The following is a 68813-nucleotide window of genomic DNA, read 5'->3' on the forward strand; positions in this document are numbered from 1 at the left end:
AATCAGTAGTATAAAAATAAAATATCGTTAGTAATACAAAATACATAATAATGGTATCAAAATAATCCATACGTCAAAAGTAAAGTAAAGTATGTTATAAAAACATATATTTAACATAGACACATGTCACCCAAAATAAAGGCAGTTTGAAAGATAAAAATATTACAATGAAATACACTACACAGAATGTGTCGATCCTCCAAGTATCAAGTCTGGGGCGCTTGTTAGAAAGTAATTGAAAGGGGAAAGATGGGGGAGTGAGCTAGGGAGCTCATTGTGTTCCAAAAAGTATAGAATGAAACATACGAATAAGTTTACAAGTCGATTCAGTATCATAGTTAGAAAGTGACAGTAAAGTTTTTATTTAAAACATTTAACTACCCTCCAACGTACATTGATATGAGTTCCCCAAAAATGCATCTATAAGGACTTATCCTAGCCCATTGAGCATAAGAGCCAACCTAAGGGAGCACTTTGGTTCTATAAAGACTTACCTTAGCTGAAGCGTAGGAGCCCGCTTAAGGGGTGCCTAAGGCCCATAAGGTCTTACCCCATGCACAAAGCAAATGAGTCATCCTAAAGGAGTTCCTCAGGATCCATAAAGTCTTCCCTTATGGGCCTAAAAATCTACCCAAGAGTCACCTTAAGTCCATAAGAATTTTAACTTTCATGTAAAAATATTGTAACTTTAATATATAAATTAGGAATGATATTTTATTAAAATATATAAATTAGGAATAATAGAAAACTATATTTTCTAAACTTTAATGTAAAAATGTTTTAACTTTAATATTGGGAATTTAACTTATTAAAAAAGAAAATATTACTTTAGTTTTGGCTTAAATGCCAAACAGTCCCTCATAATTGTACCGAAACATAAGGTAAACCTCTAGTTTAAACTTTGAATAACTACTTTTTAATAATAAAAAAATCATCACTTCATCAAATAAACTTTTCAAATTACATTAAATGTTAAACTTTTTTAATAAAAAATAAAATAAACTACTTTTTAATAAATAAATAAAAAATCATCACTCTAACAAATAACAATAAGTGTCCTAAAACCCACATCTCGCTTAAAAAATCATAAGCCTAATTTTATATAATTTATTTATATTTCTTATTTAATATTAATTTTTAATTTTTTTCACTTAGTAGTGTAATTGTTTATATTACTATAATTACCTCACTTTAATTTTTTAATACATATTAAATACCATAAAATACTTTTATATTACATAAAATTAAACGCTTTATATATATCCACACTAAGTAATGAATGTATATAAAAAAATATAATTTTATATTAACATTTTTAAAAACTAAATGGAACGTAAGTAAAACTTCATACATTTAAAATGTTGTTTATTCAATTTATTATACTTTTAAATAATTCACACTCTAAATCATAATTTTCAAAACCTTTTTTTAGAAAGTAGCTAGTTTTATTAAAAATATAAAATATTCAAAATTGCAATGAAGATTTACAAGCAAAACCGTAAACCTAAAATATAATTATGACCTTTTCCTATTACCATTGAGACAAAAACTAATCACTTAGATCACATAAGGACCAAAGATGGAAAATGTTAAAAAACCTAACAAAAAAACTTGAACGAAATAAAGATACGAACAAATCTAACTGCATTGGCAAACAAACCACAAAATGAGATGAATCTACTGAAAGACCATCGATAAATCGCAAATCAGAGTCGAGCAATATGAGAAAACTATCCACGAATGCAAAATGAGTATCCAAATTAATTCGATGGTCCAAAGCAGAGAAGATCAACATGATAACAAGTAAACGTCATCTTGATCAGTCGTGGCAATGTCAAATTTGTAATACCCTAATTTTTTTGGGTTGATCACATTAAATTTATGGTATTCTTTAATCAAATGGAGTTGGGTTTTAGAAAGGGTGGTCCAATTGATTATGGGTTCTCGTGCCTTAAGATTATTTTCAATCGATAGTGATTACATGCTCGTCGTTTGTGTTGGATACAAAAAAAATACATCAATCCCAATAAAGCACAAATTTCCACAAGAGTCCATTGCATAACCCATTATACATACTCAATTGGCCTAGAATGAATCAAACCATTACCCATTTATTAAATTCATTTACACATTCACTGACCCATTAAGCCCATACACTTACAATTACCCAGACCCATTTAATCTAAGCCCACAAAATAGAAACCCTAGCCCTCTCTAAAAGCTCCTTACGCTGCCTATTCCTAACCATTGGATCTGTTAGAGATCCAATGATCCAAAAAAATAAAGAAAATAGGGTTTCCTAAACCCTCTCAACGCCGCCAAGTTTCTTTCGTCAGATCAGAGGTACCCAATGGCACAGATCAACCCTCACCATTTGGCTAGTGTTCGTAATTTTGGGATATCTGTAACATCCTCCATACCGGGTTAGTGATTAAAGTGTAAGATTTTAAAATGTCAGTGATCAAATTAAATTAATCGAAAAGTGAAGGAAGTAATTAAAGATGTTGGGTAGGATGAATTATTAAGTGAATGAGAACTAAAAGGGTAAAAGGGTCATTGAGCAAAGATAATAATTAAATAATAGATATTGGGTATTATAATATCCAAGTGAAAGAAACAAGAGTTTCTAGATAACTCTTGACTCTTCTTTCTTCTTCAACGTGAAGAGCCCAAGCTAAGGTGAGTTTAATTTCTCTTGATTAATCCTTCAAATTCAAGCATGGTTTTAATTATGGAAGCCTTAAGAAAGATTATAGAAGGAAAAAGAGTTGTAGAAACTCAGAGAATTGTAAGTTAAGGGAGATTAAAGGTTAGAAGTCATTGAATGAAATATTGGATTAGAGGTCATAATAAGAATTAGAAGTTGGATTTGACTTGTTATCAAGCTAATTAAGAAGTATAAGGTGATAGAATTAAAGTTAGAACATGTTGGTATTTGAGTATGATTCTTGAATATCATGTAAAAGATAGGATTTTGAGTTTAAGGAAGTGATTATGGAGTAGAAACGAGTTTAATTATGTGGATGAAAGTTAGGAATATTAATGGAAGTGAAGTATGAGGTATGGAGCTGAAATGAAGTGAATTTCGAGCTCAAAAATGTGATTTCTGGGCAAGGGGAATCGGTACCCATTCAAGGGGAACCGATACCCCCTCAAACGAACATAGAATTCCAGAATGCCAGAGGGGAACCGATACCCCCACAGGAGGGAACCGATTCCCCCCTAAAGGAAAATGTTAATATTGGTTTAATAAGTTCGTTTAAGTTGCTAGTATCCAATTAAAAGGTGTAGGTATCTAATAATTGTCTTAAAATGTATAATTATGTAGATTCAGAGCCTAAACGAGTTCCGGAATCATTGACAAGTAAGATCGATAAAAAGGGAAGATAAGAGATTGAAATGGACTAGTGAGGCCAGGTGAGTGCGTACTATTAGAATATACGTATTGTGTATGGAAATTTGACTTGCGACAAGTCTGTTTCCAATATGTTGAATATATGATTGTATGATTATGTTTATATTACATGAATATGTTTAGTTGTATCACATGTTAGGTGGTATGAATTTATATGATATGCGTTATATGGCAATGATTTATGTATTATAGGAATTAGATGAGTTATATGAACCTGAGATATAAATTATAGGAGCATGAATTATGTAAAATAGCAATGATTTATATGATAACAAGAGAAAGGATATAAATTACATGAGTTAGATATATATATATATATATATAGGAATTGTATAACCAACTTATGAGATTAGATGAAAAGTGAGATAAGTTAAATAACATTGATTTATAGGGCAATATAAGAATGATATATAAATGAGAGACATTGACAGAAGTGATTATATGAACATGTAAATAAGTTATATGGAGAGGATATATGAGCGGAAATGAACATATAATACATGAGTCATATGGTAAAGATTTATGAATCTATAGGAAAATGTTATGGGAACTATGTGATGATAAGTTATGAGAAAATATTTATATAGGTAACAAGCTATGTGATATACTTGGTGTATGAGAATCATATGAGAATAAGAAATGACAATGAGTTACATGCCAGATGAACACAAGAGAAGTGTTATAAGCTACGTGACAGATGATTATGAAATCATACGAAAAGTGAAATGTACATGTGAATATGTGAAGTGATATGAATATAATGCCCATGTTATATGATACGAGAGCTATAGGTATAGTTGGCATGCCAAGAGTCGAGGTTTTACCTATGTCTTTCGAGACATATGGACAGTATACCTATGTTCTAAGGAACATATGGACAGTTACCGAGGATCTTTATGACCTCTGGACAATTACCGAGGATCTTTATGACCTCTGGACAGTTACCGAGGATCTTTATGACCTCTAGATAGTTACCGGGGTCTTTGTGACCTCTGGATAGGTCCTTCGGGACATTTATATGAGCTGTGGTGACAGCATAGTGGTGCACAACCTCAATAGACTCACATATCTACAGTTCTCATAGGTGCACATGGGCTAATAAGAGACAACATGGAATGTACTGTATATGATATATGTGTGTTAGTGATTATTGTATATGCTATAAGATATATGATATGAGCTTAATTGATTATATGAACAAGAAAATAGAAATATGAAAGGTGATAATATGATAATGATAGGAAAGAAGATAATTATATATATATATATCTATATGAAAGGTGCATAGTAGGAATCATTACATGTATATGTGGGTATGGTACTTGTATGTGATATGTTAGTAGAAATTGTTCAAGCATGATTACGAGTTAGAGTTTTATTATATGTTTTATGCCTCACTAAGTCAACGACTTAGCGTGTGATTGTTTCACACGTAGGTTACAGAAGTGAGAAGAGTAAAGAGCTAAGAGGAGCAAGACATGTCAGTTCTCCTTACCCAATTGTCAGATCAGAAAATATATGTACTGTATATAGAGTGTAGTTGGCATGTAGTCTAAAGGCAAATTGTATGAACTCTGATATATATTTTGTAAACGTTTTGAATAAGTTAAATGTTATCAAAGTTTTTAAATTACTCACTATTTTATACGAATAAATGTTTGAAAAGTCAATGTGACACTTCGGACTCGTATCCGGATCGGATACGGGTTGGGGGTGTTACAATATCAACATTGCTAACAACTGTGGTCCCTTCTCGAAGCCCCTCATGCACCAATTCGCGTGACCAGTGGTCCTAAGCAACTAACAACGTTGGTCCCCCTCTCTACGGACACTCACACGTCCTCTACAAAACCCGAATAGCAAGCCCTCCTCATGATGGTTTGTTCCCTGAATGCCTTAACAAAATCTAAGTCACATGCACAGACAAAACAAAATGAAGGGTTTAATTTTCTTCAACAGTGGTTCAAGAAGCGTTTGATTGTTGAAAGTGATAGTAAACTAGCAGTGGAATTGGTTAAGAATTTAGATAGATGTCTTTTTGTTTATGTTGATTTACTGAAGGACATTGCTGCTAGGTTAAGTGATATGGAGAGTGTTACTAGATGGGTTGTTAGGACAACTAATATTGAGGTTGATGGTTTAGCTAAGGTTGGTATAAGCTAGTTTCATTATTCTGTTTAAGGTGTTTGTTTAAGTCTTTCGGGGTTGTTCATTGTAAGGGGGTGTTTTGACTGTTTTTTAAACATTATGTATCTTACTGTTATTAATAAATTTTGAGGCACTCTTTTCCTGCTTCCGTTGATTAAGGAGCACCTCTTGGCACTCATTTAATTATGAAGGGTAACAAGGCCTCGTCTTCTTATAAAAAATAAAAAAATGTAAAAAAATGTATTTTCATATTTGTAATACGAGTTCTATAGAAACCCTAGAGAAACACAATGTAATGGATCTCTTTCTCCCCCATTTTTCATGAAGCAGAGAACCAAGCAAGAAATAAACTAACAAACATTTTCCAGAGCAAAAACTTCTCTATTTGAAGGTTTTTTTTCTTTTTTTCTTTTCATCTTTCATTCGAAATTTATCAAACAAGAGGTATTCGAGTCATTTTTACCTTTTTTGCATCTATTCAAAATAAAATAGAGTAAGGAATAAGGGTTTTGAGTTTACCTCAATCGTCAGGGTTTGTTTCCAAGAAAAAAAAGGTTATTTGTCTTGTTTATCAGGTAGCGTGTTGTTTAGGGGTTTAGTTAGGGGTTGAGATTTTGAATTGAGGAAGTTAGGGTCGAGAGAGTGGCATTATTTGGCCATCGAAGAGTCATCTGAGTTCGAAGAATGGAAGGGTTTAGGAGATTTTTGGGGTTGGTTTAGATTTTAGGACTCAGTTTGGGTATGGGTGGTTAGATCATAGTTTTTAGAGTTCTATTCAAGTTTGGTTCGTGACTATCTAGCCACCGTTAGTGGTGGCCAACAGTGAGCTTAGTTAGTTGGAGGTGTAAGTCATGAAGAAAAAGAAGAATAAGAAGAAGAAGAGAGGGAGAGGGAGAGAATGGAGGCGATCGATTTTATCAAATAGGGTTAGGGTTTATCATTTGGTTATAATATAGTATATATAGATAGATTTTAGGATTATTTGCTTTTGTACCCTCAAATGTTTACTGCATATTTATATTTCAGTCACTGATTCTATCCGTTTTTTTAATTTTGTTAAAATTCGAAGTCATGATATTGTTATTCTTCATTTTTTTTCAATTAGTTAATTAGGGGTAATCAAAAAGGTAAATTTAGGTTTTAGTCCCCATATTTTTTCATGTGAAATGACTTCTTAGTCACCCGTAGTGATACTTTAGTTATTAATTCGAATGCCCTGCCTTGATTCAATAATTTTACATTTTTAATTGTTAGTGAATTTTAGGTTTATAAAAGATGAAAAAAATATGACTTGGTCTTCCTAGGTTTAGCATTTTCTTGTGTTCTGGTCACAATGCCATGTTTCGATTTATTTCAATTTGATGCTTTATTTCCATTCATTTTTACTTTGATCACCATTAATGTTTTTTTTAAAATTTATTTTGAATTAATTACTGATGTTTTCTTTTTATTATAATTTAGTCCTAAAATCTTAATTTGTAGATTGCACCTTTAGGTTTAGATTTCTAATAAATTATTCCTTAGATTTTATACTTTAGTCCCCAAACTTAGGTTTCATTAGAACATTTGCACTTTAGTCCATGAGCTTCTTTAATTAGGTATTCTTTTGACATAATTAACTAGGTTATTAATTAGAACTTTCACATTAGTTTAATTTCACTCTAGTATTTTAATTTAGGGAGTAATTTGAGTTGGTCCTCGGTTAAATGGGGACCATCTTGATTATTCGATTCAATAACTGGTTAAAATCAAATAGGGTTAATATTTGAAACTTCGTAAAAAGATTGTGTTTTGTGTGTTTTTACTTAAGTTATTGAGAGTCTAAAAGCCATTGATTTAGCATGTTAACTGCATTTAGGACATATTTGAATGTGTTGGAAAAGTTTTACCAAGGCAAAGTTTATTTGAATAATCTGATGCTGCTGAGGGGAAATGTTGTTTGTCGGTTGTGATGATGCGGGAAATGACTTAGGAATAATTCATTTGCCGAGAAAAATTAATTTACTAGGACCTGTGGAACATAAAAAGACGACGGTGAGGAACAAATTTTCTTGCCAATGAGAGTTTTATCTATAAGTCTGACGCAACACAAGAAGAAAATATTGACGTCACTTGGCAAGCTGTTCAATCTACCTCACGTGTAATCATGCCCTCATCAAGGAATTTGAGACCACTGTTGGCTGTTGTTTTATTCACGCAAAGGTATGAAATCGAGGGTACTTAGGGAATTTTCAAGGGTAGTAAACCCTAGAAACTCCCACTATAAATACCCCATTAAATCTCTTCATAAAAGGGTATTTTTGGAGAGGAGAATATACCTTGAAAAGAAGCTTGGAATAAGCGGCGGCAATTCACTTTTTCTACCGTTCCCACTCAATCGTCCTTGGTGCCCTCCATAGTCGGGCTTGACTGGATCGGTGATCAAGCCCTCGAGAGAGGCTGGTCGCCAGAGCAGTCATGTTGGTGGTCTAAATATCACGGTAGAGCTCTGTTTTAGGAGTTTTTCTTCCTTTGTTCTTCGTTTCCACTTCATTTATGGGTATATATACTCGAAGATTAATTTTTGGGATAATATTTACCACACTATAAATTGTTTTATTTGGTGTTGGATGATGATTGGATGATATTTTATTTTATTGTTGATGAATGATGAAGTTTATTTATGCTAAGTGTTGTTTGTTCATTGTTTTAAACTTTTGCCTTGACACTACAAGAGCTTTTATGTTGCCACGACAAAATATTCCTAGACACTGTAAGAGCTTTTGAGAGATTGACATTTTTCTAGGACTTGATACCTAATATCGTGAGATTTAAGTTTGATCTACGTGAACAATGGAACTAATCCAAGATGGTGAGGTTCTAATCCGTCTTAGAGATAAGGAGAGGGCTTCATTCGACTAAAAAGGGTGAATGCTTGAGTATGATAGGCTAAAAAGTTACAGTTTACGTTGAGGAGTATTGCCACAACAACATTTTGACAAACCAAGGGCTATAGTTCACGCTGAGTAGTATTACCGTAGCAAAAGTTCTAGGAACACTCTAGTACATCCTGTAGGACAGCACATGCATAGCATATTAAATCATCCTAGACATAGAATAATTTCTCGTCATAGCAAAATTCAACCCAAGTACTCCGTCAGAAGTCTAATTGTGTGAGGTTTTTCAGATTATATTAAACTTAACATTTTTATTTGCTTTGAAAATTTCTATTTGCTACCTTTGCATATCTTTATTGCCACGACCAAACTTTTCTGCTCACTTCACTATATAATTTTTTTCGCCTCAATAATAATTTTCCATCTGTTCACATCATTTGTTACTGCTTACTTTTCTTTTTAGACAAGAATTTTAGGACTTATTAGTGACACTTAGCTCTAGTTGTAGCAAACATAAAAAATTCCCACCAATCCCTATGGAGACAATAACTTACTTACTACTCTATTACTTGCATCGATTGTGTATACTTGCACATATTTACGTACCATAACACACACATTTGCACGCTATAAAGTTTTTGACGTAGTTGCTGGGGATTGGTAACTGGAGAAATTTTGATAATTTTTTCCATATCAACTTTTAGTTTCTTGTCATTTTTTATCTAGTTAGTTTTACGTGTTTATCTTTTCTTATTTTCTTTTATAGGGTTGTGTCGTTGCATGACCAGAAGATCTGCTGACGAATCATTAGTACTATTCAAACCTGTGATCGAGCTATTGTTTAGAGAAAGGCAACGTACTCAGCGTGCCAGAGATAATATGAATCGACTACAGTTTCAGGCTGATAAGCCTATGGAAGATCAGACAGATCCCAATGTCGTATCGAATAATATTCCCTAAAATACTGCAAGAGCACGAGCGATACAAGATCACTCAAATCATATTCTAGATGATCTTAACCTTGGAATCGTGGCACCGAAAATACAAGTAGCCCATTTTGAACTCAAACCGGTGATGTTCAACATGCTCAATTCTATTGGTCACTTTGGAGGCTTGCCTAATGAAGAATCTAGACAACATGTACAAGATTTCCTAAAAGTGTATGACTCATTTAGGCAACAAGGAGTGATTGCGGACGTGCTGAAACTAAAATTATTCCCTAATTCTTTGCACGAGCGAGCGAGAGCTTGGCTAAGTGGAGTCCCTTCTAGCTCAATAGAATCTTAGGCCGACTTATGCAAACATTTTCTGCTTCGATATAACCCGCCCAATATGAATACCTAGCTCTGCAATGAAATTGCTAGTTTTCATCAAGGAGATGATGAATCTATGTACGACTGTTGGGACAAATATAAAAGTTTGTTTCACAAGTGTAGTAACCACAGATTCCATAATTGGACTCAAGTCGTTATGTTTTAAAATGGAGTCAATGAACCTACTCGCATGATGTTGGATGCCTCAGCGAATGGCACTTTACTTGATAAATCACCCGAGGAAGCCTTTGATATCCTTGATCGAATAACCAAAATTGACTATCAATTCTCATCTGCAAGGCTTGGAACATGCAGGAAAGTGTCCGGGGCATATGAACTTGATGATAATGATTCAGTTTCTTCCCAACTTTCTGCTATAACAAATATGTTGAAAAGTTTACAACGTTCTAGAGAGGTGAAAGAAGTTAAGGTGTCTATCTCAGCATGTATTCTTTGTCGTGGCAATCATCATAAGAGTGAATACCCAGAAAACCAGGAGTCCATCAATTTTGTTGTCAATTTTAATAGAAACAACAACAACCCGTACTCTAATACATACAATCCTGGATGGCAACAACATCCAAATTTTTCTTGGGGTAATCAAGGGAACAACAACAACCATGCAAGCAATTTTAATAGGTCAAAACAAAACGCCTCTGAACATTCAAGTTTACATCATCAATAGATGCCTTGGTAAAATAATAATAAGGGTCATGTATCTTCCTCAAATTCTAACTCCCTTGAAGCTTCACTGCAAGAATTTATGACATCGATAAAAGATTTCATGGCTTCAACCAAGACTTTGATACATGAACACTCATTGATAATCAAGAATCTAGGTGCTTTGTTACAAAGCCAGGAAGCTATATTACAAAGCCATAGTTCATCATTGAGAGTATTGGAGAACCAAGTTGGCCAAATTGCCACAGTGCACTACATTCTCGCTCGTATGGAAGCCTCCCTAGTGACACTGAGGTCACTAAGCCACATGGATTGGACAGGAGAAATGTAATGTACTTACACTTAGGAGTGGTACCCAAATTAATCTTGATGACAAGTTTGGGGAAAATAAGCAAGAAATTTCTCACCAAGGCATTACACAGGAAGAACCAAAAGCTCAAGCTAAATATGCTGAAAAATAAGATTTTCTTAAGGACAATCCAATGATGGTGGAAAATTTACTGCCAAGGAAAAGGTTTTACCTCTACATGAAACCGATGAAGTTAGACCTCCACCGCCTTTCCCTCATCGATTGAAGAAGCATAACGACGATATCCAGTTCAGAAAGTTTGTTAATGTCCTCGACCAGCTGTATATTAATGTTATACTGCTCGAAGCCATTGATCAGATGCCTTTTTACGCAAAGTTCTTGAATGACATTGTCACGAAAAAAGAGAAAGGTAGAAATAATAGAAAATGTTATCACAACAACATAATATTGTTAATCAATGAGTAAACTTCTATCGAAACAAAAAGATCCTGGAAGCTTTATTATACCATGTTTCATCGGTGATAACTATGTTGGGAGAGCCTTTTGTGACTTGGGGTCAAGCGTAAACCTGATGCCCAAGTCCATATTTTTTAAGCTTGGAATGGGTAAGGCTCAACTAACCATCGTGATTTTACAACTGGCTCACTGATCACATGTTCTTCCCGAGGGCAGAATTGAGGATGTAGTAGTTAAAATGGACAAGTTTGTCTTTCCGGTAGATTTTATCATTCTGGACTGCGAGGCCGATGAAAATGCACCTATTATTCTTGGGAGGCCCTTCTTAGCTACTGGCGCATCCTAATAGACTATGAGAAGGGAGAGTTCACAATGCGAGTGACTGATCAAAGTGTTACTATCAATGTCTTCAGCACTCTTAAATATGTTGATGATTCTGAAGAATGCCATTGCATTGGAGACATGGAGTCAACTGAAGAAGATGAAACATAAAATTTTGGCCACGACAAAGTTTTACACCTAGACGAGTTTGATACTCTGTGCCAAGATAATATTTCTCAGATAGAGGAGTGTAAAACTTTTCATCACAGTGATATTTTACAGTTAGAGGGATACAATAATTTTAGCCCAGACAAATTTTTCTAGGAAGAGGCATACAAAAATATTTGCCTAGGCAACAATTTTTTATTCAGGCAAATGAAAGAATTATTGAAGATAAAACAAATGTGGAGTCTGAGGATTGTTCATTGGAAGAGGAACAATCTAGCTTACTGAAAGTTAGACCAAGTATGAGATTCGAACCCCTTGACTTTAATGAATTTATTCCTCCAAAACCTTAACTACAACATGCACCTACCTTAGAACTTAAACCTCTGCTATCACATTTAAAATATGTTTATCCAGGTAGTGACGATACTTTACCAATTATAATTTCTACTAGTCTAACCCTCGTGCAAGAGGGGTAGTTTGTTGAATGTTTTGTCACAACACAAAAAATCTCCAGGTGGACTATGGCAGACTTAAAGGGATTCAACCCTACAATATGCATGCACAAGATCCAAATAGACGAGTGTCATAGCAATTCTATAATCCAATAATAAAAAAAGTGGCGATAAAGGAAATCATCAAATGGCTCGATGATAGGGTGATCTATCCCATATCCGATAGCTCTTGGGTCAGTCCAGTTCAATGAGTGCCAAAGAAAGGGTGGTGTGACCGTGGTAAAGAACGAGAATGATGAGCTTTTGACTACATAAATTGTCACAGACTGGCGGATTTGTATGGATTATAGAAAGATCAATAAGGCGACAAAGAAAAACCATTTCCCCTTTCTTTCATTAATCAGATGCTTGATCGGTTAGTAGGCAAGGCATTTTACTATTTTCTTGATGGATATTCTGGGTATAATTAGATCGCCATAGCACTTGAAGATCAGGAGAAGAGTACATTCACTTGCCCGTAGGTCACATATGCCTCTCGGATAATGTTGTTTGGACTATGTAATGCCCCGACACCTTTTCAGAGGTACATGGTAGCCATTTTTTTAGACATGGTGGATGATTTATTGGCAATATTTATAGATGCTTTTTTTTGTCTCAGTTGACGACTTTAACCGATGCCTAGGTAATTTATCTAAAGTGTTGAAGCGATGTGATAAGTCCGACCTTATGCTAAATTGGGAGAAATGTCACTTCATGGTGACAAAAGAAATTATGTTGGGACACAAAATTTTTCACCAAGGCATCGAGGTTGATAAAGCAGGCCCATCACTGTGAAGGGCATAAGAAGTTTCCTAGGGCATACAGAATTCTACAGGCATTTCATCAAGGATTTTTCAAAGATTTCAAAGCCTTTATGTCTGTTGCTTTAACAAAATCAATCGTTCGTGTTCAATGAAAACTTCCTCAATGCCATCACTGATCTGAAGAAAAAACTTACCTCGACACTAATTGTTGTTCCACCTAACTAGGACGCTCCGATCGAGTTGATGTGTGATGTAAGTGAATACGTTGTAGGGGCAGTGCTAGGGGAAAAAAAGGTAAAATCTTCCATGTCATCTATTATGCTAGCCGTATCCTTAATGATACACAACTTAATTATACCATCACTAAAAAAGAATTGCTTGTCGTAGTATTCACTTTTGATAAGTTTAGAGCATACCTTATAGGAACTAAGGTTATTGTACATATTGATCACTCTGCCATTAAGTACCTAGTAAATAAAACGGATGCAAAGCCTAGGCTTATTAGATGAATACTATTGCTGCAAGAATTTGATTTAGAGGTGAATGATAGAAAGGGTACTGAAAACCAAGTAGCAGATCACTTGTCTAGGTTATAGAACAAAAATATTTTCCATGACATGAAGGATATTCAGGAGGATTTTCCTGTCAAGAAAATTTTATTTGTCGCGGCAGTATCATGGTACGCTGACATAGTTAACTTTCTTTTTAGTGGTATTATGCCTCCAAATTTATCTAGCCAGGGCCAAAAAAAAGTTCAGAAATGATGTACGCCACTATTTTTGGGATGAACCATTCTTATTCAATCAATGTGGTGATCAAATAATCCAGAGGTGCGTCCCCGAAGAAGAACACAAAGAGATCATTTTTCATTGTCATACATCCCTGTGTAGAGGGAACTTTGGTGGGATGAGGACTACTGTAAAATTCCTCCAATTTGGCTTATACTGGCCCACCTTATTCAAGGATGTGCACAACTTCTACAAGTCATGTGATCATTTCCAACGTATTGGGAATATATCGAAGAGAAATAAGATGCCATGGCAAAATTTTTTGGAGGTTGAACTCTTCGATGTATGAGGAATCAATTTTACGGGACCTTTCTCATCATTATTTGGTGACCTGTACATACTCTTGACTGTTGACTATGTGTCCAAATTGTAATACCCTAAATATAGGGTTAGTGATTAAAATGTAAGAATTTAAAATTTAGTAGTTAAATTTGATAAACTGAAAAGTTTAAGGACTAATTTTGAAAATTTGTGTCTAAGACTTATTAGCAAAGATAGAAGAATGGAAGGACATTATAGTATTTTAGCAGGAAATGGATTTAAAATTTATTTTAAAGGATATTAAAGCATGTGGGGAATAGAGAAGGAAATGAAAAGTATGGAAACTTGGTTTATTTTCTATTCTTCACTTTTTCCACCATAAACCTCCATTGTTAATGTGAGTTATTTTCAAGTTGGTTAATCCTTTCATTTTTAGGTTGGTTTTGAAGCCTTGAGTGATATAGAAGCTTAAGGAAATCCCAAGGATGAATAAAACTAAGAGATTAGTGAATTATTAGTGAATTAGTAAAATGGGTTTTTAAGTGAATGGATGAAATTTGGTTAGTAATCAAATTCTAAAGGTATATTTGACTTGTCAAAGGTCTAATTAAGGCATTTGAAGTCTTAGAAATGATTAAGAACATGTTTTAAGATTTGGTATGATTCTTAGTCTTAAATGTTCCATAGAGAAATTTGGATGTTAAAAGGTAATTAATGGATATAAGTTGGTTGTCATAAATGTTAGTAAGTATAAGGGTGTGATTGAAGCTTAAAGTATGAGATTTAGGTGAATTGTGGGAAAATTTTGAAATGAAATAAGTGAAATCTAGGTAAGGGTATCGGTACTGGAAGAACAATACCGATACTATAAGGTTAAATTGAAAGAAATGGTATGAATCGGATGCACAATATCGATATTGATTGAAGTAGTATCGATACTAATGAGTAGGTATCGATACCAAGAGTAATATATCGATACTGTAATTGAAAATGGAATTCTAGAATGCCAAAATGGTATCGATATTGAAGTGGGTATCGGTACCATAGAAGAGAAGTATTGGTACTCTAGGAGGGGTACTGATAGTATTCAGTATGAAATTTAAAATAGGAGTTTTCGTTTTGTTTATATATGTACTAATTGGTTATCCTTTAATGGAAATTCAAGATTGATCTTGGACATATTGATATGTAGATTTGGATCGTAAACGTACAAAAAATATCGACATAGTACAAGATTGAATGAAAGAAAAATGATTTCATTTAAGACTTATATGAGGCAAATGTGAGTGCAATTTATTGTTTTATATTAGATATGAGGACGACTTGCGATAAGCCAACCTCGAAAGTTTTTTATCAAAAACTATTTTATTTATTTTATTTTATGCAATATTTTTATGATGCTTTATATAAATTGTATTTCCAAAGCATTGTTTGATTTTATTAACATATGAATGTGTTCCATGTGAATGTGCTTTATACGAATGTGTTCTACGTGAAAATGCTATGCGAAATGTTCTATGTGGATAAAAGACATTGGAATTAAGTAATGATAAATTAATTATAAAGCTAAATCCCAAAGTATATGTTTAAGAATTAGAGGTATAGTTGGCATGCCAAGAATCGAGAGTTCTACGCGGTCCTTCGGGACAAATTTCTACGTGGTCCTTCTGGACAAATTCTACTCGGCCATTCGAGATAAATCTATGTGGCACTTCGGTGCATATTCTACGCGGTCCTTGAGTTCTAAGTAATATGTATTGGGCTAATATAACAAAGTGATATAAATTGAATAATGAGTAAAAGTATATGTTATTTTCATGAAATGTATCTTGATTTCAATATGTAATGTTTTATATGGATTGAATAAGCAAGTGTTTTTAAATGTTTTATTATACTCATTATTACCTCACTAAGTCAACGACTTAGCGTGTGATTGTTTCACATGTATATTAAAAAAGATCAGGAGATTAAAGTTAGGAAGACACAACATACGCTTGAAGAAGATCATATTAGAACAAATTGAATCGTAGGTTTATTATTGTTTTGAAATTTTGTTGGCATGTAACATACGATTTTTAAGTTATAATGCTCTGATTAGTTTTGTAAACAGACTATTTTACATTTATATAAATTATCAAGTATTTAGTTTCATTGTGAATTATAAATTTTCAATAGAAACTTTGTTATAAGGGTTTCACCACTAAAATACCATTAAAGGTTTAAATTTTCAATGAGTTTTAAATGAGTCAAAGTTTTGAAAAGTTAATGTGACACCTTGGATTCGTATCCGGATCGGGTATGGGTTGGGGGTATTACACAAATGGGTTGAAGCAGTGGCTACACCACGCAATGATTCCAAGACTGTGTTGAAGTACTTGCACAAAAATATATTCATTCATTTTGTAGCACCACGAGCAATTATCAACAATGAAGGTACTCATTTTGACAATAAATTAATTGCCAAGGTGTTGAAATAATACGAGGTGTGACATAAAATTGCTATGACATACCATCACCAGAAAAATGGTCAGGCTGAGGTTTCCAATCGAGAAATCAAGCATATTCTTAAGAAGGTGGTCAACCTAAAATAGAAAGATTGGCCAAAGCTCGATGAGGCACTGTGGGTGTATCACATGACATTTAAAATGCCACTCAAGATGTCTTCATTCAAGTTAGTCTATGGCAAGGCATGCCACTTGTCCGTGGAACTATAACACAAGGCATTCTGGGCTATCAAACAACTTAATATGGATGCGTAGCTTGCTGGAGAAAGGCGATTACTGGAGCTAAACGAGATGAACGAATTTAGAGATCAGACATATGAGAATGCCCGTCTTTACAAAGAAAACACGAAAAAGTGGCACGAAAGAAAATTTTTGCCTCGACAATTTTTTTTGGGCCAACAAGTACTGCTCTATAATTCAAGGATCAAGTTGTTCCCAGGCAAGCTGAAGTGCAGGTGGTCAGGGCCTTTCATAGTGCATCAAGTGCATAGCCACAACACAAATGAAATCACAAACTTGGATTATGAGACTACTTTTAAGGTGAATGGTTAAAGAGTGAAGGTGTACAATAAAGCAGCAATCCAGCGAGTTAAATCAGCGTTGTGGAGAGTTTGCTCCTCTTCCTTGAACAAATTTTGTTGCATAAGCAACATAATTTGCATTCTATACATAAATAATTTTTATTTATCTTATTATGCATGAGTGTTTTATTTTTATTTTATTTTCTAATATCATCTCTTTTAGTCTTTGTACACGTGGCATCATAGGGGTAAAACTCATTCATGGAGGGATATAAAACCCTAATAAAATATTTGGACGGTATTTTTGTGGGGGAAAAATATTTTCCCTTAATTATTTTATTCCTTTTTATCCCATCACATATATTTTCTTTAATTACCCTATCTTCCTTTTTCACTTTTTACTTATTCACCTATAGAAAATCACCCATTACCCACCCTTTTCTCCAAACCGCCTATTTTACTCTTCTCTTTCACCGTTTCTCTTTCACTCAATTTCTTCTTCATCTTTTCTTTTGACTTTGATTTTTCATCTTTCCCCAAAAATATCATTTGTTGCCGTCCAACATCTTTGTTCTCTCCATTACTCTTGTCATGGCTCGATCCAAGTCAACCTCTGGTGCTTCCACATCGTCCGTCGTTGCAACAAGTTTCCAGCGCTTCCAAAGTACTGAGATCGAGAACAAATTTAAGGCGTTGTAGAAATTCCAAGTCTACCTGGAAAATGGCTTTGTATTTCCTGAGGTCGACGAGGAACCCTTTAGACCGGAGGTGATAGACATCATCTGGAAACATAACTGGGAGAAATTTGCCCGGCACCCGAAGACGGTGGCACCAGCGCTGGTCCGAGAGTTTTATGCGCATCTAGGAAACCTTTCCCAACACTCTATTTATGTCGAGGGAAGTTCATTTGGTTCACTCCCTCCACCATCAACCGTTATTTTAAACTTGGTACAATTGAGAACCAGTAAGAAATTACTTGCTGAAGTAGACTCTGAAACTTATGATGGCATGTTGGAAGAACTATGTTTTGGCTGGGCAAAATTGAAAGGAAACGTCCCCAACCAGAAACGTGTAGATCATTGCGCTCTCAAGCCGGTCACAAAGTTGTGAAACCACTTTTTAAAAGGTAGCTGATGCCCACGCATCATAACACCACCGTGTTGTTATGGTGACTAATGCTACTCCATTCTATCATTTACACATAATTGATTAATATGGGTGAAGTTATATTCGAACATATCCATGAGTGCGCCAAACGGGTTAGAGATAACTTACTTTTTCCTAATATAATTACGGCTATTTGTAGGAAGAAAAAGGTACCAGAGGAGCCCTTGGAAGAGTTCATCAAATCCAAGGAGGGCATTACCAAAAAGAAGGTGTCTAAGCTAATGAGTTTTGACGATAATGCTCGGGTGAAGGATTAGAACGAGGTGCAAAATCTGTAGCCACAACGAGAATAACGGATGTGGTCACTAACACTCGAGAGACAAGAGAGTGACTAGAATGCTTGGAAGGTTAAATGTAAACCTTCTTCAATTATGTCAAGGCCAAAGATGCACAACTGGACGCTTTCATCAAGTAACTGCTACCAGTTACCACTGAAGACCTACCACATTTTCCTGAGGAAATATTGCTCAAATCAGTACCCACAGGCGGCTACACATTTTTTGCCTCGACACCAAATATTCAGCATGATTCCCAATTGATGTCATCCCCTACCACGCATGCCTCTCCAATCCATGAAGAAGGCCAAGGCCAGACGATGAGTATATCAGAGCACACTCAGGAAATTTTCCTAGAATTTTTCAAAGCTGAAGACTTTACCCCGACAACAATTTTTGCTAAACCAGTTGATGAACAGTCGTCCACAGAACAAACCCCAGAATAGCCCCCCGATTTTAACAATGAACCACCAGACATGCTGACCCTTGCACTCTCATGTTGCGACCTCCCCAATTGAAGAGATGCCCCCACCAGATAGTCCTCTCAGTACCTGGCGTCGTCTTAAGTGCTCAACAGGCTGTATTTCTATGCCATCTCCCATCGTTGCATTCAGAAGACATATGATCTACTATCCCTTCTCCTCTCAAAAGACGCCGAACTCGAGCGTCTAGCAGAACTATGCCACCACAGTAAGGTATCGTTTTCATTTGCACTTGCATCACATTTTAGAGTAATTACTTTACCATTTTCCTGCATTGAGGATAATGCATCCCTCAAGTTTGGGGGATGTGTTTTGCTTCACACATAATTACTTGTATTGATAATGATTGGTAGAAATAAATTTTTGTCATAGTGTGAGTAATGTTAGTATAATTGTTTGGGATAAGTTGAGGATGACTGATGATGAAAGTAAATTTTTATTGCCTAGGCCAGAAGTATTTTACATGTCTGTTGAAGGATAAAACTGACCTTAGGCCTTGACTCTTTGTGATCCTGTTAACACGATTGTATGTTTTCTCTGCTTAAGGTACTTAGAAAATTTTTGGGAAAGAACTTTTTGCGTGTCGTTGCATTAAATTATTGAAAAGATTAAGTTGAACTCCTTAGTATGTTGATTTGTGTTGAGTTACAAATAAATGTTTTGGATTAACTATAGAGGGACACTCCTCTGTGCGACGGCATGACCTGGAAACTCCCTTAAATAAATGGTTATCGCGGCACATGAGTGAATGAAAATAGTCATGGGATGACTCTACCTGACTAGCTCGGGGGTGGAAGGTATGCTCCCTTTCACCTAGAGTATGGGACAGTATGTGTGATGAGCTGATTCCCCTCGAAACAGTGAAGAAAAAAAGAGTTAAAGTTGCATGTTGAATAAATAGGAGTTAAACTGTGCTTAATGAATAATTTGATGCCTTGGCAAACTAGAATAACTTAGGAGTTTTTAATTTCGTTAAGCATAGACTAGATACAATCACACACACACTGCGAAAGAGTCCTGACCTAGGGAAGGGTACTTGACTTCTTACTCAGTCTAGCATGTTGAGGCCAAACTTATTGTTGAGGGCTGAAATTATAATCCATATGATTGCCCTAATTTATACTTTGCTGTGACAATTTTTCTACTGATTATTATCCATTGCTTGAGAGCAAGCAATAACTTAAGTTTAGGGGTGTGATAACTCCATAAAAAGACCGTGTTTTGTGTCTTTTTACTTAAGTTATTGAGAGTCTAAAAGTAATTGATTTAGCATGTTAGCTGCATTTAGGACATATTTGCATGTGGTGGAAAAGTTTTGCCAAGGCAAAGTTTATTTGAATAATCTAATGCTGCTGAGGGAAAAAGTTGTTTGTCGGTTGTGATGATGCAGGAAATGACTAAGGAAGAATTCATTTACCGAGACAAATTAATTTGCTAGGGCTTGTAGAACATAAGAAGACTACAGTGAGGAACAAATTTTCTTTCCAAGGTGAGTTTTATCTGCAATTCTGACGCAAGACCAGACAAAACTACTGACGTCACTTGGCCAACTGTTTAATCTACCTCACGTGTAATCATGCCCTCATCAAGGAATTTGATACCACTGTCGGCTTTTGTTTTATTCACGTAAAGAGTATGAAACCGATGGTACCTAGGGAATTTCCAAGGGCACTAAACCCTAGAAACTCCCACTATAAATACTCCATTAAATCTTTCATAAAGGGGGATTTTTGGAGAGAAGAATATACCTTGAAAATAAGCTTGGAATAAGCAACAGTGGTAGTTCACTTTTTCTACCATTCTCACTCGATCGTCCTTGGTACCCTCCATAGTTGGGCTTCACTAGAGCGACGACCAGGCCCTCGAGAGAGGCTTGTCGCCGGAGCAATCATGGTGGTGGTCTAAATGTCACAGTAAAACTATGTTTTGGGAGTTTTTCTTCTTTTGTTCTTCGTTTCCACATCATTTATGGGCTTGCACTTAAAGATTAATTTTTGGGATGATATTTACCACACCATAAACTATTTTATTTGGTGTTGGATGATGCTTGAATGATATTTTATTTTACTGTTAATAAATGATGAAGTTTATTTATGCTAAGTGTATTTTGTTCACTGTTTTAAACTTTTGTCTTGACATTATAAGAGCTTTTGAGAGATTGTCTGGCGCCACAACAAAACATTCCTAGACACTGTAAGAGCTTTTGAGATATTGCCATTTTTCTAGGACTTGATACCTAATTTCAAAAGAGTTAGATTTGATCTACGTGAACAAGGGAACTAATTCGAGATGGTGAAGTTCTAATATGCCTTAGAGATAAAGAGAGGTTTCATTCGGCTAAAAAGGGTAAATGCTTGAGTATGATAGGCTAAAAGTTACAGTTTACGCTGAGGAGTATTGACACAACAACAGTTTGAAAAACCAAGGGATGTAGTTCGCGCTGAGTAGTATTGTAGTAGCAAAAGTTCTAGGAACACTCTAGTACATCCAGTCGGGCAGCACATGCATATCATACTAAATCATCCTAGACATAGAATAATTTCTCTCCATAGAAAAATTCAACCCAAGTGCTCCGTTAGAAGTCTAATTGTGTGAGGTTTTTCTGATTATATTAAACTCAACATTTTTATTTTATTTGAAAACTTCTATTTGCTATATTTGTATATCTTTATTGCCTCAACCAAACTTTTGTGCTCACTTCACTTTATAATTTTTCTCACCTCTACAATAATTTTCCATCTGTTCATATCATTTGTTACTGTTTGCTTTTCTTTTTAGACAATAATCTTATGACTAATTAGTGACACTTAGCTTTAGTTGTAGTAAACATAAAAAATTCACACCAATCCTTGTGGAGACTATAACTCAGTTACTACTATATTACTTGCATCGATTGGTATACTTGCATAGATTTATGTGCCACAACACACACATTTACACGCAATCAATATTAGAGCCTCTATTTCTAGGTTTAGACTTTTAAGTTTTGTAAATTACATAATTTGACACTTTAGGATATGAAAACCCTAATTAATCACTTAGTTTAAATAAGTTCAATAAATTGACTGTTTGACTACATTCAGATTTTAAAATTAAGGCAATGTTGATTAACGAAGGAGTTAATAGTTTTTTCTGAATTAAGTTCAATAAAAGCCCCACGCATAACTGATTCCCGAACCTGATTTCTGGTTTTTTGCCGACAAAATTTAATATTTTTGATAAAATAAAATGTTTTGTTAAAATTAACCGATTTTAGGTGTTCCAATCTCACCTTAAAAATGATTGGTGGCGACTCCCAATATTTCTCAAACCTTTTCAAAGAAAATCCTAAGAAAAAAGATGAACGAAAACAATGGTAAAAAAACTAAAAACTACCAAAAGGTAGAGATAAACGTGTCACAAAGTCAAAATTATTCTTATTAAAAAAACTAAAAAAGAAACAAAGAAAAAAGACAATCGGCGATCAACAACTAGTGCCACGTCAGCTAAACAAAATTAAAGAAAAAAGTTGATTCGATCTATATTGAATGACACAAGCTGTAAAGAAGAAAAAAATGAGAGGGTGAAGGGACAACGACTAATTTTCAAAACCCTTTTCTTTTTAAATAATCTAAAATTAATGTGTAATTGAAATCTAATATTAAAGATGATTTTAGAAGACAATATATTTAAATCGTTATCACCTAAGTACATTTTACCAAAATTACTCCTGGGTAAAAATACCTTTAATTTATATGATTAAAACAAATATCATTTCTAAAAACAATATTATCTAACCGAGTCCAACCCGATAACAATAGAAGGAATCCAAACCGCATTATCGAACCCAATAAAGATTCTCCAGCAACAATGGTCAAATGACAACTCAATCCTTCCCCTCAGCTACCTCCTATAAAATTGCACCCCCACCCACAACAATTTGCCATTGACCTTTTCAGATCAACTGATAAACAACGATGGCATCCCTCTCTGCCCAAACTCTTCTCTGCATCGCCCTAATGGTGGCTACCTCTTTGATTATGGACGTTAATGGAACCGTAGAAGGAGGCCCGCGGGAGTTCGATTGCTTCGCTTTAGCCCTTCAATGGCCCGGCACCATATGCCACAGGACTAGCCATTGTTGCTCCTCCAACGCCTGCTGCCGAGGGTGAATCATCACTCGTTATTTCAATTTTTTTTCGAGGCAAATTTCATTTATGAATTAATTTTTGATTTTCCCCTCTGCAGCACGAATTCTCCCACTGAGTTCACTATTCGTAAGCGTTTTTGTATAATGGACATAACTATTATGTTTGTATATTGAAGATATTAATTGTGTGGTTTTGTCGTTAACTATATATTTAGAAAGTTCAAAAGTCTGCTTTAGATTGTTTTGCTATCAATGATTGAAGTTTTGGAATTGGAATTTTAGTTTTAACTATAGAGTTTCTGATTGAAGTTCACTGGAATATTACATTAGAAAAATCAGTTTGTACAAAATGGAAAGTGTCGAAATGATTTATCATGTAATTTAATACCGGTAAGGAAAAATAGCGGTAGCAGAATTTAAAATTTCAAAGTAATTATATTAGAAGAAGATGGGTTTTCATATAGCTTTTAGCTTTCAACTCTTGTATTTGTTCCTAACGTGCTAAAGGTACCCTTCTTTTTAGGATGTTAATCTATCAGGAACGTAGTGGTGGGGGAGTGGAAGAAAGAACTGTCCTAATTTTTTTTTTTTTACTTTGATCTTGTTGGTAGATGGACTATGGCCGGATTATAATGATGGAACCTGGCCGTCTTGTTGCTCTCGAGCTCGATTTGATGTCAAAGAGGTGTGCCGTTTATGCTATTTAATTGGTGCTTCCGAAATGATACATATGCAGTAGAACTGTTGTATTTTATAGAATCTGCTCGCGTATAGAGATGCTTTAAAGCCTTCCCAGCATATTTTGCTTTATTAGATCTTTTTATGCATGTTGGAGACCGGCAGGCAACTATAGTGACCATGTGCAGCTGATATAGATGATAACTTGCGATATTACATCTTGTTATAACTAATAAGTATTCAGTTCAATACATTCTTATTTTATTTTTATTATATCCATTGTTTAGAGGTCCCTTGAAATAATATGGCACATATCGTACTCAGCTTTTCTGAAACTTCAGAAGTTGCCTTGATTTCTAGGAAAATATTGAAGCTTAACCTTAAAAGCTGTTATATTGGCCATGTTTTCCTGTATCTCCTGATTTGTATTCTACTAGTTCCCAACATATACTTCTCATTTTCCATATAGTTATATAGACATGATTTTCCATGTAGTTATATGGATATAAATATCTTTCTGCTTGTTGTTCGGTGATTTGATTCAGTCCATGTGCTGCATCATTTGGCTTTGGTTATTGACCTTTGTTGCTATATGCATGTAGATCTCACCATTGATGGATGCTCTTGAGAAGTATTGGCCATCCTTATATTGTAGCCGATCATCGACTTGGTTCAGTGGAAAAGGGATATTTTGGGCTCACGAGGTGGATATCACTTGCATGTCACTATATACTGTTAAATCATTCTGTCCTCCATGATACAAAACTAATGTTATTTTTCTTTTTGTTTCTATGGTGGCTGACATTTGGGATGCACACTGGTAGTGGGGTAAGTATCTTATCTTCAGTTTTTGTTGCCATATGATATGATTTACCTTTTCTGTTCATTTTATAGAAGTCCCTCTATTTAATTTGGGAAGGAAGTGTAAGATATTCAAATATGGATTATGAGATAATTTGCATTTTGTATATAGAACCCTTCTTAAAATAGCTTCTGTTGGTACAGATTCTCAAGTTATGCAAACGTAGTGCTTAATGATTGCTCCTTACCATATAAATTGCATGACACGTTATAAGTTATAGGCTGAAGCCTAGAAAACCAGATGATGGAAAAGGATAGGATCGCATTACCAACTGTTGAGACCCCAATCATTGGCCAAACTAAACAAAGGAACATAGCGCCTCGTAGTTGAATCATGAATGCATTAGTGACCTACGTTGCATCTTTTTCCTCTTATTCAGTTATTGGGATTTGCAGGTAGTTGAATACTTGGATGAAGAGGATCTTTAATAAAAAGGATGAAAGCTGATTATCAATTTTACAATGAGATATGATGGATTCTCCATGTGGCATTGAGATTGGGTTTGGGATACTTTAGACGATAGGTGATATTTATGATAACTTCTGTCATATCACAATAATAATTGCTTAGTGGTATCATGTCTGGATATATGATCCTTAGAGAGGCACTGTGAGGTAATGTGTTGAAGGTTAGTTTCAGGGTTATTAAAATGCATCACTCTGCATTATATATTTAATTTGAAACAAGAGTAGAATACGATAGTCCCTAAGCAAGTAATGATGATTGATTTATTTAGATATATTTTCCTGAGTCCCTGCATCAAATTTTGGTGGCAACCTTGCAAATGTGCTCTGCTTTAATGTGGAATAGATTAGCCAATAGATTGATTAAGCTGTTCATCGCATGCATAAAATGGAGAAAAATGTACACGTGCTCTTTTATCTCTGTATTTACTTTTGGTGCTTACAAGTATTGTATTTTCACGTGCAGAAAAGCATGGGACTTGCTCCTCTTCTGTAATTCGAGATGAATACACATTCTTTTTAACAGCTCTCAATGTTTACTTCAAATATAATGTCACTGTAAGTTTTAGAAAACCTTGCTTAATATTATACAACCTGAATCAGCCCTGTGTTTCTCGTTGTACCCTAAATATTATCTACATGAGTTGCTAATTGCAATTGCATGCAACACTTTCTCCGGGCAAAAGTTTTATACTAAAAGCCAAACCGTAATAGATTTTAATATTTTATGTTGGAATCATATTCCAGATTACTTAATATTTGAAAGTGTTGTTTTTATCTGTTTATCAATTTCTCTGATAGTTCACTTGTACAATCATTTGATGCCAGAAAATATTGAATGAAGCTGGATATGTTCCTTCTAATAGTGAAAGGTATCCCCTTGGAGGCATTGTCTCTGCCATTGAGAATTCTTTCCGGCAACACCAGAAGTGATTTGTTCAAAACATGACACGGAAGAAATTCGTTTATGTTTTTATAAGGATTTCAAGGTTAGATTCAGTCCACTTTGGTTTGTACCCACATGTAGTTCAAAGTGGACGTACCTGAACTGTTTACAGTCAACATTCTTTGCATAGATTGAACTTCTAGCTAGGAAAATATCATATTTGCTAGTGGTTCCCAGAGCGACAACGCTCATACATCATGCTTAATCTCTGGAGTTACCTTCTGAAAAAACCTCACCTTTTATCCTACTTTTTGAGTAACTAATTGGATCGCCTGGACCTTTGCTATGGATTAGCAGAAATATCTAATATGGTTTCTCGAGTATGTGGAAGAATCTTAATTGTACTACAGCATTTATGTATGTACATTACACTTCTCTTTTTATCTTAGAACTGATGCATGTGTTGAAATTATTTATCTGTTACAGCCTCGGAACTGTTTGGCTTCAAAGATGTCATGTCCAAAGCAGTGTTATTAAAACCGGACCGGATTGGCCGGTTCAACCGGTTGAACCGTGAATGGTAGCCTGTCCGGTCCGGTTAACTCCCAAAACCGGATGAGCACAGAACCGGTAAAGAACCGGCTGAGAACCGGCAAAACCGGTGTGAACCGCTGGTTCTCTTTTTTTCTTTAAAAAAAAATTAAACCAAACGACGTCATTTGTTAAACGAGCTAAGTCGAACTCGAGTACTGCTGAGCTCGACTCGAACTCAAAAACTTTAAAAGTAAGCTCAACTCGACTCAAAAACTCACGAGCTAAAAATTATCAAGTTCAACTCGAACTCAAAATATAATATTAAAACTTGAACTCGAAAAGGCTCGAACTCAAAAAATTTTTAGAAGTTCGATTAAAGCCTGAAATTCGAGCTCAATTGAAACGAAAGAATAGTTCGCTCTGTGCTCACCAAAAGGTTCCATGATTTTGAATGTCAAATTACCTTTAGTATTTATATAAGTAAGTTGGGATGTTCTTCTATATTTCTTAGCCATGTGGGATTGTTTTGTTATCATATTTTTACTCTTTAGACTTTTGGGATGCTCTTCTATGTTTCTTAGTCATGTGGATTGTTTTTAAAAAAATTAAACCAAACGACATAGTTTGTTATTATTTTTTAAGCCTCAATTTTATTTTTTGATTATAGTTATATAATTATATTTATTATTTAATATGTTTTACCTTAAATATTATGTTGTAGTTGATTTGAATCATTTTATTTCACTTGATTTTATGTTTTTTAACTTATATATGTTATGACTTGTGATATTTTTATACCTTTTAATATTGTAAATTAAAAAAAGTGTGATATATATATTAATATTACTTTGAATATTATGTAAAATTCAAAAAATATTTTAAAAAATATAAACGTGACACATATTAGAGAATGACTAAATTTAATGGTCACTACAATCCAACACCCAGATGTGTAACGTTACTGTATAGGCACCTAAAAATGTAACAATAAAAGTGTCATGCAATTATTTTTTATGAAAAATTCTTTAAGCACCTAAATTAATTTAAGATATAATTTGGACACTTGTTTACATTAAGCCATAACTAAACAGTACCGTTTGCCCCAAAAAGAAATAAAATAAAATACGTACGGTGAAGCTCTGTTATTGACATTGTACAAATAATTTAGCACTTGTGTGTACAAAACTGCAACCATCTGCCTAAGATATCCGTCTTCAAATAACAAATCTCGTAAACCATCTGGAAATATGTACACAAGAAGTTGAGGGATAACCATCAATACCTAAATCTTGGCCGTGCTCTCCTTCTACTGCCCTGATCAAGAGCATGGTAAGGATCCTGTGGAAAATTTGATGGGAGTCGCAAAGTGAGCTGATGCACCACCCCATTCTCCCAAGCGGTCAAAGTCCAAGCAAAGAAAGGATGTGTTTCCAGTGAAAAAAATGGAGGGACCAATCAAAGACTACCTCCGTTCAAGAATGGGCATGTATGATTTTAAAGGCTCTACTCAATAACCAAGGAAATAGGGGATGTGCTCCCTCACCAAGCATTAGCCACATCACTCCATTTTGAAACAAGCTGCTTCATCCATGTAGACAAGCAGTAGTTTGAAAGGTGCTCCGGTAGATCTACCTACCAATCATCACAACAATATATGATCAGAAAACTACAGGATGGATCATTGATGTTCAATTACAAGGGCTGGAGCTCTATACTAAATGTTCTACTTACCGCTCCTTTCTCTTTTTCCTTGTTATTCGCTTTGAGATTATCTAGTAGGAATGGTTAGAGCTCTTTAGGTGGCACTTTTGGTCTAAGCATTATACATCCTACGAAAAATGCCATATGTTCGACAGATTTATGAGGATATCTTCGCATGTCATGAACATTCGTAGAAAGAACATGAACGATTTCCAAAGCAAGAGTTGCAAGGACTTTTTACCGCAATGAAAAGCATAAAAACAGATGATAAGGGCAAGAAACTCACATTAGTCCATGATGTACAAAAATCATCAATTGATAGCAACCAGCTTCCGCCACCAGATTGCAACCCCAAATTGCTACCTGAAGCATCAAAATCAAGCAACACATTGTCATTACTGACATCATGATCAAAGTCCCTTCTCTTCTTTTTCTGTTCTTTTTCTTCCTATGCCCATTTGATGATCGACCATCTGCTTCCGAGTTACTTTCATCTAAAGAGTCTTCATGATGAAGCATAGAGTATTTAAATGTTCGAAAACTTATCCCATTACTCACAAATAAAGCTTCCCAGGATCCCGGTGTCTGGCATTCCTTCGACAATCTGAAATAGATAACCCAAGAACAAAGCCCCAATAATTTTATTGCTACTACGGGTTTTGCTTTGGTGCACTCTTTAAGGATCGAAGCCAAAGAATAGGCATTAGGGGAGGTTTGGGACATTTGTGATACAATATCTTTGACTTGTTCATTTTCATCCTGACATTCTTCATCATTTACAAGCTGAAGAAGCTGTCTCTTCTGATTGATGATAGCATTTAACAGAAGAAGCGTATCAAAGGATTCCGAATCACTGCACTCACAAAGTATAAACTCCAGAAGGTAAGATGGGTTACCAAAATCCTTCCGTTCTATTCTTGGATTGATATATATAAGAAGCAAATCCAGAAAGATGCGGAATTCACTCTCTTCAAGAGAGATAAGAAGGTGGCGACACAACGATGAAAATGGTTCCTCCTTCAGAAACTCACTTATTACATTCCATATATCGTTTAAATCCTCTTTATACATCAAATCAACAAAATGTTCCACAAAGAACTCTGTATCCATGAATAGAATCTCACCATCTTTTAGTGATTCAGCAAACTCATTGGATGACCAAAACTCAGGTACATTTTCAAGGAAATTTTCAACTGTTCGTTGGACATCTAGGTCAAGAAAGTAATGAGGCTTTGTCGCAACCATTGCAGGTGATTGCCCATGTTTTCCCTTCCACTCAAGCTCCTCCCAACAGATATTCCTATTTACAAAAGCAAATTGAGACAATGCCTTTGCACCTTTTTTGTGCTCCAATCCAATGCCACCTCCAAAATTAGAGAACCATTGCATGATTCGCTTAGGGTTCCCTGCATTATTCATCCATTACTAGAATAATCAGAAAACCATAAAAGTCCACACTAATTTCAACCCCTACATGTATAACGATAATATTTTAAGTTTCAAGAATAAGCTAAAATATACATGGTGCTTAGAGAACAAGCCTCGACCTACCAATTAGTTTGCATGCTCTTCAATTTCACAAAGGACAAAGAGTGTAACAAGATCTTATAAAACGTAATATGTAATCGAACCACAATATAGAACCAACATGAAAAAATAGTAAAATCACATGAATCTCAACCTCTGAAATTCTGGTGAATGCTTTGTCAAAATCAACAATAGGTTAGGTTCTTGAAACAATATAATAAAGAACTATGTTGGAGCTAGCAACTAGCCTCCATGCTACAAAATTCAATTTCACAAAGGCCAAAGAGTGCAACAAAATTCCACAAAACATACTAATCAAACTGAAAATAGAACCAAAATGGAAAACCATTAAATTTACAGTAATCTCAACCTCTATCCGAAATCCTTTACCATATAATATAAGATAAAAAATGTTTTAAGGTACTTGAACTAGTGTTAAAAAGGGCGCAAGGCACACCAAGGCGATAGGGGTATTATAGCCAATGCACAAGGCGCGCGCCTTATTGAAGTGAGGCACATTTTTTGAAAATAAAAGATATACTCATATACAGAGTTTTTCCAGTTGTATAATCAAGCAAAAAGAACAGATCTTGCAATGTAAACACCAAAGAGTATTCATCATCAATTTTTATGTATTAAGCATTACTTCAAAATTATTTACACTCAATAAAATTGTGTGATACGAATAATATGATTCTTTAAATGTTTAACTTCAACATGAATCAATCAAGGGAATGTATAAATGCACATGAAGCAATTAAACAAGAAAGAAAATAATAAGAATCAATAAATTAGGGCTGAACAAACGAGTAAGAAAGGTGGAACTTTAGAAAACTTAGGGTTAAAACTACTAGTTTCTTTCTACTAATTCAAGAAAATAATAAGAATAATATAGATGTAAATATTTTACAACTTATCTATACTAAGGTTACTAATAAAGTTAATCTTAGCACTAGATTCATAAAATATTTCTTAAGTAAAAAAAATTAAAATAACTAAATCTCATGTGTCATTCCCCCCAACTTGGAAAATTCAACATTTGCAAGCAAACAACAAATAAGCACAACCCTAAAGATAACTTATAATCTTAGCCATCCATAAGGTCTTATAATTAATAAAATATTTCTGAAGTTAAAAAAAAACTAAATCTCATGTGTCATTCCCCCAACTTGGAAAATTCAACTTTTGCAAGCAAACAAAAAATAAGCACAACCCAAAGAACAAAGAAAATGGAAAGGCGGCGCCTTTTACGCCTTGCTGCGCCTGATCAAATTCGCCTCGCCCAGGCCAAAATTGGCGCTTCACCATCGCCTCATCGCCTAGACGTGCCTTTTAAACACTGACTTGAACAAGCTAATAAAGAACTATGTTGGAGCTGCCAATTAGTTTCATGCCATAGAATGAACTTCAATTCCGCAAAGGACAAAGTGTGCAACAAAGTCCCACAAAACATATGAATCAAACCACGAAATATAACCAACTTGGAAAATCATAAAATTCACAGTAATCCCAAGTTTCCAACCACTAAAATTCCAAAATTCTAGACAAAGAATGAACAAACAGCACTTGAACTAATCTAAAACATGGAGCTTACCGTAGTTGACACAGGAAAAAATTCACCTCAAAAGAAAACAGCAGTGCAGAGAAAAATAAAATCAAAGAAACCACAGAGCCCTAAAGAAGGAACAAAAAAGGAAACTCGACTTGCCTTGGAAAAACTTCTCAAGCAAGTAACTTTTTTTGGCCAAGATAGAGCCAGCTTTCCTTGGCCTCTTCTCAAAAACCAATTGCAAGAGTTGAGATGCAAAACTCTTCTTTGTTGACTTTGATGTCAACATCTTCATAAAGATCTCTCTCTTATGGTGAGGAGAGATTGAGGTTATGCTCGAAACCGCATTGCAAAGCCATAGCCGAGCCTCGGAACGACCTCCAGAGACCATTAGTGACCAAATAACTGAACCCAGTTTACTTAAAAGCGATATTATCTGATGCCTAGCTTCATTATCTCCTTTTTCATCCAAGTTTGACTCAGATAAAAACAAGGGAACCATTTTCTTTACCCCGTAAACTCCCTGTATTGAAAGCAATTATCTAAATTCAGCAAATGGATTGAAAGAGAAATTGATAAATATACCGATTTTTAAAACTTATGATGGCATTATTAAGAATCGAAATAAGAAATAGTTTCGAAATCATTGTTTAAAAGAAATTGCAACAACCCACGAATTCAATAGGTATTCTTATCATAACCCAATCAAAAAATGAAGGAAAAAAACCGACCTTTATCAAAATTTTCAATAACCAGAGCTGAAAATTTTGCTTCTGCTTATCGTCTCCAAGAAATAACACTCCGGGATTAAACGAAAAGAAAAGAACGAAGCAAAGAAAGCAGAGCAGGTTTACCCCAAACGAAGGTAAAAATACAGTTTGGGATTTAGTTGTTTTGATTAAAAAATATTGCTTTTGGAGTTTTTTTATACAAATGGAACGAGTGAACCAAATCCATAGCCCTAAAGCAGTAAAAGCCTAAATATTATTTAGGGTAAATTCCATCAAAGGTCACTAAATTATTAATAAATTATTTTTTCCCACTAAACTTTTAAAAATAATGAAACAATCACTAGTGTTACAAAAAATACAAAACGATCACTCAATCGTTAAGCTTCCTCACGTGACTAAAGTCTGAGGTGACTGATGGTGTGATATTTTTAATATATTAATTTTTTTCAATAAAATGATGACACATGATATCATCTTAATGGTAAAAAAATTAAAATAATACTTAGTTTTTGAATAACGCACTTACATGTGTATGCGAGTTTAGATCTAAATATTAAAAAAAAATTAAACTATTATGAAAATTGTTTGAAAATAATAATAAAACTTGGGATTCAACTTATCCTCTTTAAATATGACTTGGTGTTCAATAACTAAGATAAGCTAAAATTTTAATATATCTTTTAGAAAAGTAATACTTAAATTAAATTAGGGTAGAAATTAATTATATTTATTTTAGAAAATATTTTATTTATAAAATTAATTACAAAAATATTGTACAATATATTTATAAGACCAAAATTAAAATTAATCTATATTATAAAACGTTATAAGAATGTTTATAAAAAATATTTATAAGAATATATTTATAACATCATTAGCTTAATAATTAAGCGATCATTTTGTTATCTTTTATAATATTAATAATTGTTTCGTCATTTTTAAAACTTAGTATAAAAAAGAAATTTATTTATATTTCAATAACCTATTATTTATTTATTTTTACATAAAAATTAACTGGCGATTACAAGAGTGAGCTGGTAGCCCGTTTGCTTCCCCGTTACAAAAGAAAGGTTCCCCTTTTGAATCAACTCCATTGTCAAATAGGAGATTTCAGGTAATCTGCTGGCTTTGATCTTATAAATATTTCGTTTTTCGCCTTTTTTTTATTTGGGTCTTTTTGATAAACTATTTTCATTCTTTTCTTATTTCGGTTATGTTGCAGTTCTTTGGATGATCAAAATTCTTATTTCGGATAATCATAATTTGTTTCTGTATTCCTTTGTTAATGGATTGTCAAATCTGACTTTATTTTACACTTTTCTTTTCTTTTTCTAACTTATTTCGCACAATAAACTAGATGAAGCTGTTTTCATTTGTAAACCATTAAAAGCAGTTTGTTGATAAGGGTTTACATTACATACCAGCTGCAACATTGTTATCTGCACATTTCCCCAATTGAGTTTATGTTTATATTGTTTTATCAACATTCCTATCAATACTAAAGGCGAACGATGTAATCAAAATTTGATTCCAGTTTCCTCTTTGATATTGATGAATCAGGTTATTTAGTATTGCATATCTCTCTCACCACTGTTTATGGGCCACTCTGGTTTCTTGAGTTTGCTGTTCGCTGTTAGTGTGTGGTGTGCCGCATATATTACTGTCGCAATTGTTGCATCCTTGCGTATCGTAAATTCCATCTGTTCATTCTGAGTTAGTGAAACGGCTTGACTAGCGTGAAAAGCTGTCATGGGATATGCACAACTCGTTATTGCTCCTGTAGGCAGTGGAAAGGTGAGTTAGTGTATCAACTATAAACTATTCTATTCAATATATACTAAAGCGATTATTCGTGTATTTGGAGTTAGTCAACTTACTGCTCTAACCTGTACCGGCATTGTGAAACCCTTGGACGGTTAATACATATTGTGAACCTCGATCCTGCTGCAGAAAATTTTTACTATCCAGTAGCCATGGGTGATTAACCTTCTTATCTCATTGCTATTGTATCTTTTGTTATCTGACTTTGTTGCCATTGAGATTTTTCTATTTGCAGATATAAGAGAGCTCATTAGTTTGGACGATGTCATGGAGGAACTTGGATTGGGTCCAAACGGTGGTCTTATCTACTGCATGGAGTATCCTTTCCTTTTTATCTTATCTTGTTGTATAAAAGGAAATTTACCTTTTACCATTTTGCCGTTATGTTGATTGTTTTTAACTGAAAGCCTTTGCAGCTATTATTATGGTTACCCATATGCTGTTATGTTGATGTATCATTTTGGGTTGTTGCTCTTGACCGAAGTGTTTAAATATTGTATCATGTTCGGCTGTTGCTTCTGACTGAAGTGTTTAAATACACAGAATATTTGTGGAGATTTTTGCTGACTATTTGATTCCACTGCCAATGTTCTCAGCTTTCTATTTTAGCATATGAATAGTTGCATGTTGTTCCTTCAATTAGATTTTTGGAGCAAATCGTAAGCCTACTTTCGCCACAATATTGTAAACCTTTTTTTTATTCTTACTTGGGTGTAAGTGTTGGATACTAGTATGCGTCTGACAGGGTATGTTCAGTTTTTTCTGTAGTCTTCCCTTGTATGATGTATTTGGATAATCCTTGGAGAGTCATATCCCTTACTGATGTCGGACATGGATACTTCCAACAATAAGATTTGGAGCAACATATGTAAACCTTAACCTCCAACTAGGCATCTTGAAGAAAATTTGGATTACAGGCTGACTGAAGAATTGGACAATTGCTTGGATGATGACTATCTGGTGTTTGATAGTCCAGGTATTTATTCTTTTTTGGATATGTATTCTGGTATTTTATAACTAAAATCTTGAAATTTATTCATTACTGCATGAAGCTTTCTTTTGTATTGTATTATTTTGTTGTACTTACTACAACCAAGGACTAGTTTTACTAACTTGCAATTATTTTTATAGGCTGGATAGAACCCTTTTCACATGTACACATGCTCTGTAACTTTGTGAAGCACTTGAAGCGCAAGAACATTAATGTTTGTTGTGTATACTTGCTTGATTCCCAGGTTTGTCTAAGCTATGCATCTTCCTACTTACCGGCTTACTTTTCAAGTTCCATTGGTATATCTTCATTGGTTATGTGCATTTTTATTTTTCTCAGTTCATCACGGATGTTACAAAGTTCGTTAGTGGATGCATGACATCACTTTCTTTAATGGTCTAGCTTGAGTTACCACATTTTAATACACACAAAAATGGACCTTGTAACAAACAAGAGGGATATTGGAAAGTGAGAATTTTTCGTCTTTCGTTTTTTTCATTTCTTTTTCTTCATATTTTAACGATTTTTCTCTATGCCGTTCATAGCTACTTGGATCCAAAACCTCGACCTCTGCTTTCAGGATTGAACGAACGGATGGCTCTCGGTTTAAAAAGCTAAATAAATCTTTGATTGAATTGGTTAGATACTTTTCCATTCAAGACCTATAAGGTTGTCTTTGTGATTATTCTATGATAATTTGATACTACAATCGGTGAATTTCGAGTTGAGTGAATGTCTTTGGGACCAAGTTTTTTTTTATTCTGAGTTAAGGGATATTTTCACCTTTGGTAGTTTGGTTATTCCTTAATATGATGGTCTTATTGTCTTTGTACTTCTCGCATAGTTTTCTTCAATTCAAACGGGGCTCTTTAAAAATTCCTAAAAATTGCTTGGATTTGTTATTGTGTATTAGGTGGATCAATATAGAATGGTTAGCTTTATCCCACTCGACTTAGGAAGGAAAGCAGGTAACAATCTAACATTCACTCTTTGATTCTTTCTTTCGTCATATGTGGTCTTGGATGTTGGATTACAAACAACATGATTGCAATCATAGCATGACAAAGCACATGAGCATCACATGGGTACATGCATTGCCAAGTGTTTACATTCTATATGACTCCCTATCTTCTGCTTTCCCGTTTTGAGACATACAGTAGAGTAGAGAGTATAATCGTAATAGGCTAATTTAGTTCATAGGCGCTTAGGAGAAACAAGTAATATTTGCTGGCTTGACTGGTTATTCTGTTTAAAAATTGTATGTTGTTTCTTGTGTTTATCATTGATGATGGTGGCCTGGCCTGTTCTCTGCTCAACAGCATACAGTATGTATTGGCGCGCCGATGACGCATAAAGCCTGCTAATGCTTGGTTGCTTTGAAATCGTTAATGTTGTTCCGAATTTGAGTGTATATGATGGAAAATAGAATGCCATTGAGTCGAGTCGAGTTGAGAACCTGTTTCGAGTTGGGATTGGTCTTGAACACTTAAATTATGGATTAAATTGCAGTTTGGGAGATGTAATGGCAAAAGTTGTGATTAGATTTGCTTGTATTGATCGGATGCTATGTAATTGACTCGTGGTTTCCCAACAGCTGCAATTGTAATTCAGGATCACTTTGGTTATTACTGTTTTTTAGGTTAATTGGCTCATAATTGCCTGCGTATGTTGGACTCTAAAACAACGAGTTCAATAAATAAATTGTTGAAATTACCATTTCATTAGTCTCGGATTTATTTTTATTTCTGTTGGTTGAAAAGATCTAAATCAAAACTTACGCATACATAACTTAGAGATTATGTTACTTGAACTTGAGTCATTAAGGGAGAACAAATTCCTTTTTAATCACTAACCCAAATTCTTTTAGGACCCAAAACTAATACAATTACTGATTCCTAAAAATTCATGAAATCTTTTACATGGGGGCAGAAATTGTGTTTAGGGGAGGTTAAAATTGAATTGTTAATTTTTGAGGGGGTCGAAAAGCAATTTTAACATTAGATTAAATTATAATTTTACGATTTCTTAAGGGACTAAAGAGATATTATTCTACTTTTGGGTCAACCCTCTCCGCCACTGGTTTTACACGAGGAAATCAACGGCAACCGATACTCATTTAAATGCACTGATTTTATTAATTAAAGGCTAAGATTCACCTTCCGTTTTAAACATTGTTGGTAAGCTTTGCCACGTGTAAACATGACCCCTTTGACTTTCTTTTTTTCTTTTCTCAAATGTCCTATCTTCATCCTATTTCACTTTAAAATTAAATAAAGATAAATTATAATAAAATAATGATAAATCTGAATTGTTCACATCTATAACTCTGCAGTTTTTATATTCTATGTGATTTGTAAAACAAACAGATTACTTAATAAAAATCCTAAACTAAGACGACTGGGAACGCATTCTCCTCCATTGTTATAAAAGGCAAAAAACGAAACTCTCCTCTCTGTAATCTTCCCCGTACCCAACCGTTCTTTTCTCCGACCACAAAACCTCCGACTAACGACGTTTCTGCTATCGGACAACCCATCGCCGCTGAAAATGGTATTTGTTTTAGTCCCCTGATTTCCAAAGAGGATGTCCCAAGCTGACGTCTCTTACAGGTAATATTCCCCTTTTAAATCCTTTTCCTTGCAATGCTTCGTCAACGGGATCATCTGGGTTTTCAGTGAAATCATTAAATCATTGCATTTCTTATGAATTTTGCCCAAGTTTTCAGTTATTTAGGGGCCGAATCGTGTATTTTTAGCAGCGTGTGAAGTGAATTAGAGTCTATTGATAGTTTTGTTCGTGAAAAAGATTATTCATCAATCGTTGAATAAAGATAGCTAAATCTCATTATATGTTGTGATCTTTTGATCTTGTATTTGAATCAAAGGTCAATGCTTTTGTAGTTGAATTTGCTGTGTTTCGTTATGATATATGCAGCTGTGGATCTTGTGGGTACCCATTGAACTTAACCTCATCAAATCGAATCACCTCCAGTATAGGCTCTGAGTATCACAAATCTGTAAAGAAGGGTCTTATCTCCTTTCTATCTGTTGATCTGAGTCGATTCACGCAAGTTGACGAGGTACATTGTTTTCCTGTTAGCTGGGTCCGATATCGGTCAAAAACTAAACTCCTTTGCCGTAAATGTGGGGTTCATATAGGGTACGGGTATGGAGATGTGCCTGCTCTCTGTGGTTTTGACTCTCCCAACTCATCTGGCGCCACTTATAAAAAGTTTTCCATAAAAATCCGAGCTGTACAGCCTTCAGAGGAGTGCTAACATGGTTGACATGGTGGGCGGTGTTACTTCAATTATGCTCCTACCTGATGATTGCCTCTGTTTTATTTTCAACTTTCTGGGCTGTAGGACTGACCGAGAATCATTTGGCCTAACTTGCCACCGTTGGTTTAATATTCAAAACCTGCAACGTCGATCATTACAATTTCCATGTTCTTTCGGTATTCTTGGCCCTTCCTTGTTATCTCTAAGCTGTACCGACATCAGCTCATTCCATTTTTACAGGATTCTCACCCGTTTTCAGCATTTAGAGTATTTATCCCTCTCTGGTTGCACAGAGCTATCGGATTCTGCCCTAAACTACTTGAAACCCTATGGTTCAAGACTGCAAACCTTATGTCTGGACTGTTGTTTTGGAATCAGCAATTATGGGATTTCCCTGGTTGGTGAAGGTTGCCCCTCCTTGACTACTATAAGTCTTTACCGATGCAACATTACTGATACCGGGTTAGAAGCTTTAGCTAATTCTTGCTTGGCTTTGAGGCATGTGAATCTTTCTTATTGCCCATATATTTCCGATTCCGGGTTGAGTGCTCTTTCTCAAAGGTGCTGTGAGCTTCAAGCAATTAAGATATCCAGTTGCAGGGGTGTAAGTGGTGTTGGCGTACGAGGTTGTTCATCAACACTGGTTTACATCGATGCTGAGTGTTGTAACCTTGAACCCGAGGGAATAATGTCCATCGTTAGTGGAGGCGGGCTTAAGTTTTTGAACATTGCAGGTTTAAGTTGCTCGAACTTCAGAAATGGATTGGAAGCAATCGGGAATGGGTTTGCGGCGGGGCTTAAAATCCTCAGTCTTCGAATGTGTAGAAGTGTTACCGATGCTTCTATTGTTGCAATTGCAAAAGGGTGTCCACAACTTCAGGAGTGGAACCTGGCATTGTGTCATGAGGTTAGGGTTCTTGGATGGGCTTCCATCGGATCAAACTGCCATAATTTAGAGAAACTCCACGTGAACCGATGCCGGAACTTGTGTGATCAAGGGTTGCAGGCTCTGAGAGAAGGGTGCAAACAGCTCTCCATTTTGTACATGAGCCGGAATGGCTGGATATCGGATACAGCAGTGGAGTTGTTTAAACTGTATAGATGTGATGTGAAGATTACGTTCAAAGAAGTAATGTCGATAGGGCCTAATTGGACCAACTTAGATAGCTATTATGAGTAAAAAAGATTGATCATCTTTATTTGGGATGCAATAGAAGAATTTGATGTTAACTTGAGGCAATTTTCATGCTGCACGAGACAATGCTTAGGTTTTGTTGTTTTTATCTGTTGCATTCAGTTAGGACAAGATATCAAGAAACTGAAGTTATTACTTTAAGCTACCCAACTTGTGTTCCGGTCTATCAGAGACTCCCTCTTCTCCAGTTTCATTATTCTTCAATTATTATGATTTTTGGAGGTTGTCTTTGCTTATTCTATATTTTTATTTTTTGGGGTATGATTATTTCTCTCATTTAATATTATTTCCTGTCCCCAAATCCATTTTTTATTTTGAATCAAAGTTTTTGAGTTTTATGTGCTCTGTATTCTTCTAGTTAAACAAAGAACAGCTCAGGTCAAATGATATCACTGTTAGGGTGAGTAAAAGTTTACTAGATTTGAAAATATTTTAAAATTTAAGTCAATAGAATTGATTATTTGGATTTTCAAATTAAATTGAATAGTAATATTAGGGTTTTGAGTTAAATTGAACTTCTATAATTGGATAAACTACATAAATGGTTACTGATGTTAGTGTAAGTTTTTTTCCGTTGAAGTTTCAAAAGGAATAAACCGGTCACCAAAGTTATCAATTTATAATAAATCGGTTATTAATATTATCGATTTATAATAAAATGACCATTCCATTGTCATCTTTATTAAATTGATGACATGAAAAAAAAGTTTAAGTTTCTGGGTTCCATGTGTACCTTTATCTTACATTCTCAGTTTATTTGAAAACAAACCTTGACATCGCAGATTTGGATTCAACCTCATTTCTGTAAGCATCATCTCATGGTTTCCTTCGAGTTCTACACCACAAGTAAGACTACCAGGAGATGGATCAACCCAGGTAGCATTTATCTGATGGATAATCAAAGCTTTGCCAATAGTAATTCTCTGGATTATCATCCTTTCCATTTTTGACAAGATTACCGGAATCCAGAAGCTGCAATACTGGATTCTGAACAGTTGATGTCGTATTGATCGACCAAACAACTGTTTTGTTCTGAACTTGAAGCACAACTCACTAAAAAAATGTGTAATTGCAATGGAATTTCCGAGGGAATTTATGATGAAATTTGATTTTATTAACGGAATTTTTGAGGGAAGAATGTTCACTAAAATGTTGGTCGAAACCAATATTTCTGAGGGGATAAAGTAAATCGTCAGAAGTTTATTGACAGAACAATTAAAATCCGTCGAGATGTTATATATAAATAAAATACTATATTTTATCTTTTCGACTAACATATCTTTTTTGTCATAATATTTAAAAATATAAAAAAAAAATCTGAATTTTAATTTCCGTTGTATTACAAAATTTTAGTTGGAAATTTAAATCTTATATTTTTCAAAAAAAGAAGGAAAATTTTATCGAGATTCTACCCAAATAAATTTTCATTGGAAATTTTATTGGGATTCTACCCAAAATATTTTTTATTCTCTCCAAAATATTATGAATCCAAAATTGTATTTAGTTAATAAATGTACCAAAAATTAATAATAATATAATTGAAATAATTACATTACTTTAAAAAAAATCAGATAATAATAATAATAATAACAAGTTGATATTGTATCTTGGTAATGTCTTAATAAGAAAATAATAATATATGATAAAAAAATAAATTCACAATATTAACTAAGATTAAATATGGATTTACAACTTATATTTCACAATTTAATGTTTCTAATAAATTTAAATATATGATTGTACACTATACATAAAAATATAATATATAATAATAAAAAAGAGTAAAATGCGAAGTTTGCATATTAAAGAATTGTTATCATTTAAAAATTTCCAAACAACCTACAAAATATAATGAAAATGTTAATGATTAATTAAAAATAATATAATAAACAAAGTATATATTAAAAAAATTACATTGAATAAAAACTAAAACTTAAATCAATATTGATAATAATGATAATAAAAGAGGATGAAATTAAAAAACTTTTGGGGAGAAAAAATGAGTTAATAAGAAGAGATTAAATGAGAAGAAAGAAATGAGTGTAGAAATGTTTGAATAATAAAAAAATTAGGTAAAAAAGAAGGTAATTTTAAAATTTTATGGTGCAATGGAGGAAAGTTAAAGGAAGTGACGACGGGTAAGAAAAACTCCACAAAATTGCGACAGAACATGTGGACATGTCACAAATTTGTGACAGAATAGGTGGATATGTTAGAAATTTGTGACGGGTCCACAAATTCCGTCACAAATTTAAAATATTTTTTTTCTAAAAAATAAATTTTTTTGTGACGAAACATGTGGATTCATCACAAATTTGTGACAGAATAAGTGAACATGTCAGAAATTTGTGACAGAATAGGTGAATATGTCAGAAATTTGTGGCAAGTCCACAAAATTTAAAGTACTTTTTCTAAAAAATCATCCAACCCCTTACCAAGTGCACTAACCAGAAAAAAATATGATTCATATAGTAACTCCCATATATTGAATTCTAATGCCACAAGCAGCAACATGAAGGCGAACAAGCTGGATCGAGTAGTTGAAATGAAATATCTAAACTAGATTGGAGATATGGAGTTGGCGAGCTAAACTAGATTGGAGAGATGAAGTTGACAAACTATAGAAGCCATATTAGATGTCTAAATAGCAAAATTCAAAAATTCAAAAATCATTTAAAATTTTAGTAAAATACATTGTAATAAAATTTAATTTCAATAAGTATTATTTAAATTATTTTTGTTGTATATTATATGTTTAAAGTGTGGTATTAATTTTAGTTTTTTTTTGTAATAAAGAAGGTAGTCGTCTCTAAAAACCTCCCTCTATATATCTTAAAGGATAAAAAGCGCACTAACCTTGTTGTTTTTCATTGATAAGCAAATAAAAGTATAGATACATCACAATTCAACGAAACATCAGATAATGTTAAAAAAACGTGAAGTAAAATTGGAAACCTAAAAATAAATATCATCTGAAATTCAAGACGCATTACCTTTATTGCATTGTTGTGGTGATGGAGGAATCCGATAATAAATTTCTTCTTGATTGTTAAGTGGCTGGACAAAAGGTGTCAAAGGTGTGTTACATCTCTCTTGTGGGTGCAAAGGCATCGATGTGCTAGCTGAGCCTCTGAAGGTTGGATGCATAGTAGGTTGTATGCCAATAAACCTTGGATTAAGTGGAGCATGATGCATCAAAGGGTAGAAACCAACACTAAGCACCCGACCTTCGAGCTTACTTCACCAGAAAACTCCAAAAATATCTTATTTGGGTCATCTGATGCTGAAAATGACTCATCCACACTTGTAACCTCTTGAGCTGCTGGTAATATATGTATATACTTGTTCTAAATAAAAGGGTAAACATTTTCGCATTATCTGATTTATTCCCTAGCAGACATACTAAGAAACAACAACAACTAAACATTTTCACACAAAGTAGGCTCTGCTAAATAAATAAAGACACACCCAAAATATGCAAATATATTCATGGGGCAACCAATAAAGTAATAACTATTATCAAATGTAAATTCAAAACAACAAAGCACCATATTTTGGGGAAAACTGGATTGTCCAGTAATTATTAAATAATTTCTAGAGTCTATAATTTAGGAAAGAAAGGGTTCATAATTAGTATTTTATCAAAAGTTTAGGGGTTAAAAATATAAATTAAACCCTTGTACTAAAGTGCCTGACAACTATCGTTTTCGATGTCAAAATAAATTCCTTCTTCTCGGTTAATAAATAAGGAAATTCGTAGTAAAGAGAAGTAAGGGTCGAATCCACAGGGACTTAGAAAATCACAAATTAATGTTTGAATGGTTTTAACCAGGCGAAAAATAGTAAAGGGGGCGTTTGGTAAAATAAAATTAAAATTGTAAAAATAAATAAAATTAATTTAAATAAAAAATAAGAGAATAAAGTTTGTGAATAAATACGGTAAAAATAGCCTCAAGCTTCGCTTTGATTCAATTTCCTTTAGATCATCGAATAAGATTTTCTCCTCGGGATTCACGTCGGTTACTTTGTCTACAAGGGCTATCCTTGTGACTCTATTATGTATACCGAATACCCAAGACAACCTTTGATTCCGGTTTCGGGAATTGATTCTATCAACATCAATTATTGTAGATCAATTACCGTTTAAGTTCGTGGCGACCGACTTGCATTGTTGCTTCAATAAATGTCAATTCCGATCTCAATTCCCTCTTGGCGAAGCCATCTTCGCCAAGTGTGTTCCCAGGAAGCCAAATTTGCTTTCTATAAGCCGAATCTTTCTCCCATACATTTAATCGCAACAACCTCTTGACCAAAGTCGATCTTTGATTTTGAAAACTATTTGATTTTGAAAAATAAGCGCAGAGATTGAGAGAGATATTTCGAAGATATTAAGGGTCTGTTTCAATTCTCCCGTTGGAATTGAGTCATCGCGTCAGCTCTCGGCTTATGAAAAATTTAGCTAAGCATGACAAAAGTCATACTTAGCATTTTAAAAACAAAACTTTAAAATAAAGAAAAATAAAAAGTAAAAAGAGAAAGCTTTTATGAAAACTAGAGAGAAAAGAAGAATGTAATTTGAGTGATGAGTTTAGGCTTACCCCAAGTGGGTATTTATAGCCTCTCAAAGCCTAAGGATAAACAAGAAAATAAAATAAAATAATCCTAAGATAATTGTTTTTCAAATTTAAATTCAAACTTAAACTAGTCTCCTAATGCAACTTTGCTCGTATATCTTCCAGAAGGCGTATAGAGTAAGTCTTCTAGAAGCCGTCGCTGACTGGACCTTCTAAAAATTGCCACGTTACACCTAATCGTGCCTAGAGTCATGCCCATGTCTCTAGCCGTGACCAAATAATAAAAAAATGCAGAATGCACCCGTTTTGTCACTAATTCTGGAAAGTAAGGACCTGCACGAAAACAAACATAACACAACCAAATCAGCAACAATAATTCCATAAAACCGAAGAAATAATGAGCAAATATTGATGATTCTAAACAATCATCAAATTCCCCCTCACTTATCTCATGCTTGTCCTCAAGTATGATTAATCAAATTAGTCAAAAGTTTCATTTACCGCTCTTTGTCAAGTTTCACATTCGAGGAAGCAAGGTAGAGACCACAATAACAATTCAAGTCAAGAAATCAATCGATTGAACATCATCAATTGGAATGAGTTAAGTGCAATTTTAATATCCATTCATTCATCAATCTCAATGCTCATTACTCAATGCCTTACCGGGATTCACTAAAATCACTCAATGTGTTTGGGGTAAGAAACGCTGAATGTCAGAATTGACACGATATTGCCATAGGCCTGCAAGTAAATCAAATCTCCACTACTAATAAGAACAAGATGCATAAATCAAAGGGTCTTTTATTGGTTGTAACGGGGCTTAGGTAAAGGTGGGGAAAAGGCTAAATATATGGCTAAATATTCAAGGCAAGGAACTAACAAATAATAATTTCTACTCCATCAAAACATTAAGCACAACAAGATAAAAGACGGCCTATCAAACAACAAACTTCTTTTCAAAATGCATTGAATTTTTTTCTTTGTTGTTTTTTCGTTCTCAATTCTTTTTCACGTCTTTCTTCTCTTTTTTTTTCTTTCAAACAACATCTTTTTTTCTTTTCGAACTGTTGTTTTTTCTTTTTTTTTTCTTTTTCAATGGAATATACAATGGATAATTGTTCACTTACCCTGAAAATGGTAGAAAGGAGTGATAAAATAAAAGGCTTGGGTTTGTAAACATGGTGAAAACAAAGAAGCGGAAATAGACTCAAAAGTGGTTAACTAAGGGAAAAATGTATGGGTAGGTTATTTAGTGGGGAAATGAAATGATTAATCCTAAGGTGCCCAAATCATTTTTAAGCATCATGTTCATGTGTAATCTCGACAGTATTCAACATACAGGTTATAGAATATCAATGCCAAATTCGACACACTCAATCCAACAAAATGAGAGCGAAAATGATATGCTCGTAAAGGCTCAAATCTCACCAGATTGTTTCATGCATTGAGCTAATCACATTTCAACCAACAAAGGCATGAAATATCACAAAAGTACCAACTTGATCAAAATTCATGCTATTCGCTATCAAGAATATCCTAACCTAAACAATCATGTGTTCCCAAACAAGCATAGCATAAAAAAATTTCCACAAGACAAATACAATCAATGAAATTTCTGACAAATCCAACCAACACATATATCATCGAAACATAAAGATAAGCAAGGTGAAATTCAATCCTACACTCTACTCCCCCAAACTTAAAGAGTTTTACCTCAAAACGTAAAATTAAAGTGCAAGAGAAGGAATAGAGTACTCCCCAGATTTAGTGTCGACCACGACCACAACCTCTGCCACAGTGAAAGACGCTAGGATGATGAAGTGGGCTGCCCAGTTTGATGTCGTGAACTGGAAACATTATCAAGTGGTGTCGTCGGTGGAAAATCATCATATAATCTCCTGTAAAACCATAAATGGGATAATACATTAGTAATGGATTAATCAAAATATAATCAAAATTTTCCTCATGAGTATTTTCGGATGCTGCTGAACTCATCGAACATGATGAGAAAGTCGAATGTTGTGGACGAGAGGAAGTAGTGACTATGGTTGGCGTGGACTAGAAGGACATTGATGGGGATCAGCGAAAAGGAACGACGAGCAGTGCTCGGTCCGGGGCGGAGGAGTGGCAGTGTCATCCGATTGATTCCTTGTACGTACCATTGTGGAGCAAGCATTTGTGTTATCGGGTCGGTTTCGCGTGCGCTCCATAGCGAATTAGGGAGAAACGAGTGGCGTGAACACATTGAAGCGAGTAGACTTTTTTCGTTGAAGCGGTGATAATGATGAGGAGTGATGAGTGGCGTGTGTTTCGGGTGGTGGTAGAGTTGGAGAAGATGAAGGGAAGAAGTTAGAATGGGGTTTAATTGGGTACTGTCGTACGTGGGGGGGGAAAAGAGTTTGAATAGGAGTCAAAATGGGTTTTGTGTTTAATGATAAAGTGTTTTGAAAATTGAAAAAGGTTGATGAAAGGTGATAGGGTGGGGTCTACGGCATAGTAAAATAAAAGAGGAAGAGAAGGGATTGGGGTGTTGGGCGGCAGGAAGATAACAAAAAGGGGAAGAGAAAAAATGGGGTTTGCTAACGTGCGTCGACCCCTCTATGGGTTTTGTTAACGTGTGTCGTTTAGTTAAACGGTGCGCACGGTTGGAGACTTTTTTTTTCTCTGCTTAATTTAATCGTGTACTGCTCAATGGACTCCGAAATTAACACTATTCGAATAATAATTTCGTAATTTCTCGCCGTTTAAGTTCAAATAAAAATATTTGGTTCCTGCAAAATAAAAATAGAAATTAAATTAAACATGCTTGATGAAACAAAAACAAGAGGTAAAAATAAAATTAAATAAATAAAATAAAAATATAGCGTTGTCGAAAACAATGGGTTGCCTCCCATGAAGCGCTTTATTTAACTTCATTAGCTCGACGACCTGGTTCAGACTACAAGTACCGTGACAAACACTTTCACTTCATTCGCTTTTTCCAACTAAGAAATTCCTTATGAGAAATTTGAAAATTCTCACAAAGATTTCTTCGGATATTTTCCAATTTTAAAATCTTGCCAAAAATAATGGTCGTCAAAACATATTTTTTTACCAAAAAATGATTTCTTCAAACGATTCCTCGATTATTTCGACGTAATTTTTTGTGTCTGCTAAAAGGGAAGACAAATCTTTAGTGTTTAAAGGAGTTAAGATCAAATCTGAATCAACAACTAAAATATTTTTCAACTCCTTTATGTCGTCTCTTTTACCATCCGATTTCCTATATAAATCATCAACAAAGTTATATTCATCATCAACAAGCTCAGTAATGCTAACAAAATTAATACTATGCACGTTATCCGGATATTTCACTGCTTTATAAACATTAAATTTTAAGATTGTAACATCCCAAAATTCGGGTTAGTGCCTAAAATGAGAATTTTTGGAATTTGAGGATCAATTTAAGGAAATTGATAAGTTCAAGAATTTAAATAGGACTATTTTAGTATTAGATTAAATCATAATTATGGAATAAGTAAAGTGCATTATGGTAATTAGTTTAAAAAGATATTTTCTTTCCCTTATTAAGAGTAGACACGTGGGATGTGAAGAGTTATCTAAAACTCTTCTTTTCTTTTTTCATTTCTTCTTCCCGTGGGTTCAAGCTCAAACCTCAAAGGTGAGTTTTAATTTTTATGATTAATTCTTGAATGTTTAAGTTGGGTTTTATTCCTTGAGTGTTATATAAGCTTAAGGAAAGCTTATATAAGCTTAAAACACCAAAAAGGAGAGAATTAGAAAGGATATTTAATTAAGGGTTGAGAAATGAACTTTTGTTATGGAAAGGTTTTTAAAGTTCTAAAGATGGATTTAACTTGTCAAAGGGTTAATTAAGAAGTTTGAGGGGATAAAATTGAATTAAGAACACATGTAAAAATTAGATGTAATTCTTTGATTCAAGAACTATGGTGAATTATGTGAGATAATGAAGTGTTATAGTGTTATAAGAAGGTTTATACATGTATAGATAAGTTTTAAGGCATAAGGAGGGGTTAATAAGTAGAATTTGAGGTCAAAGTAAGAATTTTCGGGCTCAAAATGTAATTTCTGGGTTGTGTGCATCGATGCATCTTCAATGTGCATCGATGCACTCTCAAATAAATAAACATCGAGTACAGTTGGTGCATCGATGCATGAGGAGTGCAACGATGCATCCCCTTAAAATGGAAACATCGAATGTAAATTGTGTATCGATGCATGGTAGTGCATCGATGCACCTGTTAAAGAATGCATCGATGCACTGTAGAATGCACCGATGCACTTCAATGGGAAATGAAATAAATCGTTATTCAGTCTATGAAATGATAGATTAAAGTATATTAATTGGATATTGATAGCATATATATATATATATGATTGTGTAGACATCGATCGAAAGTAAAGTTCGGATAGGTCGACAGAGTAAGATACGCAACAGAAACAAGAGTTTAAGAGGGTTCATTGAGACCAGGTGAGTACATGATCATAAGTGTATGTTATGTTAAGGAATTAAGACTTGCGATGGGTCTAATTCCGATATTATATGATATAAGTATTAAAGAATAAACATGTAGTGATATGGTGTTAGATGTATCGTATATGAGAAAATGCATATGCATAATTGTTGAATGCATCTATATGTGTGAACTATGTAAATGCTTGAATTTATGATAATAGGTCATGTGATCATGAAATATTGATAATAAGTCATAAGATTACATGCATAGGTAATATGATTTAAAAGATAATAGATAATATGTTATATACATATGAGAAAAAGGTATATGTGAACTATATGAAATGGAATAAAGAACTATGTGATGTGACCATGTGTAAAAAGGATGAATAATGTGAATTTCATGGGAAAATGTTATGTGAAAGAAAACTACGTGACTATGTGATCATATGAAATGTGATAAAGAGCTATGTGAAAGAACTATGTGATGTGAATATATAAATGTGTAATGAGGTAAAAGATAATGCCCATGTCATGTGTTATGAGAGCTATAGGTATAGTTGGCATGCCAAGAGTCGAGGGTATATGCGGTCCTTCGGGACATAGTGGTCATTCTGAATATATGTGTTATATGTGGTCCTTCGGGACATTTACGTGGTTCTTCGGGACAAATTCTACGCGCCCCTAGTGGGATTTATACGAGCTGTGGTGACAGCATTGAGCACAACCTCTATGTACTCACATACCTTAAGTTCTCAATAGTATGTATGGGCTTTGAAAAGAAAACATAATTTGATATAATGATATATGTGTTTATCTGGAAATGATATATGTGATATGTGACATGTATAAGTGATAAGTTAGGATCATATGATAATAATGGTAACAAGTGCATATGGGTAATGGTTATATGAAATGCTATGTGGTTATGTATGATATGATCATAGCAATTATTCATTTATTGTGGTGTTTTGTAGTCATATTATATGATTGGTTCTATAAGTATGTAATTATGATTTGTATTATATGACAACTGCATGTATTTGTTAGGTTACATTGTTCCTTTACATGTCTCACTATGTCTATGACTTAGCATGTAAGTGTTTTACACGTAGGTGTGAAAAGTCAGAAGATCAAGCTTCAGATTCGTAAAGCAACATACCTCTGCGCAAAGTTCAGATCAGAAATATTTTGTAAAGTATATATTGTCATATAATTTAGTATGTTGGCATATAACTAAGTCATTATATATGTACGCTCTGATGGAGTCTGTTAAGGTTTTAAATATGTTTATGTAAAAGAATTACTTTATAGAATAAAAGTTTTAAATTTTTTATGGTTTTTATAAAAGTATATACTTTGACTGGTCAATGTGATACCTCAGACTCGTATCCGAGTCAGGTACGGGTTGGGGGTGTTACATTTAATGGTATCAGATCTAAGGTTTAGCCGATTCTAGGCTTAAACCGAAGTTAAGAGTATTTTGAAAATGTGTACATGCCAATAAAAAGTGAAAGTTTCTGATATGATAGAGTTATGAGTATGATGTCTTATAATAAAGTAATATGGTTATGTATTAGATGTCTGATCGTGAAAGTTCTCGAAGTGAAAGAAGAAGTAATAGACCTGAGGGTAGTAGCAATTCACCTGCCCTGGCCAGGTATGGTGAAGAGCGAACACCTCCAGTAGTACCAGTGAGAGATCAAGGGATATTTTTCGAGACGTTAAATGCTGTTTTGTCACGTTTTCAACCCTCTGTGCCCTCAGCTCCTCGAATGAATATAGTTAAAGAATTGAAAGGTTTAGGAGCACCTGAGTTTAAGGGTGAAGTTGAGGAAGATCCGATTGCTACGGATCTTTGGTTGAACGATGTTAAGATTATGTTGGATGAGCTCCACTGTTCTGATGTGGAGAAATTAGATGGAATAGTTTCTTTGTTAAGGGGACAAGCTAGAATATGGTGGACCAATGTCACCATGAGATTAAGAAGTGATCAAGTGACATGGTTATTCTTCTTGGAAGAATTTAATCATAAGTATATTGGTGACAAATATATTAGACAGATGATGCAATAATTTCTGAATTTGAAGCAAGAGAATTATACAGTGTATGAATACGAATGTGAGTTTAATAAGTTAAGTCATTTTACTGCTGAGCTTATTCCGACTGAGAAGGATGTATGTGAGTGGTTTGTAGAGGATTTGCGCCCTAGGCTAAGAGAGTTGCTGATAGCCTTGAATTTGTCATCGTTTCAAGAAGTGGTTAATCGAGCTAAAGCTCTAGAGAGAGCTCAGAATGAAAGATCTAAAGAACAAAGAGTTCAGAACTCTAAAAGGATGGGTGCTTCGTCGAGCTCCTCTCCATCCAAGAAAAATAGGGAATGAGATTTTCCAACTCATGATATGTTGGAATCAGATGTTTTTATTGATAGAAGATCAAATATCAGTCAAGTCATGCAATGTTCATATTGTGGAAAGAATCATACAGGGGTATGTAGACTAATCTCTTGAGCTTGTTTTAGATGTGGGGATGTTCAACATTTTATTCAAGATTGTCCACTTATGACTGAAGAGACAGTACAAAAAGAAAGATCTATTGTGGTATCTCAAAGAAATAGAGGTAGAGGTCGTAGAAGAAATCGATCGGAGTCATTCACTCACAAGATATGCAACCAACTGCACAAGTTTATAATTTAAGGAGTAATGAAGATTTTGATGATCCAGAGATGTTGGCAGGTAAATTTCGATATCGTTGTAAAATAGTTTGATGTTAATAGATTTGGGAATCATCATAGTATTTAGTAAGTGGTAATTAGAGAGATAATTGAAAGATTTGATTTGAATCAATAAGTAATTATTGTTAAGATTTGTTGAGTATTATAACGGATTGCTTCATCTTAAGGTAGAGTGAAAATTCGAGGACGAATTTTCCTTAAAGGAGAGGAGATTTGTAACATCCCAAAAATCGGGTTAGTGCCTAAAATGAGAATTTTTGGAATTTTAGGATCAATTTAAGGAAATTGATAAGTTCAAGAATTTAAATAGGACTATTTCAATATTGGATTAAATCATAATTATGGAACAAGTAAAGGGCATTATGGTAATTAGTTTAAAAAGATATTTTCTTTCCCTTATTAAGAGTAGACACGTGGGATGTGAAGAGTTATCTAGAACTCTTCTTTTCCTTTTTCATTTCTTCTTCCCGTGGGTTCAAGCACAACCCTCAAATATGAGTTTTAATTTTTATGATTAATTCTTGAATGTTTAAGTTGGGTTTTATTCCTTGAGTGTTATATAAGCTTAAGGAAAGCTTATATAAGCTTAAAACACCAAAAGGAGAGAATTAGAAAGGATATTTGATTAAGGGTTGAGAAATGAACTTTTGTTATAGAAAGGTTTTTGAAGTTCTAAAGATGGATTTGACTTGTCAAAGGGTTAATTAAGAAGTTAGAGGGGATATAATTGAATTAAGAACATATGTAAAAATTAGATGCAATTCTTTGATTCAAGAACTATGGTGAATTATATGAGATGATGAAGTGTTATAGTGTTATAAGAAGGTTTATACATGTATAGATACGTTTTAAGGCATAAGGAGGGGTTAATAAGTAGGATTTGAGGTCAAAGTAAGAATTTTCGGGCTCAAAATATAATTTCTGGGTTGTGTGCATCGATGCATCTTCAATGTGCATCGATGCACTCTCAAATAAATAAACATCGAGTACAGTTGGTGTATCGATGCATGAGGAGTGCATCGATGCATCCCCTTAAAATGGAAACATCGAATGTAAATTGTGTATCGATGCATGGTAGTGCAACCATGCATCGATGCACCTGTTAAATAATGCATCGATGTACTGTAGAATACACCGATACACTTCAATGGGAAATGAAATAAATTTTTATTCAGTCTATGAAATGATAGATTAAAGTATATTAATTGGATATTGATAGCATATATATATATATATATATATGATTGTGTAGACATCGATCTAAAGTAAAGTTCGGATAGGTCAACAGAGTAAGATATGCAACGGAAATAAGAGTTTAAGAGGGTTCATTGAGACCAGGTGAGTACATGATCATAAGTGTATGTTATGTTAAGGAATTAAGACGTTCGATGAGTCTAATTCCGATATTATATGATATAAGTATTAAAGCATAAACATGTAGTGATATGGTGTTAGATGTATCGTATATGAGAAAATGCATATGTCTAATTGTTGAATGCATCTATATGTGTGAACTATGTAAATGCCTGTATTTATGATAATAGGTCATGAGATCATGAAATATTGATAATAAGTCATAAGATTAAATGCATAGGTAATATGAGTTAAAAGATAATAGATAATATGTTATATACATATGAGAAAAAGGTATATGTGAACTATATGAAATGGAATAAATAACTATGTGATGTGACCATGTGTGAAAGGATGAATAATGTGAATTTCATGGGAAAATGCTATGTGAAAGTAAAATACGTGACTATGTGATCATATGAAATGTGATAAAGAGCTATGTGAAAGAACTATGTGATGTGAATATGTAAATGTGTAATGAGGTAAAAGATAATGCCCATGTCATGTGCTTTGAGAGCTATAGGTATAGTTGGCATGCCAAGAGTCGAGGGTTTACGCGGTCCTTCGGGACGTAGTGGTCATTCGGGACATATGTGTTATATGTGTTCCTTCGGAACATTTATGTGGTTCTTCGGGACAAATTCTACGAGCCCCTAGTGGGATTTATACGAGCTGTGGTGACAGCATTGTGCACAACCTCTATGTACTCACATACCTTAAGTTCTCAATAGTATGTATGGGCTTTGAAAAGAAAACATAATTTGATATAATGATATATGTGTTTCTCTGGAAATGATATATGTGATATGTGACATGTATAAGTGATAAGTTAGGATCATATGATAATAATGGTAACAAGTGCATATGGGTAATGGTTATATGAAATGCTATGTGGTTATGTATGATATGATCATAGTAATTATTCATTTATTGTGGTGTTTTGTAGTCATATTATATGATTGGTTTTATAAGTATGTAATTATGATTTGTATTATATGACAACTGCATGTATTTGTTAGGTTATATTGTGCCTTTAAATGTCTCACTAAGTCTATGACTTAGCGTGTAAGTGTTTTACACGTAGGTGTGAAAAGTCAGAATATCAAGCTTCGGATTCGTAAAGCAGTATACCTCTGCGCAAAGTTCAGATCAGAAATATTTTGTAAAGTATATATTGTCATATAATTTAGTATGTTGGCATATAACTAAGTTATTATATATGTACGCTCTGATGGAGTCTGTTAAGGTTTTAAATATATTTATGTAAAAGAATTACTTTATAGAATAAAAGTTTTAAATTTTCTATGGTTTTTATAAAAGTATATATTTTGACTGGTCAATGTGACACCTCAGACTCGTATCCGAGTCGGGTACGGGTTGGGGGTGTTACATTTAATGGTATCAGAGCTAAGGTTTAGCCGATTCTAGGCTTAAACCGAAGTCAAGAGTATTTTGAAAAGGTGTACATGCCAACAAAAAGTGAAAGTTTCTGATATGATAGAGTTATGAGTATGATATTTTCTAATAAAGTTATATGGTTATGTATTAGATGTCTGATCATGAAAGTTCTTGAAGTGAAAGAAGAAGTAATAGACCTTAGGGTAGTAGCAATTCACCTACCCTGGCTAGGTATGGTGAAGAGCGAACACCTCCAGTAGCACCAGTGAGAGATCAAGGGATATTTTTCGGGACGTTAAATGTTGTTTTGTCACGTTTTCAACCCTCTGCGCCCTCAGCTCCTCGAATGAATATAGTTAAGGAATTGAAAGGTTTTGGAGCACCTTAGTTTAAGGGTGAAGTTGAGGAAGATCCGATTGCTACGGATCTTTGGTTGAATGATGTTAAGATTATGTTGGATGAGCTTCACTGTTATGATGTGGAGAAATTAGATGGAATAGTTTCTTTGTTAAGGGGACAAGCTAGAATATGATGGACCAATGTCACCATGAGATTAAGAAGTGATCAAGTGACCAGGTTATTCTTCTTGGAAGAATTTAATCGTAAGTATATTGGTGACCAATATATTAGACAGATGATGCAAGAATTTCTGAATTTGAAGCAAGAAAATTATACAGTGTATGAATACGAATGTGAGTTTAATAAGTTAAGTCGTTTTGCTGCTGAGCTTATTCCGACTGAGAAGGATGTATGTGACTGGTTTGTGGAGGGTTTGCGCCCTAGGCTAAGAGAGTTGCTGATAACCTTGAATTTGTCATCTTTTCAAGAAGTGGTTAATCGAGCTAAAGCTCTAGAGAGAGCTCGGAATGAAAGATTTAAAGAACAGAGAGTTCAGAAATCTAAAAGGATAAGTACTTCGTCGAGCTCCTCTCCATCCAAGAAAAATAGGGAATGGGATTTTCCAACACATGATATGTTGGAATCAGATGTTTTTATTGATAGAGGATCAAATCTCAGTCAAGTCAGGCAATGTTCATATTGTGGAAAGAATCATACAGGGGTATGTAGAGTAATCTCTTGAGCTTGTTTTAGATGTGGGGATGTTGGACATTTTATTCGAGATTGTCCACTTATGACTGAAGAGACAGTACAGAGAGAAAGATCTATTGTGGTATCTCAAAGAAATAGAGGTAGAGGTCGTAGAAGAAATCGATCGGAGTCATTCACTCAACAAGATATGCAACCAACTGCACAAGTTTATAATTTAAGGAGTAATGAAGATTTTGATGATCCAGAGATGTTGGCAGGTAAATTTCGATATCGTTGTAAAATAGTTTGATGTTAATAGATTTGGGAATCATCATAGTATTTAGTAAGTGGTAATTAGAGAGATAATTGAAAGATTTGATTTGAATCAATAAGTGATTATTGTTAAGAGTTGTTGAGTATTATAACGGATTGCTTCATCTTAAGGTAGAGTGAAAATTCGAGGACGAATTTTCCTTAAAGGAGAGGAGATTTGTAGCATCCCAAAAATCGGGTTAGTGCCTAAAATGAGAATTTTTGGAATTTTAGGATCAATTTAAGGAAATTGATAAGTTTAAGAATTTAAATAGGACTAGTTCAGTATTGGATTAAATCATAATTATGGAAAAAGTAAAGGGCATTATGGTAATTAGATTAAAAAGATATTTTCTTTCCCTTATTAAGAGTAGACACGTGGGATGTGAAAAGTTATCTAGAACTCTTCTTTTCCTTTTTCATTTCTTCTTCCCGTGGGTTCAAGCTCAACCCTCAAATGTGAGTTTTAATTTTTATGATTAATTCTTGAATGTTTAAGTTGTGTTTTATTCCTTGAGTGTTATATAAGCTTAAGGAAAGCTTATATAAGCTTAAAACACCAAAAGGAGAGAATTAGAAAGGATATTTGATTAAGGGTTGAGAAATGAAATTTTGTTATAGAAAGGTTTTTGAAGTTCTAAAGATGGATTTGACTTGTCAAAGGGTTAATTAAGAAGTTAGAGGGGATATAATTGAATTAAGAACACATATAAAAATTAGATGCAATTATTTGATTCAAGAACTATGGTGAATTATATGATATGATGAAGTGTTATAGTGTTATAAGAAGGTTTATACATGTATAGATAAGTTTTAAGGCATAAGGAGGGGTTAATAAGTAGAATTTGAGGTCAAAGTAAGAATTTTTGGGCTCAAAAGTAATTTCTGGGTTCTGTGCATCGATGCATCTTCAATGTGCATCGATGCACTCTCAAATAAATAAATGCATCCCCTTAAAATGGAAACATCGAATATAAATTGTGTATTGATGCATGGTAGTGCATCAATGCACCTGTTAAAGAATGCATCGATGCACTGTAGAATGCATCGATGCACTTCAATGGGAAATGAAATAAATCGTTATTCAGTCTACGAAATGATATTTTAAAGTATATTAATTGGATATTGATAGCATACATATATATATATATATATGATTGTGTAGACATCGATCGAAGAAAAGTTCGGATAGGTCGACAGAGTAAGATAAGCAACGAAAATAAGAGTTTAAGAGGGTTCATTGAGACCAGGTGAGTACATGATCATAAGTGTATGTTATGTTAAGGAATTAAGACTTGCGATTAGTCTAATTCCGATATTATATGATATAAGTATTAAAGCATAAGCATGTAGTGATATGGTGTTAGATGTATCGTATATGAGAAAATGCATATGTCTAATTGTTGAATGCATATATATGTGTGAACTATGTAAATGCATGTATTTATGATAGTAGGTCATGTGATCATGAAATATTGATAATAAGTCATAAGATTACATGCATAGGTAACATGAGTTAAAAGATAATAGATAATATGTTATATACATATGAGAAAAAGGTATATGTGAACTATATGAAATGGAATAAATAACTATGTGATGTGACCATGTGTGAAAAGGATGAATAATATGAATTTCATGGGAAAATGCTATGTGAAAGTAAACTATGTGACTATGTGATCATATGAAATGTGATAAAGATCTATGTGAAAGAACTATGTGATGTGAATATGTAAATGTGTAATGAGGTAAAAGATAATGCCCATGTCATGTGTTATCAGAGTTATAGGTATAGTTGGCATGCCAAGAGTCGAGGGTCTACGCGGTCCTTCGGGACATAGTGGTCATTCGGGACATATGTGTTATATGTGGTCCTTCAGTATAAATAATACGCGCCCTTAGTGGGATTTATACGAGTTGTGGTGATAGCATTGTGCACAACCTCTATGTACTCACATACCTTAAGTTCTCAATAGTATGCATGGGCTTTGAAAAGAAAACATAATTTGATGTAATGATATATGTGTTTCTCTGGAAATGATATATGTGATATGTGACATGTATAAGTGATAAGTTAGGATCATATGATAATAATGGTAACAAGTGCATATGGGTAATGGTTATATGAAATGCTATGTGGTTATGTATGATATGATCATAGTAATTATTCATTTATTGTGGTGTTTTGTAGTCATATTATATGATTGGTTCTATAAGTATGTAATTATGATATGTATTTTATGACAACTGCATGTATTTGTTAGGTTACATTGTGCATTTACTTGTCTCACTAAGTCTATGACTTAGTGTGTAAGTGTTTTACACGTAGGTGTGAAAAGTCAGAAGATCAAGCTTCGGATTTGTAAAGCAGCATACCTCTGCGCAAAGTTCAGATCAGAAATATTTTGTAAAGTATGTACTGTCATATAATTTAATATGTTGGTATATAACTAAGTCATTATATATGTATGCTCTGATGAAGTCTGTTAGGGTTTTAAATATGTTTATGTAAAAGAATTACTTTATAGAATAAAAGTTTTAAATTTTCTATGGTTTTTATAAAAGTATATACTTTGACTGGTCAATGTGACACCTCAGACTCGTATCCGAGTCGGGTACGGGTTGAGGGTGTTACATTTAATGGTATCAGAGCTAAGGTTTAGCTGATTCTAGGCTTAAACCGAAGTCAAGAGTATTTTGAAAAGGTGTGCATGCCAACAAAAAGTGAAAGTTTCTGATCTGATAGAGTTATGAGTATGTTGTCTTCTAATAAAGTTATATGGTTATGTTTTAGATGTCTGATCGTGAAAGTTCTCGAAGTGAAAGAAGAAGTAATAGACCTGAGGGTAGTAGCAATTCACCTGCCCTGGCCAGGCATGGTGAAGAGCGAACACCTCCAGTAGTGCCAGTGAGAGATCAAGGGATATTTTTCGGGACGTTAAATGCTGTTTTGTCACGTTTTCAACCCTCTGTGCCCTCATGTCCTCGAATGAATATAGATAAAGAATTGAAAGGTTTAGGAGAACCTGAGTTTAAGGGTGAGGTTGAGGAAGATCCGATTGTTGCGGATCTTTGGTTGAACGATGTTAAGATTATGTTGGATGGGATCCACTGTTCTGATGTGGAGAAATTAGATGGAATAGTTTCTTTGTTAAGGGGACAAGCTAGAATATGATGGACCAATGTCACCATGAGATTAAGAAGTGATCAAGTGACCTGGTTATTCTTCTTGGAAGAATTTAATCGTAAGTATATTGGTGACCAATATATTAGACAGATGATGCAAGAATTTCTGAATTTGAAGCAAGAAAATTATACAGTGTATGAATACGAATATGAGTTTAATAAGTTAAGTCGTTTTGCTGCTGAGCTTATTCCGACTGAGAAGGATGTATGTGACTGGTTTGTGGAGGGTTTGCGCCCTAGGCTAAGAGAGTTGCTGATAACCTTGAATTTGTCATCTTTTCAAGAAGTGGTTAATCGAGCTAAAGCTCTAGAGAGAGCTCAGAATGAAAGATTTAAAGAACAGAGAGTTCAGAAATCTAAAAGGATAGGTACTTCGTCAAGCTCCTCTCCATCCAAGAAAAATAGGGAATGGGATTTTCCAACACATGATATGTTGGAATCAGATGTTTTTATTGATAGAAGATCAAATCTCAGTCAAGTCAGGCAATATTCATATTGTGGAAAGAATCATACAGGGGTATGTAGAGTAATCTCTTGAGCTTGTTTTAGATGTGGGGATGTTGGACATTTTATTCGAGATTGTCCACTTATGACTGAAGAGACAGTACAGAGAGAAAGATCTATTGTGGTATCTCAAAGAAATAGAGGTAGAGGTCGTAGAAGAAATCGATCGGAGTCATTTACTCAACATGATATGCAACCAACTGCACAAGTTTATAATTTAAGAAGTAATGAAGATTTCGATGATCCAGAGATGTTGGTAGGTAAATTTCGATATCGTTGTAAAATAGTTTGATGTTAATAGATTTGGGAATCATCATAGTATTTAGTAAGTGATAATTAGAGAGATAATTGAAAGATTTGATTTGAATCAATAAGTAATTATTATTAAGAGTTGTTGTGTATTATAACGGATTGCTTCATCTTGAGGTAGAGTGAAAATTCGAGGATGAATTTTCCTTAAAGGAGATGAGATTTGTAATATCCCAAAATTCGGGTTAGTGCCTAAAATGAGAATTTTTGGAATTTGAGGATCAATTTAAGGAAATTGATAAGTTCAAGAATTTAAATAGGACTATTTCAGTATTGGATTAAATCACAATTATGGAATAAGTAAAGGGCATTATGGTAATTAGTTTAAAAAGATATTTTCTTTCCCTTATTAAGAGTAGACACGTGGGATGTGAAAAGTTATCTAGAACTCTTCTTTTTCTTTTTCATTTCTTCTTCCCGTGGGTTGAAGCTCAAACCTCAAAGGTGAGTTTTAATTTTTATGATTAATTCTTGAATGTTTAAGTTGGGTTTTATTCCTTGAGTGTTATATAAGCTTAAGGAAAGCTTATATAAGCTTAAAACACCAAAATGAGAGAATTAGAAAGGATATTTGATTAAGGGTTGAGAAATGAACTTTTGTTATGGAAAGGTTTTTGAAGTTCTAAAGATGGATTTGACTGGTCAAAGGGTTAATTAAGAAGTTACAGGGGATATAATTGAATTAAGAACACATGTAAAAATTAGATGCAATTCTTTGATTCAAGAACTATGGTGAATTATGTGAGATGATGAAGTGTTATAGTGTTATAAGAAAGTTTATACATGTATAGATAAGTTTTAAGGCATAAGGAGGGGTTAATAAGTAGAATTTGAGGTCAAAGTAAGAATTTTTTGGCTCAAAATGTAATTTCTGGGTTGTGTGCATCGATGCATCTTCAATGTGAATCGATGCACTCTCAAATAAATAAACATCGAGTGCAGTTGGTGTATCGATGCATGAGGAGTGCATCGATGCATCCCCTTAAAATGAAAACATCAAATGTAAATTGTGTATCGATGCATGGTAGTGCAACCATGCATCGATGCACCTGTTAAAGAATGCATCGATGCACTGTAGAATGCACCGATGCACTTCAATGGGAAATGAAATAAATCGTTATTCAGTCTATGAAATGATATATTAAAGTATATTAATTGGATACTGATAGCATATATATATATATGATTGTGTAGACATCGATCGAAAGTAAAGTTCGGATAGGTCAACAGAGTAAGATACGCAACGGAAATAAGAGTTTCAGAGGGTTCATTGAGACCAGGTGAGTACATGATCATAAGTGTATGTTATGTTAAGGAATTAAGACTTGCGATGAGTCTAATTCCGATATTATATGATATAAGTATTAAAGCATAAACATGTAGTGATATGGTGTTAGATGTATCGTATATGAGAAAATGCATATGTCTAATTGTTGAATGCATCTATCTATGTGAACTATGTAAATGCCTGTATTTATGATAATAGGTCATATGATCATGAGATATTGATAATAAGTCATAAGATTACATGCATAGGTAATATGAGTTAAAAGATAATAGATAATATGTTATATACATATGATAAAAAGGTATATGTGAACTATATGAAATGGAATAAAGAACTATGTGATGTGACCATGTGTGAAAAGGATGAATAATGTGAATTTCATGGGAAAATACTACGTGAAAGTAAACTACGTGACTATGTGATCATATGAAATATGATAAAGAGCTATGTGAAAGAACTATGTGATGTGAATATGTAAATGTGTAATGAGGTAAAAGATAATGCCCATGTCATGTGTTATAAGAGATATAGGTATAGTTGGTATGCCAAGAGTCGAGGGTCTACGCGGTCCTTCGGGACATAGTGGTTATTCGGGACATATGTGTTATATGTGGTCCTTCGGGACATTTACGTGGTTCTTCGGGACAAATTCTACGCGCCCCTAGTGGGATTTATACGAGTTGTGGTGACAACATTTTGCACAACCTCTATGTACTCACATACCTTAAGTTCTCAATAGTATGCATGGGCTTTGAAAAGAAAACATAATTTGATATAATGATATATGTGTTTCTCTGGAAATGATATATGTGATATGTGACATGTATAAGTGATAAGTTAGGATCATATGATAATAATGGTAACAAGTGCATATGGGTAATGGTTATATGAAATGCTATGTGGTTATGTATGATATAATCATAGTAATTATTCATTTATTATGGTGTTTAGTAGTCATATTATATGATTGGTTCTATACGTATGTAATTATGATATGTATTATATGACAACTGCATGTATTTGTTAGGTTACATTGTGCCTTTACATGTCTCACGAAGTCTATGACTTAGCGTGTAAGTGTTTTACACGTAGGTGTGAAAAGTCATAAGATCAAGCTTCAGATTCGTAAAACAACATACCTCTGCGCAAAGTTCAGATCAGAAATATTTTGTAAAGTATGTCTTGTCATATAATTTAGTATGTTGGCATGTAACTAAGTCATTATATATGTACGCTCTGATGGGGTCTTTTAAGGTTTTAAATATGTTTATGTAAAAGAATTACTTTATAGAATAAAAGTTTTAAATTTTCTATGGTTTTTATAAAAGTATATACTTTGACTGGTCAATGTGACACCTCAGACTCGTATCCGAGTCGGGTACGGGTTGGGGATGTTACAATGATCTCACCGTCAAACTCCATAGTAAGAATACTGCTTCGAACGTCAATTTTTGTATTTGCCGTGCTCAGAAAGGGATGACTGAGGAGGATTTCAGAACCAATGTGGCTACGATCATTTTCCATATCAATCACATAAAAATCAGCAGGGAAAATTAAGTCTTCTACCTCTACTAGAACATTTTCTATGAGCCATTCAGGATGAATAATTGATTTGTCGGTGAGCTGAAGTGTAACTCTCGTCTCCTTCAAAATCTCGGTGGAAATTAAATTATAGACGGAGAGAAGCATTACATTGATAGAGGTACCTAGATCGCAAATGGCTCACTTAATCGTAACTTTACCAATTTTACAGGGTATTGCGAACATACCTTGGTCTTTCAGTTTCGGCGGTAACTTTCGTTGGAAAATAGCTGAGACATGCTCTCCCAAATTTACCTTCTTGTTTCCGGTCAATCTCCTTTTATTAGTGCAGAGATCTTTAAGGTATCTGGCATACGTCGGTACTCTCCGGATTATATCAAGAAGCGGATTATTTATTTCCACTTTTTCGTAATAAATCCAAGATTTCTCTCTCCTCTGATTGTTTGTCTCTTTTAATGAATCTTTCAGGAAACGGAGACGGAATGTCATAGGGAGATGACATAGAATTAGTTTTCGATTCATCTTTATTCTTTTCTCGGGATTCTGCGTCAACTGCTTCTTCTTTCTCATGGGAGTTCGAATTTTCTTCTTTTTTCTAGGATCTTGTACTTACTTCCTTTGGGTCTGGTTGTTCAATAATTGTACCGCTTCGGAGGGTGATGGCGCTAACATTCTCTATTGGATTCAGCTCAGTTTGTGATGATAACCTCTTTTGTGACTCTAATCTCCCTCCGGCTTGAGTCAGTTGGCTTATCTGTTTGTACATCTCTTGGAAGTGGGCTTCAGTTCGAGTCTGGAAGTTTTCTTGGGACAATGCTAACCTCTCGACAATCGATTCTAATGATGACTTCAGCGGTTGTTGCGGTGGTGGAGGTCTCGCTTGATAGCCTTGATTCGGTTTCAGGTTATGAGCGTAACTGAAGTTCGGATGATCCCTCCATCTTGGGTTGTATGTATTACCGTAAGGATTATAAGCTCTATGGGGAGGTCCCAGAAAGTTTTCGACTGCGTTGACTTAAGCTGTTGCATCGTCTTGAATTAGTGGACAACCGTCTGTTGGATGATCAGGTAATGCACATATTCCACATAATCGGTTTTGTCATGTCTTTCCTGCAACAAGAGAGTTTACGACTTCAGTTAGCTTGTCTATTTTATTTTCTAAGGAATATGAACTTATCTCATGAACCCTTCGAGAATGTTCATTGTTTGTGCGAAATTATTGGGACTTTACAGCCATCGTCGATATTAAGTCTCTAGCCTCAGTAAGAGTCATATTCACCAAGGCTCCACCGCTGGCAACATCGATCATCTTCATTTCCAGGAGAGATAATCCTTCATAAAAGTATTGAATGAGTGTTTGTTTAGTTAACCCATGTTGTGGGCAACTAGAACATAACTTCTTAAACCGCTCCCAGTAGTCGTAAAGTGACTCTCCATCAAGCTGCTTGATTCCAAGTATTCTCATTCGTAGTTCACTTACTTTTGTCGTAGGAAAAAACCTGTCAAGAAAAAGACGAGTCATTTGAGCCCATGTAGTTACAGAATTAGAATGAAGATAAAATAACCACTCCTAAGCCGAATCGGCTAAGGAAAAAGAAAAAGCTCTAAGTTTTATTTGGTCATTGGTTACTCCCTATAGTCTCATGCTAGAGCAGACCATATGAAATTCCTTGAGATGTTTGTGTGGATCCTCGTTCGGCAATCCACAGAATGTAGGGTGGAGATGAATAAGGCCGATTTTCAACTGGTACGGAGTTTCGTCTTGGGGAAAATCAATGCACATGGGCCCTCGCTAAGTAGGAGCCGCGACTAACTCCCGGATAGTAAGATCGACCATCGGATTTATATTACCTGAATTCGAATCTTCTTTTGGATTTGTTTGTTGTCTCATTATTTTCCGAAGTGTCTGTGCGTGGAGTCTCCTAGCTTTGGCTTCAATCTCCGGGTTGTACTCCACTAATGCTTTCGGATTAAACTTGGTCATAAATCAGAAGCAAACAAAAATTAGTAACTTTGGCGAAGTCCTTGGCAACGACGCCAATTTGACAACTGTCATTTTCGATGTCAAAATAAATTCCTTATTCTTGGTTAATAAATAAGGAAATTCGTAGTAAAGAGAAGGGTCAAATCCACAGGGACTTAGAAAATCACAAATTAATGTTTGAATGGTTTTAACCAGGTGAAAAATAGTAAAATGGGGGGTTGGTAAAATGAAATTAAAATTGTAAAAATAAATAAAAGCAATTTAAATAAAAAAATAAGAGAATAAAGTTTGTGAATAAATACGGTAAAAATAGCCTCAAGCTTCGCTTTAATTCAATTTCCTTTAGATCATCGAATAAGATTTTCTCTTCGGGATTTATGTCGGTTACTTTGTCTACAAGGCCTATCCCTGTGACTCTATTATGTATACTGAATACCCAAGGCAACCTTTGATTCCGGCTTCGGAAATTGATTCCATCAACATCAATTGTCGTAGATCAATTACCGTTTAAGTTCGTGGCGACCGACTCAGATTGTTGCTTCAAAAAACGTCAATTCCGATCTCAATTCCATCTTGGTGAAGCCATCTTTGCCAAGTGTGTTCCCAGGAAGTCGAATTGGCTTTCTATAACTCGAATCTTTCTCCCATACATTTAATCGCAACAACCTCTTGACCAAAGTTGATCTTTGATTTTGAAAACTATTTTGATTTTGAAAAATAAGCGCAGAGATTGAGAGAGACATTCCGAAGATATTAAGGGTCTGTTTCAATTCTCCCGTTGGAATTGAGTCATCGCGTTAGCTCTCGACTTATGAAAAATTTAGCTAAGCATGACAAGAGTCATACTTAGCATTTTAAAAACAAAACTTGAAAATAAAGAAAAATAAAAAGTAAAAAGAGAAAGCTTTAATGAAAACTAGAGAGAAAAGAAGAATGCAATTTGAGTGATGAGTTTAGGCTTACCCCAAGTGGGTATTTATAGCCTCTCAAAGCCTAAGGATAAACAAGAAAATAAAAAAAATCCTAAGATAATTGTTTTTCAATTTTAAATTCAAACTTAAACTAGTCTCCTAATGCAACTCTGCTCATCTATCTTCCAGAAGGCGTGCAGAGTAAGTCTTCTAGAAGCCGTTGCTAACTGGACCTTCTAGAAATTGCCACGTCACACCGCGTCGTGCCCATGTCTCCAGCCGTGACCAAATAATAAAAAAAATACAGAATGCACTTGTTTTGTCACTAATTCTGTAAAGTAAGGACCTGCACAAAAACAAACATAACACGACCAAATCAGCAGCAATAATTCTATAAAACTAAAGAAATAACGAGCAAATATTGACGATTCTGAAACTCATCAGTGCTACATCATCAAACTAACAAAAGTTAATGTTTCAGTTACCACATTTAAAACAAAACGAAAGTGACTACAAATTATGTTTTTTTAATCCAATGACCATACATTTATAAAACTGAAATAAAAGTTACCAACTGTGTAGTTTACCATAATAAAAATAAGATACATTAGTGAATGAAAAGCTTTTGATTAGAATTTTGAGAATAACGTACAATGAATTCCTGATGATTGTCATTGAACCATCATCTTTGTTGTCCTTACTCATATGAGTAAATTTGTAAAGAGAAAATGCACTTACTATATCACCAATACAATATCCCTAAAACAAATTTATTTACATAAATAAATTAAATATATTTATAATGTATTGATCACATAAAAGTATATATTATGTGAAACATATGAGTCGTTCCTTCTAGTCTATTGTGGAAATGGAACCTCCCGTATGAGAGCCTAATGGTTTGCCCCCAAATCACCATGACGACAATTTTTACCCACCATATGGTTATAGTAACCAATTAGAAAAAAAGGTGGCTCTCCATGATGCACTTGATTGTAATAATAAGAAACAAACCCATCAGTGATCACATGAACTTTAACCGTTTCTAGATGTCGAAAACTTTTATTTATGCATTTAGGTCGATTACATGGACACCTAATATTTCCTCGATCCTCAAATCTAGGCTTACTTAATGTAAATGTGATGAATTCCAATAGTGGCTGCTCAAAATAAGATTAATGTGATCATTTATTAGCCTATCAATATTGTACATCCAAGATCGATCCACACTAAAATACCAAAATCTGTTTCTATTGTATTATTAAATTAAGATATTTAAATTAGTAAAATTTTTAAAAATAACTTTTAATTTCTACTTTTTAAATTTTCTAAAAAATCAGGATTTATAGTATTATTATTGTAAATTACATGGAAAAATATTTTCTTTACTTTTTGATATATTTTGCATCTTTTTAATTAAAAGGCTAATACTAAAAAATTGATAGCATTATGTTTTAAAAATTAAATTAAAACTTACCTCATCTCACAAATTCGATAGAAAATTTCAGAGTTTTGCAATAAAATAAAATAAAAAGCACCAATAAGAAAATTTAAAATATTATTTTTCTTATAAATTTTAAAAAATATTAGACATGCTATCAATATCATTAAAAAGAAATTTATTAATAAATTAGAAACAAATTGCATTAATTATAAAAAAGGAAGCAATTTACCCTATATATATTATCGAGCATATGCAAAGCAATAACCTTTGTAGACCCAAAAAATTATTTTTTTTATATAAGAAAATGATTGAGTATGCTATATATAACTCAAGAAATTAGATAGCTAAATCATTTAGACAAACAACATTTTTCAATCTAAAATTACAATAAAAAATAAAAAAGATAAATGCATATAAAAAAAGTAAAGGATAAATGCATATAAATTAGTATATTATAATTTCAAGTGTACATATAAAAAAAAAAGTAAATATTTAATATAAAAATAATAAATACTTACATGAATCAATTTACACCTTAAAATCTTTTCACCATAAAATATTAAATTCTGCGCTCAAGAAAAAAAATGTAAGAAAAATATTTTATACAATTATATAATAATAAAAACAAAAAAATATATTGAAGAAATACTGACAAATGGTTCTAAACGGTCTCAATGGGTGCCACGCATCTTCAACCAAAACTTGTGGTGTGGTCCTGGGGGAGGGTGTCACAGCTCCAAGCAAACTGGAATTTGGGGTGTAGCGGTATTAGGGTGGTCCAGGGAGAGGGCTCCAAACAATTGGAATTTGGGGGGAGGGGTTCCTGGTAGACGACGGAAAGTAAGGGTGGGGGCAAACGAAAATGGAATTGAAAAAGTGAAGGTAAGGGTGAGTAATTGTTTAATCACCAATTAAATTGATATAATTTTATTAAAATAACAAAATTTCTATCGGAATTATTGTTTATTATAAATTAAATTGATATTTTTATTGAAATAAACGAACTTTCTGACGGAAAAAATTATTCGGTCGAAAACTACAATCGATCATAACTTTATGACAAAATATGTATTTTTATCGATAAATTGTGACATATTTTAAATCCGTCATAACTTTTTCCTCATAATTTTTTTTTTGTAGTGACTTTGTCCCTTACTATCTTCAACAAGCCAGTGGTACAAATCTGAGGGAGATGCTTTGCTCTTTGACCACCAAATCATCACAAATCTAATGAAGGTGCTTTTTTACCGTCGTTATTGGTGTTGCGTCAAGGATGATTCATGTTAATATAGTGGAGGTATTGAGGTGTTTGAAAAAAATTGAAAATATTTTTTGATAAATTAGATATAAATTATTGTTCAATGACCTAAATGATGTTTTAGCTATAGTTTAAGGATAAAACTAAATATTAACTCTTTTATTAACGTTGTCACATCATCAATTAATTGGAAGAATAGTAGAGTGATTATTTTGTTATAAATAAAAATATTAATGAACAATTTGTTAAAAATCGATAAAGTAAGTAACTAATTTGTTATGTTTAAAACTTTTGTGGGGAAAACATAAACTTATTCAAACATTAGTGATAATTTGTGTAATTTCTCCTTAATAATTCAAAAATCGATTAGAAAATTAATGTATATATTCGTCGGGTTATATTCAACTTTCAAAGTGAATAAATTAATTCTTTTCAACAAAATAAATAAATAAATATAACCTTTAAATTTTCAAAAGAATAAATAATTTTTCAGAAAAATTATAAAAATCAGAACGTAGCATGTGAATGGGTAAAGTCAGAAGGCATTATCCAATAAGGTCACAATCCTAAACAGTTAGGAAATAAAATTAGATGACCTTATTCCCATATGTAATGGGATAAGGGGAGGTAGGGTAGTAGGCTGCCCTCAACGCCAGATTGAGAGCATCTTCCGATAAGATCACAATCCTAAACAGTTAGGAAATAAAGTTCTCCCAAAATATAAGGATCTTTATCGGTTAATCTCTGCATCTTGTCACCTGAAATAATTTCTAGGACTGTCGGTTGTTGCTGACCTGGAATTAAAATTTGGTGATCATCTTTTCGAAAACTCAGGATCTTGTCATTAAAATTCAGTAGGATAGGACTAAACCGTTTCATATAATCTACACCAAGCACCATATCACTTTTACCAAGCTGTAGCGCTCTGAAATCAGGATGGAACTGATGACCCTGCACCATATCACCGTTTCAGCTTTGTCCACCAAATACATCAGAGCTACTTTCATTTTTTGTTCGTTCGGAACTTCAAAGAGATAAAACAATTGTGACATTTTTTATCCATCCTCTTAGATTCGTGTCATCAAATGTTGGTAACTCCAATTTAGGTCTCGATAACATAAATGTTGAACTGTTAAAGGACCATCTCGGCCCTTTTTTCTCCTCACCATGTTCCCTTGGATTCATTTTAGTACCATTGTTTTCTCCCATCTTATTATCAAA

General features: G+C 34.0%; 2 protein-coding genes and 3 pseudogenes across 2 annotated transcripts; 4 read left to right on the top strand and 1 right to left on the bottom strand.

Moving 5' to 3' along the window:
- Positions 1–22878: 22878 nt before the first annotated feature.
- On the top strand, positions 22879–26437 carry LOC120139040 (annotated as a pseudogene).
- A 1170-nt stretch (positions 26438–27607) lies between these two features.
- Positions 27608–32148, bottom strand: LOC120139043 (annotated as a pseudogene).
- A 1190-nt stretch (positions 32149–33338) lies between these two features.
- LOC120139038 lies at positions 33339–36410 on the top strand (annotated as a pseudogene).
- Positions 36411–37191: 781 nt separating this feature from the next.
- Positions 37192–39419, top strand: LOC120139052 (F-box/LRR-repeat protein 12-like). The gene is made up of 2 exons (XM_039154391.1): positions 37192–37423; positions 37749–39419. The coding sequence occupies exon 2, from the start codon at positions 38093–38095 to the stop codon at positions 39272–39274; it is 1182 nt and encodes a 393-aa protein (XP_039010322.1). The 5' UTR covers positions 37192–37423; positions 37749–38092; the 3' UTR covers positions 39275–39419.
- Positions 37398–38091, top strand: LOC120139062 (uncharacterized protein At4g08330, chloroplastic-like). Its single transcript, XM_039154397.1, has 2 exons — positions 37398–37423; positions 37749–38091. Exons 1-2 carry the CDS (start codon positions 37398–37400, stop codon positions 38089–38091), a joined length of 369 nt encoding a protein of 122 aa, XP_039010328.1.
- Positions 39420–68813: the final 29394 nt, after the last annotated feature.

This window comes from Hibiscus syriacus, unplaced genomic scaffold (assembly GCF_006381635.1).
Source record: "Hibiscus syriacus cultivar Baekdansim isolate YM2019G1 unplaced genomic scaffold, ASM638163v2 tig00110721_pilon, whole genome shotgun sequence".
In the NCBI taxonomy this organism is placed as follows: Eukaryota; Viridiplantae; Streptophyta; class Magnoliopsida; order Malvales; family Malvaceae; genus Hibiscus; species Hibiscus syriacus.

Coding starts and splice junctions, on each gene's coding strand:
- LOC120139062 (XM_039154397.1), top strand. CDS start 37,398: ATGTCCCAAGCTGACGTCTCTTACAG. Junction 37,424..37,748: donor CAAGCTGACGTCTCTTACAG/GTAATATTCCCC, acceptor TGATATATGCAG/CTGTGGATCTTGTGGGTACC.
- LOC120139052 (XM_039154391.1), top strand. CDS start 38,093: ATGGTTGACATGGTGGGCGGTGTTACTTCAATTATGCTCCTACCTGAT.